General features: G+C 41.2%; 2 protein-coding genes across 3 annotated transcripts; one reads left to right on the forward strand and one right to left on the reverse strand.

The window, feature by feature from the left end:
* The first annotated feature begins 32,812 nt into the window (after positions 1-32,812).
* klf4 (Kruppel like factor 4) lies at positions 32,813-43,314 on the forward strand. Of its 2 annotated transcripts, XM_061799890.1 has the most exons (5): positions 32,813-33,010; positions 34,601-34,709; positions 36,679-37,522; positions 37,896-38,066; positions 42,469-43,314. In XM_061799890.1, exons 1-5 carry the CDS (start codon positions 32,976-32,978, stop codon positions 42,642-42,644), a joined length of 1,335 nt encoding a protein of 444 aa, XP_061655874.1. In that variant the 5' UTR covers positions 32,813-32,975; the 3' UTR covers positions 42,645-43,314. The 2 variants fall into 2 exon arrangements, with proteins under 2 accessions (XP_061655874.1, XP_061655873.1); XM_061799889.1 differs by lacking the exon at positions 32,813-33,010 and having other exon boundaries at positions 34,311-34,709.
* Positions 43,315-44,959: 1,645 nt separating this feature from the next.
* On the reverse strand, positions 44,960-60,711 carry rad23b (RAD23 homolog B, nucleotide excision repair protein). Its single transcript, XM_061799891.1, has 10 exons — positions 60,501-60,711; positions 59,803-59,884; positions 56,310-56,389; positions 54,229-54,416; positions 54,106-54,155; positions 51,057-51,184; positions 49,898-50,018; positions 49,694-49,821; positions 46,052-46,228; positions 44,960-45,541 (listed from the first exon to the last, which is right to left on the reverse strand). The coding sequence occupies exons 1-10, from the start codon at positions 60,564-60,566 to the stop codon at positions 45,428-45,430; spliced, it is 1,134 nt and encodes a 377-aa protein (XP_061655875.1). The 5' UTR covers positions 60,567-60,711; the 3' UTR covers positions 44,960-45,427.
* Positions 60,712-65,249: the final 4,538 nt, after the last annotated feature.

Raw genomic sequence — 65,249 nt, forward strand, 5'->3', positions numbered from 1 at the left:
ATTCGCTGTTTTCTGTCAGTGTTAACACACATGGAGATCAATAGTCAAAAATATCAGATTTAGCTTTACATCGGAATTGTGCACTTGGACCTGCAGTGCAAATCCAGCCAAGCAAACTAAACTGTGGGAAACAAGGAACTGACTTGCTATAATAGCAGGTTCAGCTAGCCTACCTACTGCGACTGCATTACATTACATAATTTTGATTTTCTTTTCCCCGTCGCGATGACGCAATTGAAAACACAGCCCTGCAAACCCCAGAGGTTAGCTTTATAGACGTGTAATTGACTTTTATAAGCCCCCGCTTTAGGAGCCCATCGTCAAAGAAAGAAAAATAACTGCCAGTATTGGCGCAGAGCGCTAGAACAACGCTGGGCAGCACAATGTTAAAAAGCTTATATGAGAGTGAAACTGTCTCACCAATGTGTGTCTGTGCAGATTAAAATGTGTGTGTTTTTTTTCTGGAATCTCATGTACGCCATCAAAAAAGCAAGAATGTGATATGTTACAGTAAACGGACTGGTTTAGTGATACAGTGCAGACTGTATGTATTTGCACCGTGATGGTGATTCCCATTGTTTGGACTGCTCTCCATTACCTAGAACGAAGACTGTGACGGTGAATGTGGATTACGGTCTATGAACTATTACTGTAGTGGATTGTAACGTACAGTAAAACAATCTACATACTGTAGAAAAGGGGTGAAGGCTTGTAATGGGTTGTATAGGAAGGTACAGTAAAGTGTAGTCAAAATAAAAGTGGTGAAGGTGTTATACGCCCAATAAGTAAAAATATATCGTAAAAGGATGAAGTGGGTAAAGGCTAAAGTAAAGTAAACAAATGCTTAAATGCTTTGACACTTGAAACTTGCCCATTTTTTATTAAATGTTGCACAGCGTAATTATTACACAACTCATCTGCTAGTAAAGTACATAAATCATACAGTGAAGGGATGGAGTAGGTTATAACTAAAGTAATGTTATGTAAACTATAGCAAAGGTTGAAAGGATAGAATGAGTTGTGAAGTAAAGAAAATAAAAGAGATTAGTGGGTTATATTGTATAGTAAAGTTAAGCCAAGAAAAGAATAGCAAAGTAAAACATGAAGGAACGGATTAAAACATAAACAAAGTAAAACATAATAAGGGATGGTAGTTTATAAAGTAATGTGAAGCAAAGCAAAGTACAAATAGTGTATAGTGAAAAGGCACAGTGATAGACCTGGTTTTCTATTAAAAACCAGCAAAGGATGAATGTATTTGTATTATATAGTTTTAAAAAAGCTAAATAGTAAAGGGATAGAGTTGGTTTTCAAGTCAAATAAAAATATAGTAAAGGTTGAAGGGAGGAAACGATAAGTGGTTAGTGTTTTATATGATAAAGTAAAACAGCAAAGGGCTAAGTAAAACATAATAGTAAAGGGGGGAGAAGGTTATGAAGTACAGTAAAAATAAAGCAAAGAGGTGCAGGGTTGGAGTGGCTTTTATGATAGGAGGCTACAGTGAAGTACGAACAACTGCTTCCTGTTGTTCTCAAACTTACAATAGCGAGTACGTATAAGGACAAATTTGTACATAGGTTACAAAAAGAAACTTTGTTGCCTGTTGAAATCTCGACAAACCAGCAAAATTGCGCAGACATGAGAGGGCAGATTTTCCTTGAACATGGTAGAATAGGGACAAGAGGATCTCAACATATTTGGAGTCAATTTAGGACTGTTGATGGTTGGATTTGTCGGAGGTCTTGTTCTCGTGGAGTTCCCATTCTTACTAAAAATGTAATTCCTCTGCTGGTCTGTAAAATATTGCTTTACATGAAACTAGTCTGTGGCGCAAAAAGGTTGGGGAACGCGCCCTTAAGCTGCAGGCCTCAGTGGCAGTCAAGAAGGTGAAATGAAGCAACTGCCATAGTTTTATCTGCCGCTCCCTCCCCTTCTGCTTTCCTTCCTGTTAATTCAGAACTGAGCTGAGACCCCTTCCTGAGGTATTCCCTCAAGGGGTGAACAAGAAAACCTCAGTCCTTAAGACTTTTTTTTTCCAGCCATCAAAGTCAACATTAGCTGCCCAGTTACTGTCAAAGCGAGACCGGGTCGTCCATTATTATTATCTCTTTTTCATGACACCACTGAACGGCAGTTCCAGTTTTCAGAGTGGGCTGTACACTGTTAGTTGGGCATGGCAAAGTGAAGTCAGCGAAACACCTTCGAAAACAGCACTCTCCACCCTGAAGGTCAAGCATCGCTGTGAAGTAACGACTACCAAAACATCAATTTGAGACTAAAGTGGGGTGCTCAGCATTTGCTCACTTTAAACTGACAATGACAGACTTTTAGGCGAGGCTGCGGTGTTGATCCAGTACCAGACACTAATGAATTCACATCCCTTGCCAGCCGAACGTCAAACCTTTTGGCAATGACTACCCCATCCTGCCGTGGCTGGATACATGGTGTGCAGTCTGGTGGTCCAGTGGCTGTAGGAGTCAGGTAACTTAGCAAGGGCAAACTTACTTGAGGGACATTTTGAAGAACTAATAGGGGGTGGGAGGGTAGATATTCAGTATGTGGCTGCTTGTGTTTGTACATCCATGCAAGCAGCCTCTCCTAGCCCAGCTTCTTGTTGCAGTAATTGTCTATGTTATAGCCAGACCGAGCGGTCCCTTGGCCTCGGACAGGCAAACAAGACGTGCTCGCTAAAGTTACCTGTTAGACAGCAGAGACACAAAAGACAGGACAGGGCAGAGCACTTTGAGGTATTTTCAAATCCCAGAAAGAAGAGGCCAATCAAAGAGGAAAAAAGCAGAACTCTATTTTCCCTTTCCCTTGTCTTTGTCAATTGTCTTCCCTTTGACAAACAGAAAGCAATTGACTTGTAAAGTTCAATTTCTGTACCTTGAAGTAACTATTGGAAATCAATGTAATAGTTCCTTTTCTTGGGCCTAAAAGGCCTCGTTTCTCCAACAAATTGTCTTGAAATACTTCCTTGAATTGTCTGATTTTAAGACTCATAGCACGTACAGCAGTGACATCCGGTCGATTGCAAAGATAAATCCTCACAGACTGAGCTTCTGCCACTCCAAACCAGCAACAATCAATGTTCATGGTTTTCTAGTGGTCTCAGGAACTGCCTAAAAGCACACTCTGGTTTCTCCAGAAAACTTGAAATGTCTGATTTTGGGATCCATTGGCGACACAGACCGGTACCTTCCAATTGATAAGACAACCCTTTAGAGACTGAGCTTCTGGCACTGAAAAAACAGGCATGATCTGGATTCAAAGCAGTGATTCCTCAGAATCCTAATAACCACCACGCAATCATGGCCACCACATGTTGGGGAATTAAACCCCAGACATTTAAGCAAGGCAATTTCTTTCTTCTACTGATCTTGCTGGAAGAGTACAGCATGAGGTGAGGAAGACCACATAATAGTTTGAAGTAGATCTGTTTAAGACTTGGCCTTGGTGGAGTTCTTACTACTCCCTGAGGAAGTCCCTGCAGAGGTCAACAAGAAAACCAGTTTCCAGTCCCTACAGACTAAGCTACTGCAGCACCAAACCCATGTGAACCAGAAAATAAACGGTGTTGATCAGAATGATAACCACTATGCGATCCAGGCCACCATCCATAGGGGAATGCAAACCCATACTCCCCGACTTTAACTGGAGTACAGCATGAGGTGTGGAAGATCCCATAATATCTTATCTGTTTCAGAATAAGAAACCTTTGTTTCTGTGAAAATCTCACAGAGTTCCTTCCAACCACCTCAGGAAGTCCCTCCAGGTCAAACAAGAACCGGCATCCAATCCGTACTGAGTCACTAAACCTGATGTAAACCAAATTCAAAACGATGTTGCTCCAACCGTAACGCAAATTGCTAGCCAGAATTCGATCAAGGCCTCCACCCATGGGGAATGTAACCCCAGACACCTGGGGGCAGTTGGCCGATTTTCCTGAATAATGGTGAGAGGCATAAGAGAAACTATCAGCAGTTCTTAAGATATGTGATTCCCACACACCAAGGCCGCTCCGCATAATATGTGGCAACAGGCTCCCAAATGAGGTCAGAAGCTGTTAAAACTGTTTCGGCACATACAATTGTGTTCTGGATTATATTAAAATCAAGTCAGAATTATCTAGATGTTGCCAAAAAAACACAATTCCTTGCTTCCATTTTCAACATGCTGTCTTTGTGAAGCAGGATTTTCTGCAATGACGGCAACCAAAACTAAATTACGAAGCAGACAAGAAATAAGCAACACACTTTGGATGTCATTGCCACCCATAATCCCAAAATGGGACTGGCCCGTTGTAGAGAAACAAGCACAGGGCTCTCACAAATTACAACAACTACATTCACCATAATAATATGTTGTATTCCAGTAATTGTTCTTATTTAGATTTTTATCTCTATGCCGGCCCAACAAAATAATATTATTTTTATGTTATTATTATAATACTTTACGTGAAACCGGTCCGTACATGGATCAAAAAAGGGTGGGAAGCGCTGCCTTAAGGCGCAGGACTCAGTCGCAGTTGAGAGGCTAAAATAAAGCAAGTGCCAGCATTCTTATCTGTCAATCCCTTGCCTTCTGCTTTCCTTCCTGCTAATTCAGACCTGAGCTGCGACATGTCTAAACAGCCCCCCTCCCGCGCGAGAGGGAGACGGCTAGATGCGTCTGTCCTCGGCGCTTCCTCGCCAACCGGGGAACCAAGTTACATAACATCAGGTTGAAGGGACGCCCCCCCCCCCCGAGGTCACCCGGCTCAATAAGCGACGTGAGCAGACTGTGGGCTCAATCTCCAGGCGTCTCCTCCCTTCCTGAGTGCATCCTGTGATACGGAGTGAAAGTAGGTTAACATTTTGGTCCTGGGACTCACAAATTCAGGGTGTCCAAAGCCTGAACATAAACATTGGTTGACATAAAAGTCATGGATCTTTGTTTTTTCATTAAAATTTCTTTTTTTTTTTTTAAACCTAAACACAAATGTTTAGGTTCAGGAGAACAAGCCTCTCTTGACCTATTTTGAGTTTAACAGTCCCAGATGAGAAAGTACAACATACAGAAAGTCTAAATCCACAAAAGCTGCCTGTATCCCCGGACACTTTTGCCTCTGTTGGAATGGGTGCCAGCAATTACCAAAGACATAAAATCTATCTTTGTGCTTATCACTCATCGGCAAACCCACAACAGGAAATGATCGTAAAATGAGCACACCGGCCCAGTACGCCACGTAGCGAGTCAATTAGACGTCGCAGCCGACCATGATGATTACACTCCTGTGTGTATTTTAGAAGTGGACCTTTACACGGCGGGTACAGAAGGTCGCTTTGAGAACTGCATTTTTCCACTTTTTTGTCACTGCGGCGCTTTTACGAGCTTATCTGATGATCCGCGCAAGCGTCATGAGGACCTGACTGACTAACTGGCTGTGTTTTTTTAACGTCCCCGAACATGGCGATAAACATCTAATTGGTCTAGTGCAGGGGTGTCAAACTCATTTTTGTCACAGGCCACATCGCAGTTATGGTTCCACTCGGAGGGCTGTTATGGCTGCAAACCCATATGAATGTATGATTGCCTCATATTATTACATATACACAAATTAATGGATAATTACTTTTGAAATCAAAAGCCAGTAAAAACTGTTCAACTACAGTATGAGTCAATTTTATTTTAAAAGTGGGGGTGATAACAAAAATGCTTGCGATATCTCAATATTTTTAAAAATGGAGTCAATTTGGTATTTTAGCAAGAAACACAAAGTAGCCGATGCCTACTCTTCCGGGCCACATAAAATTACGTGGTGGGCCGGATCTGGCCCTCGGGCCACCAGTTTGACACACTTTACTTTTTTTCTTAATGTTTCGCGAAACACGGAAGAAAATGAAAATGCTAATGCAGCATTTTCAGTGAAGCATATTTGGAGTTCAAGTAACTTTTTACGTGGTGAAGTGGTATCTTAGCTGGGAATGACACAAAACATTGTGTTATGTGCAGTTTTGGAATAAACCTTTCCCAAATTTTTACCCCCATTTAAATGAAAATTAATACTTGCTTATATACAGTGCCAGGGGTGGGCAAACCTTTGTATTCATGGGCCATTTATGTCCAATAGCTGCCCAGGTCATTTGTAGACGAGGGCGGGACCAAGTTAAAATGTGGATGTCAAAATATGTAAAAACGTTTATTTTAATAATAAAACAATACATTATCATTTTTAAATTAAATTATTTCATAATTATTGATAATTAATCAACCAATTGTTTAGTAAAACAAAACAAAAACATCTTAGGAGACACCCTGACCTAAACATGACCTATGCACACAACACTGTGGAGCAACCATAATCTACTAGAATGCTAATCATGCCTCTGTGCAAAACGTAAAAGTTATATTCACAGGGAACTCGTTTACACCATGTGGTAAAACTAATTCATCTGAGAGACTGTTTACGTGCTGCTGTTTTGGTTAGGAAAGGAGTTTGACTGGACTCAGCAGTTAAACTTTTAATGTTTGTCTATGACGTTTGACACTTTTTCTGTACATTACCAGCCAGGAGATACCCATTATAAAATAAAAAGCTGCTGTAACTCAACATTTATCCAGCGTATGAATAATTGCGGGTAACACCGTCGAATACGTTGCTTTATAAACACAAGTTTAATGTATTAGTGGAGCATTTTCATATTTTATTTTTATTGGGCTCGGCCATATTCACAGACCCCATAAAATCTAAAAAGAGTATAAGAATAAATTACCTTGGAAAAAGCATGAAATTCACTTCCTTGTTTTGACTTGTTTCCCTCGTGAGATGTTTTTTAAGCAACATCGGGTCCAATAATTTACAGTCAAGTCCAAAATTATTCATACACTGGCCACATTTTGAGACAGAGTGTATTTTTTTTTTTTTTTTACATAACAAGTGTCAAAAGACAAAGAAGTTGTTGAACCTTGTTTCTGGAACGTGGGAGGAAGCTGGATTAACTTTAGAAAACCTACACACAGGAAGTCCTGTGTCGAAATTCGAAACCTGCACCACAGAACTGTGAGCCAGACGTGTAAACCACTAGGACACCATTCTGTCTCCTAGAAAACCTAAATACAGCGGCTGAAATAAGTATTTAACACGTTACCATTTCTCACTAAATATACTTCCAAAGGTGCTATTCACCTGAAAATTTCACCAGATATTGGGAACAACCCAAGTAATCCATACATTCAAAAAAGTAGAACAATTAAGATCAGAAATTAAGTTGTGTGTAATAATGTGAAATGACACAGGGAAAAAGTATTGAACACATGACGAAAGGGAGGTGCAAAAGGGCATAGAAAACCAAGACAACACCTAAAATCTATCAATAATCAAACAACAACCCAGCCCCTTGTCAGTGCAAATGAACATCAGCTGGTTCAGTCCTAATTGATGGCCTACAAAAAGGTCTCACTGTCAAGGTGTGAGTCAAGACACATCTCGTGATGGGTAAGAGCAAAGAGCTGTCTCAAGACCATCGCAAACTAATTGTTGCAAAACATAACGATGGCATTGGTTACAGGCGCATATCCAAGCTTCTGAACGTTCCAGTGAGCACGGTCGGGGCCATAATACATAAGTGCAAAGCCAATCACAGCACCATAGATTTGCCTCGATCAGGTGGTCATCGCAAGATTTCTGACAGAGGAGTGCAAAGAATAATCAGAAGAGTTGTCCAAGAGCCAAGTACCACCTGTGGAGAGCTTCAAAAAGACCTGGAATTAGCAGCTACTGTTGTCACAAGGAAAACAGTGAGTAATGCACTCCGCCGCCATGGCCTGTATGCATGCTCACCACGCACGACCCCATTGCTGAAGGAAAAAAAAAGCATTTCAAAGCTAGTTTAAAGATTGCTGAACAACATTTGGACAAGCCAGTTAAATGGGAAAATGTAGTCTGGTCGGGTGAGAGCAAAATTGAACTAATTTGAATGCCATAATGCACACCACATTTGGAGGAGAAATGGCACTGCACATCACCCGAAAAACACCACACCAACAGTGAAGTTCGGAGGTGAGAACATGATGGTGTGGGGCTGCTTTTTAGCAAAGGGTACTGGTAAACTTCACATTATTGAAGGAACGAGGAATGGGAAAATATACAGAGACATTCTTGACAAAAATCTGCCATCTACGAGGATGATGAAAATGAAACGAGGGTGGACATTTCAGCAGGATAGTGATCCGAAACATACTGCCAAGGAAAATCTCAATTGGTTTTAAAGACAAAAAAATAAAGCTGCTAGGATGGCCCAGCCAATCACCTGACTTGAATCCAATTGAAAATCTATGGAAAGAATTGAAACTCAAGGTTCATAAAAGAAGCCGACGGAACCTTGAAGATTTGAAAGACTGCTTGTGTGGAGGAATGGGCCAAAATCACACCAGAGCAATGCATGGGATTAGTTTCTCCATACAGGAGGCATCTTGAAGCTGTAATTGCAAACAAAAGCTTTTATCCAAAGTATTACATAAATACCAGTTGGCGTGTTCAATACTTTTTCCCTGTGTCATTTCACATTATTACACAAAACGTAATTTCTGAGCTTATTTGTTCTACTTTTTTTGTATGTATGGATTACTTGGGTTGTTCCCAACATCTGGTGAAATTTTCATGTCAATAGCACCTTGGGAAATATATTTAATGAGAAAAATGGTGACGTGTTAAATACTTGTTTCAGCCGCTGTATATTAGACTTTGGAAGTAACCTGGCCAACACAAATCCCACATTCCAATGTAGAATGCTTTGTCGTACTGTATTGCTGGCATGGCTGCACTGTGACGTTATAATGGAGCTCACACCCTGGTTGTGGGCTTATTGGGGCTTCAGGGGTGACATAATACTACAGAGACCCAAGCACTCAAGCAACCCTTCAACGGGCGACCGAACTCAACATTATTCCTCTTTCTCCTTCCAATGCATGCTACTTTTTGGGCCAATGTGCTAATCTTCTTCAAAATGAAGCGTGAGCCAAAAGTCATAGCGAGCCAAGGTTTACAGCAGCCTGGCGGCACGGTGACAATAAACACGCAGCGGCATCATAATGGCACGAGCAATGGAATACTACTCTGGCTTGCTTACGCACACTTCGCAATGACTCACACAAGGAGGGGAGGGTGGACCCCTTTACACACACACACACACACACACACACACACACACACCGGGCTCTTCTGCCCTTCTGCAACTTTGCGGTGACGCATTAAAGTAAAATAGGAGAGGAAGAAGACGAAGAAGAACAAAAAAAGAGGTTTGATAGGCAGTTACACAAGCGTGGGACGTGTGTAGAAATGAGTGAACTACTGGTAATGGTAAAAACAATAAAATGCTCAACGTGATCAATTTCCTGGTAAAATTGTATGTGAAATCTTTGTAAATATAAAACTCACTCAGTTGTGGCCCCTGGAAAGTTTGAATAAAGTATCCCCCGTTTCACCCATTGACACAAAATTTGGCAGACGGGTCTATCATAACAGGATGCACGAAAATGGACCCATGTCCAAAATTTGTATAGGAAGTCAGCCATTTTGGCTTGAAGCAGATGTTTTGGGAAATCGCCCAAATGAGCACCAATCACAATCAGGTATTCTACAGATGGGCAACGGTAAATTGCTTGACCTTTTTGGTTGAATGTAAGTGGAAGCTGGCGTCAAAGTTTAAGGATCAGTTCAAGGAAAGGTTAGAAAAAAATTTGCCCTCAACACTATTTTCACCGATCGACATGAAATTGGGTGGCAATGTATGGCATGTATGGACGTATAGACGGAGATATGTATGTTGTATTTTCAGAGAAGGACCCACAAAGTGATACACAGTTAAAATACAGTCGTACAAATGTAACACAGAATCACAACATTTTACAGCTACTACAAGATAAAACAACAATCAATTCAAATCAAAATAAATATAATTCAAAACAAATCAAAAACATATACCAAACACAAATACCTGCCTAAACAAATTAGTTTTTGACTTCTTTTTTAAAAAATGTCCACTTTAGAGGCAGGTCTTAAAAACAGACTGCAAGGATTTATCATCTTTGTTTTTCCATCTTGTTTGATGGACATTAAGACATTGAATAAAAGGCAGTCAGCACACTACAGTGACCTAATAGGACAATACAGTTACACCAAATCCACCAAGTTTGGAGACACCTGACCATTGAGGGCCCTGAAAGTGACTGTTAAAATGTTGTACTGAATCCTAAAATGAACATGGAGACAGTGTTAGGATGATACACATTCTGAACCAATTGGGGACAGTCTAATAGTTTTAAATGAATGATGTCCATCATAGCAAGACACGTGAAAATCTTTCAAGGAATCATGGACTAAATTCAACAGGGATTCCACCATTTTGGTTTGGAGCAGCAGTTTGGGGGACAACTCCAGGGCTTCTATTTTGATGAACTCCTACTGGGAATTTGACAAAGAACCCCCAATCGGAAGCAGGTATACAAGACAGATGGGCGACGCTTAATTGTGAAGCTTTTTTGCCTATGCCATCTAATGTGGGCGGAGCACGACGTCAAAGTTGGCAATCATTTCGAGGATGCTCAGAGAGGTAGAAAAAAGTTAGCCCGTTACGCCAGTTTCACCAGTTGATACAAACTTTGGTCGATGGGTTGATCATAACAGGATGCACGAAAAAGTATCGAGGACCCATGCACAAAAGTGAACAGGAAGTCGACCATTTTTATTTGAAGAAGCAATTTTGTAACAAATTCCAAGGCTTGGACTTGGCAGAACTTCGGCAAGGGAATTCATCTAACTGAAACTCAATCAGAAGCAGTGCTACACAGAAGGGCGACGTTAAAATACGAATCATTTTTGCATTTCATTTATGTCACCTAATGTGGGCAGAGCATGGCGTTAAAGTTAGATGATTATTTTGAGGATTCTCGGAAAGTTACAAGAAATTAACCCCAACACCTGTTTCACTGTCTATCATAACAGGACGCATGAAAACCTCAAGGATGCCTGCCCAAAATTGAATAATGTCAAAGTTTGATGATCATTTTGAGGATTCGCCAGGAAAAAGGAAACATTTTTATGTATTTTTATATTCATTAAGTGGCAACTCTGTAATGTTGAAGGGGGTGTGAAACAGTCTCAAGAGTGAGATGACGTATTAAGATTTCTTTCTAAAAATAGCCTCGGAAGATGTTTGAAGTGGACGCCTACGTGGAAACTAATACAACGCTCCTCCAATGTCATATTCCAAGTGACACAATACAGGTGATGGAAATGACACATCGGTCGCAACAGGCCTTCGCCAAAACTTCTGCCGTCCATCATGAGCCAACAAGCCCAAAGACGCTCATTGTGCCCTGAATAAAAGGCAGCCCCGAACAAAAGCCTCCATTGATAGCGCGTCCGGTGCTTTAAATAGTAGCCTTCGGTTTTTTCTCTGTCCCAAACACGGTGACAGCGGCACTCGTAGTGTCCAACACAAACAGCAAGTTGTATTTTTCCCCTTGCGGCACAGAGAGCCAAAGTGTTTTTACACGAAAGCGCTGCTAGCACACATCCCCATGTCGTCACTTTTTCCCCCCGAAGACGTCTGATGAGGACGTGAGCTTGCATATGACCGAGTGCAACGAGTACGTCATTTAGAAGTCAGGTGCATATATAGTTTTTAATAGTAAGATGAGAAAACATTGGATGTGTTCCGTTGTAATTATCCTCATTTACGTGTCACTCAAACTGAAACCTTAATAGCTGTTAAAAAAAAACTCTTTTAGGAGTAAAAGTTACTGTGAAAGCATCACAGTAATAATGCTAAGCAATGATAGCTTGCAAGTTTATCGTAAAATCACAACTTAAAATCATTTTAACGACCTGTAATCGCCAACGCTTGTTTTGCTCAAGCACTAACGTCAGAGCTAATGCAACTATTAGTTTTGTATGAACTTCGCTGCTGCATACTGAAAAAAAGGACAAAATTGCTTAAGCACTAGCGTTGAAACATAACCTAACTATTAGTTTCGTGCAAGCTTTGCTGATGCATACTAAAATGATTGGTAAAAGGTTTAGGACATTTTCTTATAAAACAATTTTTGAAAACTTTTGTTAGTTATCCAATATAAAGCAGTATCTAAAAAAAATTGCTAAAAAAAAAATGAGGACAAAATTTGGAGCTCTTTGACAGCGATGATTTGTTGGCACAAAAAACTTAAACCATCAGTTACTGCACTGGCATAGGCAATATTAGTGGTTCTTTTGTGTTGTTTTAGCACCAGCATCAGCGCTAATGAAACATTAGGTCTGTACAAACTTTTCCGCACACTGAAATAATCAGAAAACATCCAGGCTACTGTAAGTCATGCATCTCCAAAAGGTATTTGGCTCCAAAAGATTTCTTTTAATTCACAAAATTTGGAGACAAGGATTATTATATATTTTTTTTTAACTCAACAGCGATGACTTGTTGGTTAAAATAACTTTGAATCATTTTATGGTCAGTTACTGCTACGGCATGGCCAAAGCTAGTGGTTCTACTGTGTTGTTTTAGCACTAGCGAAAGAGCCAGTGGAACATATTTTGTTGCGTACTGAAATGTTTGGCAAATGTTTAAGACATTGAAATATTTTATTATAACTCAGACCGCTTTTGTTACTGGTTTGAAACAATTTGTCGCTCTCCAATTGAAAAGCATGGAACTCCAAAACTAAAAAACTAAAAAAAAAAAGTTTTTTTTAAAATTCAAAATTCTGAGGTCAAGCTAAAATGTGTTGGTTCAAATACAAACTAGCAATTTTAAAGGGTATTTACTGCTTCTTAAAATTTACTAAATGTATTTGACTGCGACAATTTGTTTGCTCAAATAACTTCAAATCATTTCTGCCATAGCTACAGCTAGTATGTCAGATTGCCCACGCTGGCAGCCCTCTCGTGTTGTTTTAGCAACAGCATTAGAGCTAACTATTGTATCATGCTTATACGGACTGCATACTGACATTTTCCACAAAATGTTTTAAAGATTTAGTGCCTTTCTAAGTTCCCCCTTACTAATCATTGCTACTTCCTGGTCCACCACAATTGCATCTTCTACTGTTCCTTCTCTCTCATTTTCCTCATTCATCAACTCCTCAAAGTATTTTTTTCCATCTATCCAGCACACTCCTGGCACCAGGCAACATGTTTCCATCTCTATCCTTAATGACCCAAACCTGCTGCATATCCTTCCCATCTCTATCCCTCTGTCTGCCCAACCTGTATAGATCTTTTTCTCCTCCTTTAGTGTCCAACCTGGCATACATGTCATCTTATGCTTATTGATTGGCCTTTGCCACCTCTACCTTCGCCCTATGTCGCATCTTTGTATTCTTGTCTCCTTTACTCGCCCTATCAGTGTCCCTTTTCTTCTTAGCTAACCTCTTTCCTTGTATGATTTACCGTACTTTGAGGTTCCACCAGTAAGTCTCCTTCTCCCCTTCCGTAACATGAGATACACCCAGTACTCTCCTGCCTGTCTCTCTGATCATCTTGGCTGTAGTAGTCCAGTCTTCTGGAAGCTCGTCCTGTCTCACTTTTTCTCGAAAAGCTGCACAAAACTCTTCCTTTCTCAACTTCCACCACATGGTTCTCTGCTCTGCCTTTGTCTTCTTAATCTTCCTCCCCACCACCAGAGTCATCTTACACACCACCATCCTATGCTGTCTAGCCACACTCTCCCCTACCACTACCTTACAGTCAGTAACCTCCTTCAGTTTATACATCGTCTGCACAAGATGTAATCCACCTGTGTGCTTCTACCTCCGCTCTTGTACGTCACCCTATGTTCCTACCTCTTCTGGAAGAAAGTGTTCACTATAGCCATTTCCATCCTTTTTTGCAAAGTCTACCACCATCTGTCCCTCCAAGTTCCTTTCCTGGATGCCGTACTTACCCATTACTTCTTCATCACCCGTTTCCTTCACCAACATGTCCACTACAATCTGCACCAATCACAACTCTCTCTCTCTGTCTGCTCAGAACTACTTCATCTAGCTCCTTCCAGAATTTCTCTTTCACCTCTAGGTCAAATCCTATCTGCATAGCCACTAATCACATTATACATAACACGCTCAATTTCAAGTTTCTGCCTCATCACTCAATCTGCCACCCTTTTCACCTCAGAGACGCTCTTAGCTAACGCTTCTTTTAAAATAAGCTCTACTCCATTTCTCTTCCCATCTACACCATTGTAAAATAATTTGGACCCTGCCCCTAAACTTCTAGCCATACTGCCTTTCTACTTTACGCACACAATTTTGAGCTTCATTTTAATTGCTCATTGAACTACAGAAGAAAATGCAGAACAAGGATAAGCTGACTTTGGACAAGAGGCGTTATACATCTTGAACTACAACCCAAATTCCAATGAAGTTGGGATGTTGTGTTAAATATAAATAAAAACAGAATACAATGATTTGCAAATCATGTTCAACCTCTATTTAATTGAATACACTACAAAGATATAAAGATATAAGATATTTAATGTTCAAACTGATAAACTTTATTGTTTTTAGCAAATAATCATTAACTAAGAATTTTATGGCTGTAACACGTTCCAAAAAAGCTGGGACAGGGTCATGTTTACCACTCACCTTTTCTTTTAACAACATTTAATAAACGTTGGGGAACTGAGGACACTAATTGTTGAAGCTTTGTAGGTGGAATTCTTTCCCATTCTTGCTTGATGTACAGCTTCAGCTGTTTAACAGTCCGGGGTCTCCGTTGTCGTATTTTTTTACGCTTCATAATGAGCCACACATTTTGAATGGGAGACAGGTCTGGATTGCAGGCAGGCCAGTCTAGTACCCGCACTCTTACTACGAAGCCACGCTTTAACACATGCAGAATGTGGTTTGGCATTGCCTTGCTGAAATAAGCAGGGGCGTCCATGAAAAAGACATTGTTTGGATGGCAGCATATGTTTCTCCAAAACCTGTATGTACCGTTCAGCATTAATGGTGCCTTCACAGATGTGTATGTTACCCATGCCATTGGCACTAACACAGCCCCATACCATCTCAGATGCTGGCTTTTGAACTTTGCGTCCATAACAGTCCGGATGGTTCTTTTCCTCTTTGGCCCGGAGGACATGACGTCCACAATTTCCAAAAACAATTTGAAATGTGGACTCGTCGGACCACAGAACACTTTTCCACTTTGCATCAGTCCATCTTAGATGAGTTCGGGCCCAGAGAAGCCGGCGGCGTTTCTGGGTGTTGTTGATAAATGGCTTTTCCTTTGCATAGTAGAGTTTCCAGTTGCACTTACGGATGTAGCGCCGAACTGTATTTACCTACATTGGTTTTCTGAAGTGTTCCTGAGTCCATGTGGTGATATCTTTACACATTGATGTCGGTTTTTGATGCAGCGCTGCCTGAGGGATCGAAGGTCACGGGCATTTGATGTTGGTTTTCGGCCTTGCCGGTTACATGCAGTGATTTCTCTAGATTCTCTGAACCTTTTGATGATATTATGGACCGCAGATGATGAAATCCCTAAATTCCTTGCAATTGTACATTGAGGAATATTGTCCTTAAACTGTTCGACTATTTTCTCACACACTTGTTCACAAAGAGGTGAACCTCGCCCCATCTTTGCTTGTGAATGACTGAGCAATTCAGGGAAGCTCCTTTTATACCCAATCATGGCACCCACCTGTTCCCAATTAGCCTGTTGACCTGTGGGATGTTCCAAACAGGTGTTTGATGAGCATTCCTCAACTTTCTCAATCTTTTTTTGCCACCTGTTCCAGCTTTTTTGGTATGTGTTCCAGCCATAAAATTCTAAGTTCATGATTATTAGCTAAAAACAAAGTTTATCAGTTTGAACATTAAATATCTTTGTAAATGTCTTTGTAGTGTCGTCAATTAAATATAGGTTGAACATGATTTGCAAATCATTGTATTCTGTTTTTACTTATGTTTAACACAACATCCCAATTTCATTGGAATTGGCGTTGTAGTTGTCAGCTAATCGCAGGGCCATTTACGCTGACATTCACACCTTTGGATAATTTAGTGTCTTCAATGAACCACACATGCATGTTTCTGAAATGTGGAAGGAAGCTGGAGTACCCGGAGGAAACCAACAAAAGCCGAGATTCAAACCTAAAACCTCAGCGCTGTGAGGCAGACGTGCTAACTGCGAACCATTGTGCTGCCACGTGTATTTATCATTTTTTTCTTTATAAATAAGACATCAGGCTGTAACTGCTATGATGTTGATTTCAACAAAGGATGCAATAACCACTCTTGTGTGATGCCTCACAGCAATAAACTTAATATACACTATGGCTGATTGTCTATGAATCAACCCTATTTATTTAAAAAAACAGGCCAAACACAAGTTAAGATTTTTTTATGCGCCTGTTCACTTACTGTCGCACACTTGTTGCATCAGTTTCTGTGGTCTGAATAAAAATTACTAACGTCTCCATTTCTAGTGTGAATAATAAAAAAAAAATATTTTATATATATTCTTCCAAGGGTTGTCATGACCTTCCCACTTATGATGAATCGTATTTATTTATTTTTTTTGCAGATGGCCAACTCTGGTAACGGTTTCCATGGGTTTGTGTTTTATGGACATTTCGGAGCAAGGGAATTTCTACTGTAATTCACTGCTGGATTACGCTTCTGTTGATTGGCGTTTGGATGGTATGGCAAATTCAGTGCCAATGATTCCCATGTGAACCTTTAATTTATTTAATATTCAAAAGTCAGTAGCACTAGTTGGACATTTTTGGGCATGGGAGGGAGTTGTAAATGAAATGATTAATGATTTGTTGTTAGCTTAGCAGCGCATCAACATTGCAAAACATGGCAGCGATAGCAAAAGCCATCAAACCCTTTGAACATGTTAAAATGCAGTTTTCCAAATTAGCTAAGACAGGCTGGCGAGTTTTCCGGGCAGTTTTGGTTTCTTTGTGGTCTAAAGCCGCCTCGCCGAATGCTAAGCTAAGCAACCGAATCTCTGGCTAGCCTTGGAGATTTAGCATGCAAACATAAGAGAGATGTCATGTCACATTTCCTGAAGCCGCTGGTAGCTGGCCACAAGGCAGCGCATCAGATGAACCGCGACGACCCAGCTTTAATTTATTATCAGGGTCCTCACTGCCGCTGCTAACTGCTACCCACTAATCGCCTTAGCCCATTTGCAAGCTAAAGTTCTTCTTTTCTTTTTTTTTTTTTTAAATGGAAAAAAAAAAATTTTAATATTGAGTTTGTCTGGACGTATTTAGCAGCGTCCTTAGTTCAAAGCACATCCTCGCTGATGTGCACAACTTCCAGTAAAAACGTAGCTGCGCACAGTGTGGAGAAATTTTACTAAAACACTCAGAATTGCCAAATTAGTGACTGTTGCTATATTTAGCAACTTTTTTGACCCCTTTACCAATTATTTTTCAATAAAGCCATCACCGACTTTAATTGCTTTAACAGGATAATTTTGACAGTGTTCCGCATATGACAAGAAAGGAGTCTGGTGGAAGGCAATCACGGAGTCAACCGTGCTGAACATTTTGAAAGACATGGTGCCCATTCATACGATGCAAAAGGAGCGATTCAGCAACATGTTGGATGTGCCTCCAAGCCGCAAATATTTTGCTGAGGTTGCCTTGCCTCCACTGTACAACTCTACATGTGAAAGTGTACATATGTGTGTTATATACATTATTGGCTCCCATGAAGTTTAAATACTGAAGAAAACGAATCAAGTGAAACAACATTTTCCCCCCTGCCAACTGTCAAACATGGTGGAGGATCCATAATGCTGTGGGGCTGCTTTGTTGCATCTGGTACATTTCCATTTATTTTGAAGATATTATACAGGTTATGCAAAAAATGAAGGGGTGCCAACAATGGTGAGCAAGGAGTGTATATATCATGGGAAGGATCAAACCTAACATTTAAACATTCTTTCTCACCAGCTTCACATGTTTTTTATGTCTAATGGAAAGGTATCAAATGATTACAAGCAATATAAATTGGACCGCAAAGGTCTACTTTACGACATTGTAGTCCGTGTTTAAGTATTTCTTTGAGCCAAAATGCTGCGACACCGTGAGTGAGTTCATGAGCTGGTGGCCCATCTGGTTTGAGTCACCCCCAAAACCCCCCTAAAACTCCCCTTCCTTCTCCTTCGCATGATGTCAATAAAACGTCAAAGCGGAGAGGCGATCACTTAAATTGGGCCTGTCAAGCGATCGTTCTTTACTCGGCATTCCGGCGGGGACCATTCGTCCGAGATGATTTGTAGTTTGATTAAGGTTACCGCAAAATGCCATGTCCCATTACAAAAAAAAGTGAGCTTTCTAGCCAATTACTGAAGGGATACAGTAAAAAAAATATGGAGCAGGGAACGAAAAGTGAAGATTTGGACGTCAGATTTATGTCGCAACATTAAACTTTAAACCGTGGCGGTTTGAAAAAATGTCGTTGACATTTCGTCTCTCTGATTGCTCATCGGATTTATTGCGGAGTCTAAACTGTGGATCTTTCTGCAGCGCATATTAAAGGAGACAAAGAGTATTTATTTCAGCCATTTTTCAACGAGTCACTGCTCACACTGCCCCCCTCTACTGTGGGGTGTGTGCTTAGGGAATGGCTAATACTTACCTTGGGCTCAGATGTTTTAACCCAAAATCTGAGTTTTACTTGAAAGTGCGACGCGCATCCGAAATCCGTTAAGGCAGTAAAAGCATAGATTGTATTTTGACTTGTAAGAGGCAGCACTTTATCACTGAATTACACTCGTCAAAACACGCGCAGATCTGTGCACGTGCCGCATGCAACGGACACATTGTCAACCATGAATGCTCCCGCTGTCCCTGTCTAGAAATTTGCCCAGCTACCACGTATGTGCCGGTTATCGGAAGCTAAGTGATACACGCGGTTAGATAACATTAATTTGTGTATCCAACGACACTGCAGCTCTGCTGAAGGTTTGGCTTTAACGTGTGTGAGCTAAAATGGATTGAAAATGTTATATGACAACTATAGTGATTTTTTTGATTGTTGTCAATATTCTCATGACACAATATATATATCAACACCACCATAGATCTATTGTTCTCACCAAAGCTTTACTGTTTGAACTGTAATTTGTTGACAGACCATTTCATTGCAAAACAGAAAGGAAAAGACGTCCCTGCATAGCACAAATAAAAATAAAAATAAAGTAGAATTGTTAATGTAGTACAGTCTCCTTAGGAAAAAACTGTTTGCATGCAGTGCTTTAGGAATTACAGTGCAGGCTTCCTACACCTGACGTTCCTGGCTGTTGGGCCACAAATTCTCATCCAAAGTCAAGATTCACCTGGTAAAAAAAAGTGTAATGGAAAGTCTGACCGAAATCTATAGAAAAATGCTTGACATATTATAACAATTTCTTCAACCATTTTGAATGTAAAGACTTATGTGATGAACAAAACCCTAAATGTTTTTTTTTTTTTTTTTCTCTCAGAGACCCATTACAATACATTTCACTCAACATGAAATAAGCAATTGATCCTGTCAGAAACAGTACAGAATTGTACATAATCATTTGCATGGATGTTGAATAGTGTTTGCAAATTGTTCAAATAAACGAGAAACTGCTTTTTTGATGTGCACGAATGACACGATGTGAAGATTGAACTGGTTTTGAGAATTTCACATTTAAGCTGAGAAATGTACCAAAGCGAGTGAGAAAAAGTAAACAAAAATGCCCACACGCTGCCTCAACTTTTCTAAAGCTAAGCCATGTATTTAATTTACCCAGCTGTGGTAAATATTTGTTTAATAACGCTCAATGTCATTTGTGCTGTATGTGTGCGCATGCATGCATGTGTGCGCTCTTTTTATTTTTTTAGCGGTAATTTGTGCCCCCCATCGGATGTGCTCTGAATGTGAATTGATTTTTTGAGCGTGATTGTCCTCTTTGTTGAAAGTGCCCCCTGACAACTGTGCGCCCCCAATCCACAAGTTGTTCCGCCGCCTCTGTTTACCAGCAACCGTTTTGCGCGGTGATCACGGAGATGAGTCAAAAGACGACGTATTGCCTTTGCCTTCACTTTATTCTTGATTTCTCTGATTATGGGGTAATAATCTTGAATTACCTGTCAAACTGCAGTCTTAGAAAATACGGCCAAGCTTTGAGCCGAGTCATCTTGGTAGGAGGTGCTTTGTCTTTGGCTTTCTCTGGTGGTTTGACAACCACTATTCTTAGAAACACTAAATATGGTAGTTTTGTAATACCAAACTGATTTTTTGTTTTTTTAACCATTGCAACTTTTTTTCAGTGTAGTGCGAATAGGAAAAACAGCGGATCTTTGCCTGGTTAGCTACAAACTCTGGGTGGAGAAACGTTGTGAAATTGTGATGTCACAATTGGGCTAAAATCTGAACAGTTTCAAAAGTGGGGTAGACACATATCGATTTTTTTGCACTGCAACTGATTTTTTAAATGGGAGGTTGATCGGTGATTAAAGGATTAGTAAAATCTTCTGTCTACCAGAAAACCATGCAGGTGAAAGTCCAGCCATCGGCTCGTGCCCTTTAAGGTCAAGCGCTCTTAGATTATGCAGCAGGACAACAACACAAACCATACCAGCAAGTCGATCTCAAAATGGCTCAAACAAACAAAAAAGGTTGTAGTGGCCAAGTCAAAGTCTGGATTTGAGATGCTCCAGTATGACCTTAAACAGGCAGTTCAGGATCAAAAACCCTCTAATATGACTGAGTTAAAAAACAATTCTGTGTATACCAATTTGCCAAAATTCTCCTTGTCATTTTTATCATGGTCAATGACTTGCGACACCAACACTCAAAACAATCAGTTGCTCCCCTATTTGTGCCAGGTAACAATGCAAGCTTTCTAACTGGCTATCGTTCTGTTTCACATCACCACAGACATTAGGATTTGTTATAGTAAATATAATGACCAGTTTTAACATTTACGATTGTTTTCCGAGCAGATCGAGAAGGAAAAATAACTTAACACTCAGGATAGAGACTAGAGGCATCAGATAATCATGCTTTTGCTGACATTAATAGGGAGTGGAGGAAATGCTCAAATTCGGCCCAATCATCGGTATACATGCATCCTGCTTTACCAACAAATTTGTTGGCCTAGGCAGCTCACCAAAAGATGGACGTGGTTGTGTAGTTTCACACTTGATGGAATACCAGAGCCCCAACTATTTGTATGCAAGCATTTCAGAAGCCGATTTTCCATAACATGTACCCTTATATAGCCACCAATGCTGTTGTATTTGTTAGCATTTCACTTGATCGCGTCGCGATCGAAGAGCGGTTGCCCCCAATTTGCCGGCACGTTTCCAGACAAACCTGGAACAAAATGAGGATACATGGAAAAGGTCACACACTCCCAAGTGCTCCCAGCGGGAAAGCAGGCGAGTCCGCCGCGCCTGCTCTGGAACGCAGAGGGCCTCGTACGCACTTCGCAATCTGACAACAATTACCGCATGGATGTCAGCGTATCATAATGCCACTTGGAGATGGTCCGCAGATGATTTGGAACTGGAAAAGCCATCCAGAATTCCAACGTCTCCAATCAATCAAGTCAACGTGACAGCAAAGCTGCATCAGGAGAACGTCGACACCTGATTAGCCCGCCTTTGGATCTGGGAATACTTGTGATCTCCCGCAGAAGCACAACTTGAATACTCGTATGTTTCCATAGGAACCTTGCTAACGTCGTAAAGATGTGGTCTCGTTTTATTGGCAAGCTTGAATATAGTTTTTTTTCAAATTAGATTGTTCGAATGGAGCTCTGGAAGAAACTTTTTTTTTTTTTCTTTCTTCATAACAGCATGCACGCAGGCCCTGGGAAGAATAATGGCAACATTTAGAGAATGATAACCGCTTTGTTGCCTTCAGGCGCCGTTCGTATTGAGTTGCCGGATAGCCAAGTCACATGGCTGGATCTGTTATGAGAGGCCTCTTGTGATTGTCTCGTTTTCTGTTTATGTCCCTAGCGAATGACTTGCATTGGCAACAGACACTTTGATGAGCTTGTGAAGCATCTTCTATTCAGGGGGTCCTCGGTTTACAACGGAGTTCTCTTGCTGTGGCAGCGGGGTAAACAGAATTTGTATGCAAGTCAGAACATGCTATAGTCTATCACTAACCTAGGCAAGTAAAGCAGTAAAGTCAGAATTACAATAAATATTTTCATGAGAAACACTTTAAGACTATAAATATAAAGCAATCCAATAAAAAACAACCTTCATAACCTTGAAATGTAGCATGCTGGGATCGTCTTTGTCAACAAAATCATAAATAAATGAACAATTCCTGATTTTCCAAACTGAGCTTGTCATGACAGGCTAGCATAGTACCTTTGATCATGTGGCACAAGTAAAACAATGTAAATGCCAGCATATTGACTAACCTTTCCCTATATACATGGCCTAAGTACTTGAATTTGAACCGATGACCCTTCAGTCACTGGACAACCCGTTCTACCGACTGAGCCACAGCTGCTCAAATATTCTTAGAATTCTGTAGTATCTTTTATTATATTTGATCAAAGATGTTTGCAAACATTTGCTTTTACTTTCGAAAACAATGATCAATATTTTTGCCCATTTTCTGACGTTATAATAATCCATTTGTTTGTGCACTCTCAATTTGAAATAATGTCCTGTTTTTAAATTTTAAAAAGATGGAATTGTCTTTTTATCCAATTAATCAAAAAAAAAAACAATTGCGAGATTAATAGATTATGAAAATAATCGTTCGTTGCAGCCCTATTGTGGTTGAATACTCTTTCTTCTTATCATTTTTTGCTGCGGTGAATGCCTTGTGAGACACGTTATCAAACACTCACCACAACCAGTTGTTCCTCTATTTGGATTCAGGTCGCGTCCTAATTGGCCATTGTTCTGCTTCATGTCACTATCACAGAGCCTGGAGCTCGGCCCAACTTGGAATTGATAACGCACATAAATACTGAACAGGTCTAAGACCTGACCATTTTCCAAGCAAATCGGGGAGGAAAAAAACTTGCTGTCGGTCTTAACACACCCCACACCACAGGATAATTGCTCGGGATAATCTTTTAGAGACATTCGATAATCAGACCTTTCGGGGGAATGCTAAAATTGGTATGCGTATACCCCGCTAAAGGAAGCTCAGTTCTGTAAGAGCGACGTCAGTGCAGAACTACGCCCAGAATGATGCAAAACCAGCCAACCTCTATGTTTATCTACACTCCCATAGTTTATCCAAATATTTTTGCACATTTTGGGTCAAAACAGACGCTAATTTGGAAAATACTTGTCTCACAAAAATGTTGTTTTTACATCTTCACGAGTTTAGTCAAAGAATTGTTGCAAACTGCTTATCATGCATCTTGAATAAATAATAACATTTCCTCATGAGAGGTTAATGTACAACTACTGTTGTTCTCATACGTTTACAGACTCTGGCAGGATTTGTAAGATGTGTACCATTCTTTAAAGAAAACATAAGGCAAAACACAAGTTCAACTGGAAGGCATTTCAGAATAACATAATCATTAAACAAAACAGAGCAATAAAGAAATAATGAAAAACGGGCAATATTTCACAAATTCCTCTAGGATAGGTAAATGTATGAGCACAACTGTAGTGTATGTTTATCCATCGATGTCCATCACAAGAGGCAATGTAAACCCTGGACTGGTCCACAGCCAATCGAATGGCACGTATAGACACTCAGATTCACAACCATAGACAATTAAGAATGTTCAATGAACCTAACATGCATGTTTTTGGAATGTGGGTGGACGCTTAACTACCCGGAGGAAACCCACGCAACCAAGGGGAGAACATCCACCCAGGAAGGCCTGAGCCAAAACTGGAACCCAGGACCTCTTGGCCGAGAAGCACACAGGCTAACTGCAACTATACAGTATATATATATATATATATATATATATATATATATATATGGTACCTAAAACATCACCCATACAGTTAATTAAAGTTTTATGACAGTTTGAGCCTGGATTGAATGAATTCACTTGACTACTTCCTAAAGGACCATAATTGTTTTCCTAATTAGAACAACTTGCAAATCAGCCAACGTGGTGAAAACGATTGGGTTGGAGAAAGAACATTTTTCATCGTTGTTATCATTACTATTGCTGCACATTTCAACTTAAGCGTCTGCAGATTTGGAGAAATCTCCCTCGCGGATTGCGCTTTGTTTCATCATCATCATTTGTCTGACAAAGACGTTAATAAGACCCAAATGTGAATCGTCAATCCCAGCACACCTCGAGACGTGTGTCGTATCAATGGCGTGGAACAGGAAGTGCATTCACCTAAAAAAGAAGCAGGCTGGAATTCGTATAAAATCAATTCTGTGACGTCGGTGAGCCGCGATGCCGTCCAAGTTGAATCAATAAGGTGAGCTCATGGGAAGTCCCTGACTCTCCCGCATTCGACAGACAGCGTTCTCCCTGCTGGAGTCGCGGGGGCTTTGCTTTTTAGAGGGTTCTAATCCTGGCCACATCCCCTCCCACCCACCACCACCGCTGTCTCCACACCCCCCCGCTGTCTGCTGCTGTACCCTCATTCCCTCGATGATGCATCACAAACATGCCCGGTGAGAGAGTCCAAGCCTGCAAAAACTCTTTCCTCCTGCTGCCTGGCCTGGGTCATGTGACCAGGAAGTGTGGCTCCCCCTCCGTTTCCCCTCCTGGCAGAGAGGAAACATTGTAGCAGAGAGGGGGGACGGGGGGGGGGGGGCGCTGGGCCCCGTGACGTCGGCAGTTAAAAATAACCGGCATATTTAAGGCGGACGAGGAATCCCGGAGCAGGCAGAGGCCGGACAGCCGGCAGCCTGGCGGGAGCTCACTCGCTCCGCGACGTCCTGTAATGCCAACGGAAGCCACAGCGCTCCGTCATTTAGACGTTACAGCACTTTGTGGTTCAGCATAATTCTCGTTCATATGGGTTGCACAACAGACACAACACGACAATACGCAACTCCTTCGACATTTTAATTGCGTATTTCCTGAAAAGTTTGTTTTAATCACCCATGCACACGGCAAGATGAGAAAATGTGATATGAAAAATTTTCCAGTCATCAGATAGACAAACAACCTCAAGCACGCGGACGTTTGCGCGCTATCGCTTGAAAAACAAACAGAATTGAACAGGAGGAACGCGGCCTCGCACCCACTTTTCATGGTGGCTACTCGGAATGATCCACAAACATCGAGGCTATGCTCTGCTCACAATAGTGGGCATAGGTAAAAAAGCTTGCAATATAATGTCACCCATCTGTCTCGGATACTTGCTTCTGACTGGGGTTCATTTGGGCAAATCCCCTCATACGAGCCCTGGAATTTACTCAAAATGGCTGCCATCCTGGCCACTTCCGAGCACGGGTTCTTAAGACGTCTTTGTGCGTCCTTTTTAATAAACATGTCTAGCGGATTTCAGGCCGCGACGTGAAAATGACTTCAGGCCCTTTTTTTTTGTTTGTTTGTTTAAACTTTCCAAATCAATTCTTGGAGTTCACGTACAAGACCCCCACAGCTTGATTCAGGCCCGAAGTCCTACTAGTCACCGAGGAAGTTAAAATACGGATCTCCTCAAGGCAGCATCTTCATTATTCACACAAAGTTGAATCAATATGTGAGTTAATGGAGTTTCCTTTTTTATGGCAAATCCTGGAAAACGATGATCAAATGTTGACTGCATGCTCCGGCCACATTAGTCAAAAAAGCCTGGCAAATTACTGTCGCCCATCTGTTCAGCAGACTGTACCTGCTTCCGACTGAGGCTCATTTGGGCAAGTTCCTGGAATTCGCCCAAAATGCCTGCATCAAACCAAACTGTTTACCTTCCTGTATGTTTCCGGGCACGTGGTTTTTTTTTAATTTGTGTGCATGTCCTGGCTTGAACAACGTGTCTAGCATATTTATTTCATGCTGCTAGGTGAAACTGGCTTCAGACATAATTTTAACTACGGTTCACATTAAAGATTAGTCAACTTTAGCACTCCACAATGATGTTCAGATGTCGACTAGCTTGCTAATGAAGTGATTTTGGCTTGAGAAGGCACCAGAGCCACTTGCTACAACAGATGACTGGACGGTCTGAAAGAAATGAGTCCATCACCTTTATTGATGTAAATCGATTTTTATTTCTAAAAGCGCAGCTTTGATAAATGAGGAAGAGATATGAAAATCTGCAGTAAGGTTGTTACAGTTTAATGGTCCGTGGTGAAGCCCAATCTGGGGCACCACACTCCCAAGTCGGAGCTCATCAAAGTACGAGCCCTGGAATTTGACCAAAATGGCTGACCTACTACTCAATTTCGAGCATGGATCCTTCAGGCATTATTAGGGATCCTACTTGTGTTCTAGGCAGAACATTTCTTATTCAGTTATTTCTTTACGTTTCAACTATCTTTTTTTTAAATTTGCATTTGGGGTGTACTATTAAAGTCAAAGGGCTGTTGAGAACAACATACTTCACTTATGTGTTGAATCTTAAGTGGACTGACTTTTTTTTTCACATTTACATTTGACATTCACCAAAGGGGCTGTTGAGGGAAGAATAATGTAATAATTGACATCAGGTTATGCAGAGTAAGTGAACGACAAAGCAGAAGGGGTCACCAAACGTCTATTTTTTTTTTTTACTATGCCAACTTATTTTTAAACTTGTGACTGTAAAACATGAGAAGGAAGGAAACATCAGAAAATTATATATTTGCATGCACACCTTTGTCCATGATTGTTAAACAAACAACTTGCCACGTTAAGGTGGACTTTCTTTTATTTCTTTTAGTGATTGACTTCTTTTTACACTTGTGTGATGCCATATGAATCACCATCGCATTATGCCTTTGTCCCTCAAGTTGAGATTGAGTGATTTGTTTTCATTAATAACAGTGGTAAAAAAAAAACTTTTATTTGAAAAATGAGTTTCACTGTGGACGACTGGTGAGCACATCTCCCTCACAACTCTGAGGATCCGGGTTCAAATCCGGCCTCGCCTGTGTGGAGTTTGCATGTTCTCCCAGTACCTGGGTGGATTTTCTCCGGGTTTCCTCCCACATCTCCAAAACATGCATGGTAGGTTGATTGAAGTCTAAATTGCCCGTAGGTGTGAATGTGAGTGCGAATGGTTGTTTGTTTATATGTGCCCTGCGATAGGCTGGCGACCAGAGTCAGCTCGGATAGGCTACAGCACGCCCGCGACCCTAGTGAGGATAAGCGGTACGGAAAATGGATGGATGGATGGATGGATAGCGTTTCACATTTTTACAGAGTTTTATTGGTAAAATGGCAAGAGCAATGAATTATTTCTAGTTCCATGACTTCCAATGGGGTTAAAGTGTTTTGTATAATAGAAACAACTCGAGTTTTTATGGAATCCTTCATTCAGTAAAGAGACTATAAAAAGACAGCTTTAAGCTTTACATAGCGTGACAGAGGAGGCCTGAGCGAAGTAGCGACTCAGCTTTCACGAATTACTGCAAGAATGACAACTATTTCTAATCATTACTGAGCGGCATCCGGACCGGCGTGGCCCAATGCTTGCTTGAATATCTCCAGTCCTAATCATCCGCTACTCAAATTTCACAAGTTCACCTGTGAAAGCATTAGAAGGGAGCGTTAGCATAATTGCTAACACCTGAGCTAACTTAAACTGATAAGAGATCACGCGTCGTGTCACAGCTGATGAATGGTAAATGTTACACCTCTTAACAGACTATTATTCATGTCACTATACTAATAATAAATAACAATAATAATCAGAGGTGGGAGTAAGTCACATATGTTAAAGTCAGAAGCAAGTCTCAAGCAAATCCCAAGTCACTGTGTGTGTGTGTGTGTGTGTGTGTGGGGGGGGGGGGTTTCAAAATCAAGCAAGTCATTATTTGGTTTAAGCAAGTCGCAACTATAACGCACCTGGCATCTTCTAGCGCCGACTCTTTTGTCATGCCCAAAAATATTTCCGCACTTTTTTTTTTTTTCAATCTTCACAACTGACGGCTAGCAATGCCGCTTCACTTCTGCATTCAGCGGTTAGCATTATATTAGGACGCTACTTTTTGCTCTGCTCTCGCCTCATTAGTAAGAGAGCGAAAAAAGAAGAAAGTTTTGCGTGTCTAGGACCCAAAACGAAAGGTTCGCACAATTATCATAAACCGTGCCACCCCTACTTACGTTACTTAGCTGTACTTAAACGTTCCCAATCACATCATTTTTATTTTTAATCGTCCCAATCCAGGCTATGAAACTTAATGCTTGACCAGCTAGCTAAACTGTTAAATTAGCTTACCTGTCTTTGTGAGTTTTGTAGTGACGTAGAAGAAGTTCGACAACATGGAGAACTGGCAGTGAATGTGCGCGAGTTGCAAGCCATGCAGGTTGCCATTCTCTTTTTGCAGACTTCGTCGACAACATAATCCTTGATTCCAAATTATATTATCTTTGGAGCTCTTCCATCATTGTTCAAGCAGGTGGCTGCGTCACACTGGCAAGCGCGCAAAACAATGCAGACTGGGTTGCCAGGTTGGCGCGAATGACCACACCAAAACATTTCACACAAAGTCTAAAGTCAAGTCTTAAGTATTTAGCGAGCAAGTCATAAAACTGGCAACTCGAGTTGACTTGAGCCAAGTCAATTGACTCGAGTCCCCCCCCCCATCTCTGATGATAATAATAATAATAATAATAATAATAATAATAAAGCTGCAAGCAGTGTATAAGCAGGCCTTCACACCTTTTTTTCCCCCCATGGTGAATCCTCCAAATGATTGTCAAATGTTGACACCGTGCTCCAGACACATTAACCGGCATAGCTAGAAAAAAAAAAAAAAGATGGGCAGTTTAGCAACGGCCAACTGTATAGGAGCTCGCATGGATCTTTGAGACTTTTTTGTGCATCCTGTTACAGAAGACATGTCTACCCAATTTCATGTTCATCTGTGAAACTGGCTTCACGGGGGCTATTTATTTATTTTTTTTCAAATTTGCCGAGAATACTCAAAATGATCACTCAACCTTGGTGCCATGCGCCGCCCACATTACACAGCATAAGCAAATAGCTTGGCAATTTAACTTTGCCCATCTTTCTAAGATACCGACTTCCTATTGGGGCGAACGGGCGAATTCCCTTGTAGTTTATCAAAATACGAGCCCTGGAATTCCCCCAAAATGGTTATTCTTCAGACGTTTTTGTGCATCTTGTTACAATAGACCACCAAATTTCTTGTTGTTCAGTGAAACTGGTGTTGGGGCCAATATTCTTTACTTTTCAAGGGGCGCCACGGAGTGAGTTTTGAGCAGTTTTGTTTGGGACGCATCAGATTTTCAGCAGGAAACGCACTCATTCCAAGATTGTGGAGTTTTAGGTCATGTTGAGGCGCCTGAAAAGGAAAATGTATTCATTGAAATAATAATAAACGCAACGGTTAGAGTCTAATAATGACCTCAATCTCTCCATATCTCATTCCTGCATCAGTGTGAATTTATGGTCAATATTTGGCTTCATACACTTTAAAATATGATTAATGCTGGGTGGGCTCCGGAATTCCAAGAGTTAGACAGAGCCAAGGCAACACGACGACGAACGTAAATTATCACGTTGATGATGTGAGTCGGCATCTGCTCTCTTGGCCAATCGGGATTGCTGATGCTGTAGTCTTGTCACGACTCCTTACCCCACAACTTTCCAGGATGAGACCTCTGCCAAGAAGCAAAATCCAAATGTCCTTCTTTGATTTGGATTCAATTTCTTTTAAAGGACAGCTAACAGTTTCGTGTGAGCTGACCTTATTGATGGATCCTGTTGAACAACTTATGCAACAAATCAATCAACTGGAATCCTCCACTTGTCTGGTGGGATACATTGCGGCTGTGCACAGCCATGCATTTTTTAGTTTTATGTCAAAACAAAAACAATCTAGATTTTAAAGACTATATGACCAGAGACGGGAAGTGTGGTGCTCAACTCGGGACTTCGTCAGTGGAGTCTTTTGTTGTTCCCATGCTTGTGTGGGTTTTCTCTGGGTACTCAGTCTTCCTATCACATCCCCAAAACATGCATGTTAGCTTCATTAAAGAGTCTAAATTGCACACGGGTGTTAAGGCTTGTTTGACTCTACTGTATGTGCCTTGTGATTGGCCGGGGACCAGTCCAGGGTGTACAACACCTCTTGCCCAAACTCAGGTGGGATAGCCTCCAGCTCACTTGCGACCCTAGTGAGGATAAGCGGTATAGAAAATGGTCAGATGGACTAGATTCTTGTCCGACACAATTATTATTATTATTATTACCATTATTATATTATATAATTATTAACACAGTCCTTCTTAGGAAGCAGGTCCGATTTTACAAATATATCTCCCATAGGCAATAATGGAATCGTCATCATGAAACCTTTATTAATTACTAGAGCCCGATCGATATGGATTTTTTGAGGCTGATGCCGTTTCCGATATTTGTCAGAAAAAAATTCCAAATGATTAAGAAGCCAATTAATTGAAAAAAATGAATAAAATAACTTCTTTTTTGGTCCCTTAACACAACAACAAAGATTTTAATTACACGCAGAACATTTGACTGGTTTACAATATTTGTTCCTTTTTCAAGTTCGTACAAAAACATGCGAAAAAATAAAATAAAATAAAAAGAAACCTTAACGGATTAATTGATCTTTAGCGTTAGGCCGGTTTCATCAATTCACTGATTCCCGCCCAATTTCTTTTTTTCCCCAAAAAAATTCCTTAATGGTGGTTTATCCCTGCTTATTCAAGGATGTTTTGGGTTTAAAAGCGATGTCAATTTTTTTTGGTCCAATTATAATGGTCGTCAATTATACACAGATTTTCGCAATTCGCGGTCCGGCCCCGTCTCTATCGCCTGCAAATAGCGGTGTTCCACTGTATCTCAGTGTGGGGAGCTGCAACGGCTGTGTTAATGCGCAAGGCAGCATCTTGCTTTGGCGAAAAAAAAAATATACTGGCTTTACTGTTACGAAGCGAACCACTCTAAAACATACAAACAACAAAAAGGTTGCCATTAACAGCTACTTCACTTAACTTACTGTGAACAGTCATTCATTCCTCACTGCGCTTTAGGAAGAAAAAGCCAAACCAAGTAGGGCTGTAATGAAACCAAAGTTAAGATTAATATTCAATTTCTGACCCACGTTTCAATACAATATTAAAAAAAAAAAATTATAAATAAAATATTTGGATAAATACAATTATAACTATATATTGGCGGCACAGTGGCCGACTAGCTTGCACATGTGGCTCACAGTTCTGAGGACCATGGTTCAAATCCCGGCCCCGCCTGTGTGGAGTTTGCATGTTCTCCCCGTGCCTGCGTGGGTTTTCTCCGGGCACTCCGGTTTCCTCCCACATCCCAAAAACATGCATGGTAGGTTAATTAAAGACTCAAAATTGCCCGTAGGTGTGAATGTGAGTGCGAATGCTTGTTTATGTAAGCCCTGCGATTGGCTGTCGACCAGTTCAGGGTGTACCCCGCCTCTCGCCCTGCTGAGCTGCTAGCTGGGATGGGCTCCAGCACGCCCGCGACCCTAGCAAGGATAAGCGGTACAGAAAATGGATGGATGGAAGTTTATATATTATAGATATTATATTTGCAATACACAGAATGTATTAATAATATAAATGCATTTGTCCGTTCTCCTCACCAACATTAGCGGTAGCCACAGTTTTGCTCACTCCTGTCCACGGAAAACGTAGTCACATGGCACGCAGTTAGTGGGGTCTTGCTGAAGAAAATCATCTTCAATTTAGGCTGATGTTTCTTGAAACTAAGTTAAAATAATAATATTATTAATTATATTCATTTTGTTAGCACTGTGATTGTGAATCTAAATAGATTGGAGGTAAAAACACAGAGTTGGAAGGGGTGTGTCATGGCTCTGCCATTTCAAAGACGACACCGTTCGCTCTTCGGTTTTGTTACTGTGTAGTTACAGGCTTAAAACTGAGCCGTTGCGGGGGGGGGTCCCGCGAAACGTCACGCATGATGGCGGGTTTGAACTCGACTTTACAGGCCGAGTATCCCCTGGAAAATTGAACTTTATGTCACAGTTCCGCTGCATTCACGTGTAATTGTACTCAGTGGGACAGACTATTATACGCCGTCATTGTGTCAAAAGGGGGATGGAAACACCTGCAACACAGTGGTGTCATTTTCTCAGCCTTTATCTCTTTTCACTCTTCCACCTCAGTCCTGTGCTTATTATTGCCATGCAAAGCATGGATCATTTTCCAAAAAAAGCATTATATGGACGCATAAAGAAGCGAGCTACAATGGCAATAGCCCACATTGAACTAGTTTTGGGAATATTGTCGGGGTTAAAGCCATTACGTTGTGTTTACAGGAGGCATCCTAATGGGATGTTTAGATAGATTACCTAATAGATCGTGTGTATCCTCGCGGGATATCTTTTCTCGTCCACAAAATGTTTCTTTCCCACCACTCCTTTGTGTTTGTTTGCCAACAAAAAGTGGCATGCACTTAGGTAATCTTTAAAAACAAAAAGAAAACAAAAAACTACAATGCTACTTCCAGTGTGTCCTGTTGGAATGACGGCATGTTTGTTGACATGCCCAACGGACAAGATCCTGATGCAAGCAGGATGAGCGGCGCAGACCTTTGTTTGCTCTCAAAACTTGGCCGGTCGTAATTGCGTTGCATAGAGAGAGTGAGAGAATGCGCGCGTGAGAGAGAGGCTTGTGTTAGCTCACTAGCTCTGAGCAAACACAAGCACTTCAAAACCAGTTAAAACGCAGCACTGAAAAGCGCTCGCAGGCATATTGATAGCTCCCCGGGTGAGTTTTTCCTCACGACAGATTTTTTCAAAACTCGCGATTCGCGTTTTTCTCGTGTTTTTGCAGGTGATGGGAACTAGGATTTTGTCTTGTGGTACAGTATCAGTACCCAAGCAATATTATGGCTGTCCGATGTCCAAGAACTACTAAGGAAGAGTGAGCATTGTCTTTTTTAGGTGGTGGGAAATGTGCAATGACGATTTAAGGAGGGGTGTTTGCCACAGGCAATATCGCGATATCACGATGTATCGTTTTGTCGTGACACAGTATTGATACACAAGCGTCCAATATCGATATTATGGTTTTCTGATGACCAAGTACGATTTTGACCTATGTATAATAAGTAACGAAGATATCAGTAATAATCAATAGTACCGTATGTTATAGTTTTTGCTAACAATACAGTGCCGATACATGAGGGTCAAATATCGAAATATGGCTTGTGAGGACAAGTTAGCATTCTCTTCTTTCTTAAGTGGTGGGAAAAAGTGGAGGAAGCTTTAAAGTAGGGTGTCTGTCACAGACAATATGTATATCGTGATACTTCATCATTTCAACATTTACAACCTAAATTCCAATTTTTCTTCCATGAAATTGTATTCCATTATTCGCAATAGTCTATACTCATCATTTTGTAGCATTTCTCTTCACCCAACCATATTCGGATGTAGGTTTTTGTTTTAGTCCAATCCGATTTCAGCTTACATGTGCTGCCAGGTCCCCGATGCAACTTGAACTACATAAGCAGAAGACCCTAATGGGAAGTTTTAATTCGCCTCACGGGGCCAGAGCGCTGGCCCTCGACGGCGCCAGCATTTTTCCGTCCTCTGATTGGGTGGTCAGAGCGAAACCTGTTACAGCCAAAACAAGCTAGCAAAACCCATCTGTAGCATTCTGCAGACATTAGCGCATGTATTAATCAGCATTCACTGGTGAGTAAGATGCATTATTTTTGGAGGGGATTGTTTTTGTCATGTTGCTATTGATTCTGGAACTTCTGCAGATGACGTGGCGCAGTTAATGAACCGTATTGATGGTTTCTAGCATTTTGACGTGACGGGGGCTGGTATGAAGAGGTGAATTTGAGGCCCAGGTACCAAACGCAGAGCCAGCCTCTGGTTAATACCAAGGACTGCTTGCTGTATTTTGAGATGGTGCCCGATGCAAACACGTGGCAACAAGGCAGCTAGCGGCAGGTGACCCTCCTGACACAATAAGCGACTCTTCCGGTGAATAACATCTGACAGGTCTTCAGTCACTTGTCACAGGACCAAACGCGCAGTGCGCATGGGCAACTGTTGCTAACACAAACAACGCTCAGCCTCTCTCGCTGCTCGTGTTTTGCTCCCAGTTGCCGAGGCGACGGGGTGGAGCCTCGGCCGGCGCTTTAAGAGGCACGGCTCGGCCGGCAGCTCGCAGTCCACACGCACTCAGACGCGCTGCCACCGCCGCTCCTTTCGCGCGTGGCCAGCGAGGGAATCCCCCACCCCCCCCAACCCCCGGCCCCTACAAACACGACCGGCGCCTTCGTGTCTTCCCACAACCAAAATAATAACTAACCCACGCGTGAGGGGCTTCTTCTCGCGCAGCATGCCTTGACACACAACGGAACGGCGACTTTTGACCTCCTCGCTTCATTCAAGTTCGAACAAAACTTCTCATGAATGAGGGGACGTTTTTTGAAGACCGCCACCAAGGAATTACAACATCAGTTCCACCACTTTTTTTTTTTTGGTCTATCTTTAGGCAGCCTCCAAATGACGTCGAGATGGCTTTAGGAGGGACCCTGCTGCCATCCATTTCCACCTTCACCAGCCCCGCTGTCAAGACCAAAGCCATTGGAAATGCCAACCTAGTGAGTACAAGCCTCCCACTACTACTTTATGGGTACAACCATCTACTAGAGACATGTTATACTTTTTCCAACTCAAGATCCAAAATTCACTCCCTGTGACAAAAAAAAAAACAAAAAAACTGACTAAACTATATCGTATATTGAAATAACATTATTATATACAATGAGTGCTTAACACATTTATTAGAACACCAATGTAAGGTTGGACAGCGTTGGTAATAGCCCAAATTCTTTTGTTTATGTTTCGATCATAATTAACGCACCAGTCTGCAGAAGCCCTTTAACTCGAAGGATATTTCCTATGCTACAATAACTCATTGTTTTACATAAAATGGAATAAGTTGGAAAGCACAAAGTTACTAAAATATATATCATACATTGACATAAATAGACTAATGCCATATATGTCACAGCAGGCCGAAAAAAATAGAATTGGTTTGTTTTGTTTCTACACTTGATAATAAACCAGTCTGTGGAAGATCTTTAACCCCCCAAAAATGATCTTTTTATGCTAAAAAAAGAAAAAAAAAACAGAAAGTAAAACATTATTTCTCAATTAAAATTTCATATTGTAGCTATTTAGCTGCAAAGAGAACAGAAAAATGAGTGTCAGTGGCTTATAACCACAAAAATGAGAGAAAGTCCGCATTAAAGCACTTCACAATGCTGGATGTTCGCGTCTTGTTTTTCATGACAGGTGGTCTAATAAAGATGTTCAGCACTATTTATAATAATATTTATAAAATAACATATGCCTGACTCAAAAAGCCTTTTGCCAAGAAATGATGAACAAAATACAGAGCAGGATGAGGTTGGACTCAAAACAATCATCATGAGTGCAGACTTTCAGCTTGAAGAGGTTTCACAAAATAGAACATTTACCATTTAGTCATTCATTTCAGGACTTATTTAGCTAGCACTAAACAAGTGTACCATCGGATTTTGACGTGGTAACCTTGTAACATTCAAGAGCAGAGAAAACATCTACAAAAAAAACCAAATCATGTTCTGGAATCATTGTTTGGAAAACAATGACAACTTGTATCAGAGTGGCAGTAAAAGAAAAGTGGAGATCCAAAGCATACCACATCATGTGTCAAGCTGCACTGTGAGATGTATAGATCTATTCTCGCTGCCCTTGGATAATGACACTAAACATTACTGTATGGATTCGAATGATCCGTCATATGGAGTAAATTCCACCCTCAAGGACATCCATTTCCCCAAACTGAACTCTGAAAGAGCCATTCCAACCCAATCGGATGCATTTCTAGACTCAGACTCTCAGGAAAAGCTACATTATTGTACTTAAGAGGGTACAACAATAGCTTGTCCCATGGTTAGCGACCCCTACCTACCTCTAGAGATTGCCAAATGAGCTGTTCTAACCAAATCTGATGTATTTCTAGACTTGGAACCTTGATACCCCTGTCAGTGTGTACCTGAAACTGTCAGGAAAAGGTAGATTGTTATACCCTAAGGGTTCCACGGCTTGTCTCATAATCATGTGTGCCTCTGCAACTTACCACTAGAAGGCCGGATGAACTGTTCCAGCTGAATCTGATCTATTACTAAACGTTGACCATTTAAACGCCTGTCAATTTGACACATTTGACTCTCACAAAAAGGTAGATTGTCATGCTTTAGGGGCTAAAATGAGATAGCTGGTTCAACCACATCTGATGCAGTTCTATACGTGGAACCTTGATAACACTGTTGGATTGTTCCTTGGACTCTTGGTAAAAAGGTAGATTGTTGTACTTTAGGGGTACAATTTGTTCCAGTTTTGGTCCACTTTAACGCTTGCGAACATGTCTGACTCAGGAAAAGGGATGAAAAGTTACTTTGGGGTCTAGCAATCAGCTCCTTACCTTAATGGACCTCGCATATTTCCGAGTCTGGTCAAAAGACTTTCTGATGTTACTGGTGTACTATTCCAGTCATTAATAGCTCTGTACCTTTCCTCTAGAGATGGAAGGAGGAGCTGTCCCATCTTAAGAGACTCAGTGTGCCAACCGGAAATTCGGACGCAGACCATCCTACTGGTACCAGCGCCACAAGCCCCAGCATGTCCAAGGAAGACACTGAGCCAGACCTAGACTTGGACTATGACTTCATTCTGTCCAATTCCATGCTCCAGCAGCAGCAGCAGCAGCAGCAGCAGCAACAGCAGCAAGAGCACGACGATGTCATGGCATGCGGTTCCGTCCAAGCCCTGCCGCCCAACTCGCCCGGTTCTTTCTCCTCCTCGTACTCCCTGCTCCCGTCCCCTCAGGGCTCAGCCGAGTTGCTCTACACCATCCCGGACATCAGTGACGTCTCGCCATCCGGGGGCTTTGTGGCGGAGCTCATGAGACCTGAACTGGACCCGGCGTACCTCCACTCCACCAGCCTGCATGGCAAGTTTGTGGTCAAGACCACAATGGACCTGGGGGAGTACAACCCCAAGGCTTGCGTTAACGTTGCATCAGACCGCCCCCCTTCACGAGCCTCGCCGCCCTTTACGTGCCACCGGATAAAGCAGGAGGCCCCCAGTAACTGTACCATCTCGCAGCCGATGGAACTGCACCGGCAGCGGCCCGCCCACCTAGAACTGCACGGCTTTCCTGGAAATGGGGGGCACTCCGCCATGACGGGCGGCGGCCGCCTGTCCTCCTCTTCGTCGCTCTCCCCGGATCACCCGCTGGCCCGTGAGCACCAGGTGTTGGGCCACCCTCACTCTCAGATTCCTCTACCTCCCCACGGATACCACCGCAGCTCGCCACAGGGATACACCGCCTACCCTCAGCCCACCGCTATGCAGCAGTACCAAGGTAGCGGCTCACGCCATGTCCAACATCCGTGTATTAGTTGGAGGAAAAGACACGCAGACACTAACAAAGACCAGATTGTCAAAGAAATCTTTTTTAAATAGAGCCTATACAATATGGTGGGTTGTAATTACAGCCTAAAACAAGCGCTTGAAAGGGATTAAAACCGACATCCCACAGCCTTGGACGCAAAACCGTCTCTTAATCGTAGAGCTGGAGAAACCAGACCAGATGTGAAGCAAATGAAACATTGTTTTTCTTGTATGGCTATGACTTATTTTCCACTGGATATCTGTAATTCTTACACCACCTTGCATCAAAATATCCCAACACCATGACCTTCCCCCTTTTTTTTTTTTTTTTTTTTCCCCCACAGACCCCCTCATGGTCTCCAGCATTGACTGCTTGCCAGAGGAGCCCAAGCCCAAGCGCGGGAGGCGCTCGTGGCCCCGGAAGCGCGTCGCCACGCACACGTGTGACTACGTCGGCTGCGGGAAGACGTACACAAAGAGCTCGCACCTCAAAGCGCATCACCGCACGCACACAGGTAGCCAGTCAAACGTGGAGCTCTTTAGTTTAGTACTTCAAGGAAACTTTTACAGCCGTATTACACAAATTATTTTATCATATGAAAAGAAATGGCAGGAAAACCTTGGTGATTTCAAGCACTTACAAAATGTCTGAAGTGTTGCCATCACATTATACTGTATACGTCTAATGAAAAGCAATGTTGCTTTTTCAAAATCTTCATCAGAAATACAAATACAATTGAATTGGGTATTTTTTCGGATTTGAAGAGACATGCTTTTCATTTGACAGCGACAATTTACACTGAATGTCTATAAAACAAATCATGCAAACATTTAAATACTTAAATGGTTATCTTTGTCCAATGAAACGTAACTACAGTACTTAGTCACCAATTGTGCAAGTTCTCCCACTTAAAAAGATGAGAGAGCTCTGTCATTTTCAGAGGTATATCTCACCTGTGAGACAAAATGAGAAGAAGAAAAAAATCCAGAAAAAAACACCGATTTTTAAAGGTTTATTGGGAAATTAAGTATTTGGTCAATAACAAAAGTTCATCTCAATACTTTGTGATATACCCTTTGTTGGCGTTGACAGAGGTCAAACGTTTTCTGTAAGTCTTCACGAGGTTTTCACACACTGTTGCTGGTATTTTGGCCCATTCCTCCATGCAGATCTCCTCAAGAGAAGTGATGTTTTGGGGCTGTCGCTGGGCAACACAGACTTTCACCTCCCTCCAAAGTTTTTCTATGGGGTTGAGATCTGGAGACTGGCTGGGCAACTCCAGGACCTTGAAATGCTTCTTACGAAGCCACTCCTTTCCACGCCTGGGTGGTGTGTTTGGGATCATTGTCATGCTGAAAGACCCAGCCACGTTTCATCTTCAATGCCCTTGCTGATGGAAGGAGGTTTTCACTCAGAATCTCACGATACATGGCCCCATTCATTCTTTCCTTTACACGCATTCGTCCTGGTCCCTTTGCAGAAAAACAGCCCCAAAGCATGATGTTTCCACCCTCATGCTTCACAGTAGGTATGGTGTTCTTTGGATGCAACTCAGCATTCTTTCTCCTCCAAACACGACAAGTTGAGTTTTTACCAAAAAGTTCTATTTTGGCTTCATCTGACCATATGACATTCTCCCAGTCCTTTGGATCATCCAAATGCGCTCTAGCAAACTTCAGATGGGCCTGGACATGTACTGGCTTCAGCAGGGGGACACGTCTGGCACTGCAGGATTTGAGTCCCTGGCGGCGTAGTGTGTTACTGATGGTAGCCTTTGTTACTTTGGTCCCAGCTCTCTGCAGGTCATTCACTAGGTTTCCCCCCCCCCCCCGTGTAGTTGTGGGATTTTTGCTCACTGTTATTTTGATCATTTTGACCCCACGGGGTGAGATCTTGCGTGGAGCCCCAGATCGAGAGGGAGATTATCAGTGGTCTTGTATGTCTTCCATTTTCTAACAATTGCTCCTACAGTTGATTTCTTCACACCAAGCTGCTTACCTATTGAAGCTTCAGTCTTGTCAGCCTGGTGCAGATCTCCAGTTTTGTTTCTGGTGTCCGTTGACAGCTCTTTGGTCTTGGCCATAGTGGAGTTTGGAGTGTGACTGTTTGAGGTTGTGGACAGGTGTCTTTTATACTGATAACGAGTTCAAACAGGCGCCATTAATACAGGTAACGAGTGGAGGACAGAGGAGCCTCTTAAAGAAGATGTTACAGGTCTGTGAGAGCCAGAAATCTTGCTTGTTTGTTGGTGACCAAATACTTATTTTACCGAGGAATTTACCAATTAATTCATTAAAAATCAGACAATGTGATTTTCTGGATTATTTTTTTCCCCACATTTTGTCTCTCATAGGTGAGGTATACAAAACAATTACAGGCCTCTCTCATCTTCATAAGTGGGAACACTTGCACAATTGGTGGCTGACTAAATACTTTTTTGCCCCACCGAATACACACACACACACACACACAACTAGTTACAATTGTGAACATTTCGTCCATAACTGAAACAGTTTGAGTCATTACAATTAATTTTCAAGTTTGCTTGTACACAACATTTGTATATGGATGTGCACCAACAAGGATCCGCCCACCCCCCCATTTAAGATGGTATATTAGGCTCCAAACAAAGACTATTTTGTTTTGTAATAACAAAGAGAGGAAATATATGGAAACCTACATTTTTTTGGGGTTGAAAACCAAATTCAAACAGTTTATGCACTTATAACTCTGAAAATGTGAACGCGAAAGTGCTTTTAAAAATTTCAAGCCAAGTTATTCTAATTTGTAATTTTTTTGTCATAGCAAATGTGAAAATTTAATTATGCCATCGTGAACATTTAAGTAACATTTTAACATTATTGACTGCCATACAAGAAGTCAACCCCTTTATGACGACAAAAAAAAAAAAAAAAAAGAAGAAATGGTGAGGAAACATGGTTTGGAGGGCGATACTGCCACCCGGTGACATTTAATAGCTATTGCTACAGTGGTAGCCGGGTAGTGTTATGTTTTTTTTTTTTTATTTGTGTAAGAAAGTAAGTTACTTTTAAGACGTTTTTGCTTCTAATTTTGAGGGTTCCAAATCATGTCTTTGAGGTTTCACTGATCCTGAAAGCAAATACAGCACATGCATATCTAATCCAAGGATGCCCAAACCTTTTCCACAGAGGGCCATGTACACAAACTTGAAGGAAGATGGAAGTGAAACATGCTAAATTTAATCCAATATGCTGTAGTTCAACATATAATAAACATATTTAAAGGGTCAAAACGGTCTACATCTGAGCTTCGGTACCAGTGACTGGGCAAACAACTTGTTAGTATTCGGCTGACATCTTAATCGATCATAACATTCAAGTTTTAAAAATAAAAAGTCTGGTATGTTGTAACATTCAACGTTTTTATGAGCACTTTAAATCATATTTGTAATTATAATAAGAATTAAAAGCATCGTGTGATGTTTGTAGTCTTAGCACGTTTCAATTCTTTACATATTTGAAATATAAATTTGAAAATATTCAACATTGATGAGAATCAGCACCTCCAAATCTGAGACCGTGGTCCTCAGTCGGAAAAGGGTGGCGTGCCCTCTCCAGGTCGGGGATGAGATCCTGCCCCAAGTGGAGGAGTTCAAGTATCTTGGGGTCTTGCTCACGAGTGAGGGAAGAATGGAACGAGAGATCGACAGGCTGATCGGTGCAGTGATGCAGACTTTGTATCGGTCCGTTGTGGTAAAGAAGGAGCTAAGCCGAACGGCGAAGCTCTCAATTTACCCGTCGATCTACATTCCTACCCTCACCTATGGTCAAGAGCTGTGGGTCGTGACCGAAAGAACAAGATCCCGGATACAAGCGGCCGAAATGAGTTTCCTCCGCAAGGTGTCCGGGCTCTCCCTTAGAGATAGCGTGAGAAGCTCAGAGTAGAGCCGCAGCTCCTCCGCATTGAGAGGAGCCAGACGAGGTGGTGAGGTGTTCCGGACACATCCCACCGGGAGGAGACCCCGGGGACGACCCAGAACACGCTGGAGAGACTACGTCTCTCGGCTGGCCTGTGAACACCTCGGGATCCCCCCGGAAGAGCTGGATGAAGTGGCTGGGGAGAGGGAAGTCTGGGCGTCCCTGCTAAAGCTACCGCCCCCCGCGACCCGACCTTGGATAAGCAGTAGAAAATGGATGGATGGTATTTTTAAATCAAACGTGAGATATCTTTAAACATTCATCTTTCCCCCCCAAAAAATATTAAAGCCATGTCATATCTTGTAACAATGAACTTAGATTTTTAAAAAGTAAATACTTTACAAAGCTGTTATTTATAATTTATTTGAAAGTTGTTTTCATTCATTGCAACATTAAACTTAAAAAGCTATAAAACAAAAAGATTTTTGCAAGGTTTGACAATTTTTTGTATTAAAAAAAAAAGTGCAATAGCTCAGATTTGTTTTCATTTTTTAATATTTTTTTTTAAAATTAAAAGAACCAGTTCAGGGTGTACCCCGCCTCCTGTCCGATGATAGCTGGGATGGGCTCCGGCACTCCCGCGACCCTGCGGCTCAGAAAATGGATGGATGGATTTTTTCATTAGAAAACTGTCAGATTTCTACTATGTTTAAGTTTTTTCACTTTTTAACATAGTGTGATATCGTGTAACATTGAACCCTTTATTTTTTACACAAATAAAAAATTGATCTGTTAAAAAAAAAATTCCCCCGCATATCTTGTCACATTCTACATTTTAACTTGTTCTCATAACCTAGTGATGCGTTTCATTTTATTATTTAGAATACGCTGAACAGAAAACATCCTGCGGGCCACAAATGGCTCTAGTGGCCGAATTTTGGACACCCCCGAGATAATGTATGCAGGGACACCTACAACCTGGTCACCACTGACCTCCATTTTCCACTTTTCCACTAGGAGAAAAGCCTTACCACTGCGACTGGGAGGGCTGCGGCTGGAAGTTTGCACGCTCCGACGAGCTGACGCGCCACTACAGGAAGCACACAGGCCACCGGCCGTTCCAGTGCCAGAAGTGTGACCGGGCCTTCTCCAGATCGGACCACCTGGCCCTCCACATGAAGAGACACTTGTGAGGACACGTACAAAAAAAACCCAAAAAAAAACACACACACATTCAAATGACATGCTGTGGCGTTCACGGCTAAAGACAATCAAGACGAGACCTGCGAACGTGGGTCGGAACGGGACCAAAAACTGGAAGTAGTCTTTATTTATGGGACCAAACTCAAAGAGGACCAGTAACTGGAATCTGATGTGGAAAATCTCCAGAAGCCTTCATTAAATCACCAACGACACTGTATTAATCATGCATAGCTATAGTGATACATATTCACATTACACCTGTCACTTCAGGTACAATGTTAATTAATTTATACCGACTGGTGCTCAGTGACTTTACCCTACCAAAAAAGGTACCAAAGAATCAGTGACAAAGTGCCGTATATTTAGTGTTTCTCATCTCTTCCACACTCAAAAATCAGGTTTTGGAGCGGTGACGGCAATCTGAGAAAGCACTGCAAGTTGCATAGTGCAATAATTTATATGGAAACCTTCCTATTTTTATAATGGAATGAGTGACTCTGAACAAAAAAAGGGGTTTTTTATTTTTGTTTTTACATAGCCAAAATAAAAAATTAAAATGTAATATAATCTTGATCTTTGTACATTTGTAGATAAGAAAAATACTTTTGTTATTATTAAATGTTTTGTATTTTACAGTATAATAAAATGTATTTCAAATAAGGTAAATGGAATTTTTGATTATTCCAACATACACTTATGTAAATTCAGACATCAAAGACAATATTGGGTAAGGGTGCCTGAACTTCATTAGACTGGCCTGAACAACAAGTACGGAGTTGCCAAAAGAAGTTTGAAATGATCTGTAAATAGTCAGAAATTGATATAGATTTTTTTTTTTTTTTTACATTGACTACACTTTAAAGGTCCCCTTCCATAACTGCTTTTTGATTTAATTTTAATCATCTTTGATGGCCTTTTATCAGTTGAATGATAATTTTGGCCGAAATGCATAAAATGTCCCTTTTGAAGCTATTCAAGTTGGTCTTTTCCGCCTGGCATTTGAGACGGTTGGATTTCTCATTATTCGACACGTAAATGAGCTTTGCTCCGATTGGCTCGCTCATCTTCTGCATTTGAATATGGAAAAGAGCTTGGCATTGAACCATCCCCATTGCGATCGTTATAAAGCACAATTCACCAAGCTGAAAGGTGACATGGATGATAATAAAAGAGGGGACAGTTTGAGCTCGTCATCCGCTCCCATTGATTTGAATTAAACCTGCCGAGTTGATCATTGCTATGTTATCCACCACAGTTAGATCAGAAATTATGAATATAGTTATGGATTGTTGTCAAAACACAACACATGTATACTTTAAAGCGTATATGTATACCTTACAGTGTATTTTTATTGTTCGGCAGCGGCTGAGGCTTGCTCGCTTGAAACCCGGAAATGCCTTGTTGCCGTTCAGCTTAGTTGAGTGGGCAGGTACATGAATATTGACAACTACGTCACAATGTCAGCGACTTCAAATCCACCCGTTTTACAAGCCTTATGCCATTGGCTTTTGTATTCAATAGACAAACCGCATAGACGTCAAAGGTAAACCATGTCAGACTCATTTGTTGCTGTAATTTAAAAGAAAAAATACATTTTGCCATCACAGAATTTAAAAAGTTAAAAAAAAGATGTTATTATAATTTGACCACTAAAAACCTGTAAATGTCCTGGTTTTAAATTTTAAAAGAAAAAATTTAGTTTTTTTAAATAAGAAAAAGTATACTGTAATGTCAACTTTTGCCGCTAAGACCTGTAATTTTTAGGTTAAAAATGAAAAAAAAAAAATTCAAAATACTTTTGCCATTTTAGACATCTTTATCTTTTTATAAATGTTTAATTAAAATAAAGTTACTAAAAAAATTTACATATACTGTTGCCATTTTAAAGACGTTTTTTTTTTTTCATCAAAATGTCAGAAGTAATTTTATAAATTCATTCACAGCAGTTTTAACTTTCAAGCAACAGATCTCGTAGCAAAAACCCAAGTTAGTGATGACGGACTCTGCTTTAGTCAACACACCTCAAAAGGAAAGTTTCAACACTCTTAAATGCATTAAAAGTCTCGTTAGAAATCAACGTTGACCCATTTAGTGACTCACCAGTTGTTGTGGCCTCTGGTGCCCTCTGTCGGTCCCTTTGTAAAGCACAACACTGCAGACTCATGGGACTATCATAACACCTAAACTAATGCATTGGAAACATTCAAAATGTTGAATCATATCAACAGGTAGGTCGAGGAGATAGTAATACAAAAATAATCCAAAATAGTAATGAAGAGGTTAAATAGTTGAACTGGAGGTCATACACAGTAGAACACATGGTATTTATTCAAGATTAAATGACTATTAATGAATATGTGTATAAAGCACATAACTCCAGCTGGTTCACATGCTAATAAGGTTTGTGTGTATGTGTGAGTGTGCATGTGTGAGAGGGGTGGGGTCGACAAAAAAATGGTGTCATGATTATTAACACGCTAGAGTTTGCAAAAATTACACACAAAAAAAAAAGACGGTTATGTGTAAATTATACAGCCATTTCAAACCATATTGATCTTCCTTTACATGGAAAAAAGTGTCATTACTGTATTCGGAAAAAATGCAGAAAGATTAGATTACTAATCAATCAACAATCAACACAGTGGTAAATAAATTCATTTTTAGGGGGTTAGAGGCATGTAAATAAATGGCTTATATATTTATATTCAATAGCGCCAATCAAATGTAAGAAATCAACAACAACAAAAATTAAAAGCAAAAGTCAGATCGTCTCTCAATCGTCATCAAAGTTCTGCTGTAAAAGGAAGTTGGCAGCCAAGTTCTCATTCTTCTCGCACGCGAAGTAAGCTTGTATCACCAGCCCCTCCGGGAAGCCCAACGCTTTTAACTGCAACACACACATGGGATATGCACAAATAAGATGTAAACACGCCTTGTGGAATCTCCAAAGTGGAACGAAACTTTCCATGAAACTTAAAGCTGTGAGCAGACATTTGGCGGTCCGCGATAGCAAAGATCCTGTCAGCACCGCCTACCCAAACAAGCGTTTGGCGGTCTGTCAGCACACAAAGGGCATCACAAAACAGCATCCCAAAAAGTCGCTAGAGAAAAATAATTGCTCGAGAAGTTGGAAAAGTTGAGCTACATTAGCAACACTGGATATTCTATTCTATACGGTAGATAAACTTTTCTTCTTTGTCATCACTGCTACCCTCTTGTGATTGCAAAAAAATAAAAACTAAATCCAGAGGAAAACGCAACCAAAGTTAATCGCTTTTCATAAGTCAGGCATACATTTTGTAATTTAATTCCAAATTTGGAGGTTCCACTGAATGGTGTTAAGGCATGGGCTTCTTCCCCCCCCCCCCCCCCCCCCCCCCCCCCCCCGTGTGCTCACCCTTTCGATGGCTTCCTTCTCCTGCGGGGTGACCTGAATGTAGCTCATGTTGCTGCTGCTCTGCGAGTTGCTCTGCACCCCTCCTGAGCCCCCGGAATCGTCGGCCATGGGCCCAGGCGACTCGGGGAGAGGCTCGTTTAGCATCTGAATGAAGTGTTCCTGGTGGTTGCTGATCTCCTGCGACGGGGGAAATAAAACGTTAGCAGTGGAGAAGTAGCGCTAGCCTGACTAACGATCTTATTTCATTTTGTAACCAAGCTTGTAGTCAATTTACTTGAATATCAAAGTATTTTAAATTTATGATGCCAGCACACACAACAGGAAAAGTGTACTGATAACACTAGAACAAGAAATGGATCTTATTGCGAGATAGGTGAGGGTCTGTCGTAGTATAAACAGCGGATAATATTTTCAGTTCATTTGTTATGAAAGTTAAGACTCATCTTTGGCTTTTTTTTAAAATTTAAATAAGACAGAAAAGGTGTACCAGTGATGCCAACGTGTGACCATAACCATAGAAACAGAACTTCCTGTGATATAAGAAATGGTCTGCCTGCTTATTGAGACTAGTTAAGACTTTCTATTTGGCTTTTTTGTGCATTTTTCATGATGGCGCCAATAATGGGAAAAGTGTGACAATAACCACAAAGACAGAATATCTTGGTGCTTAAATATGTAATGTTAAATTCTCTTGTTTAATGCTGTTTGTGCGTTGCTGCTCCGTGTACATGAAAGTAGCAGCTGTTAAAAGGTTTATAATTATCATAACAAAAATGCAAATTTCCGCTAGCCCATCTATTGCATTCAGCCTTATATGTTAGCATTGAGCAAGCAGAATTTGAGCAAAATTATGACAAAATATTTGGTTTAGTTTAACATTTTGGTGTTTAAATATACAATGTTTAATTTTTTTGTGTGTGTCAGTTTTACAATAAACAAATAAACAGCATGGAGCAAGCACGCGCTAAGGAATACATTAAAACGTGTGTTTTAATGTTTACGTGTATTTTAATAAATTTACATTTGTTTAAAATATGTAGGTGTAATGAAACCATTTAAAAATAAGTTTTATATAGTCTATTGTGGATTTTAACCTATGGCGGGTGGGTCTGCAACATATCCCTGCGATAAATGGGGGTTTACTCGACACCGCTTATGCCTGGATCAGACTACAAGACAAATGTGGTCTTTCACAAAAGTATTGGAATGGCAAGGTCAATTCCTCTGTTTTTGTTGTATACCAAATACATTTGGGTTTCAGATCAAAATATTATTATGAGACAAAAGTTCAGAATTCTAGCTTTTGTTTCATGGTATTTACATCTAGATGTGTTAAACAACTCAGGACAGAACACCTTTTGTTTGAAGCCACCCATTTTTCAAGTGAGCAAAAGTACACAAACAGACATTATTAAATCAACTTAAAGTGAATAATAACGTTTAATATTTGGTGGCATACCATTTACTTGCAATAACTGCATCAAGCCTGCGACCCATTGACTTCACCAGGTTGTTGCATTCTTCATTTGAAATGCTTTTCCAGGCCTTGAATGCAGCCTCTTTCAGTTCTTGTTGGTTTCTGGGGGTTTCTCCCGTCAGTCTCCTCTTCAGGAGGTAAAATGCATGCTCTATTGTGTTACGGTCCAGTGATTGACTTGGCCAGTCCTAGAACTTCCACGTTTTCTCCCTGATGAAGTCCTTGTTTGTGTTGGCAGTGTGTTTTGGGTCATTGTCTTGTTGCATGAAGTTTCTCCCAATTTAGTTTGGATGCATTTTTCTGTAAATTGCCAGACAAAATGGTTTTGTAGACTTCAGAATTCAATCTGCTGCTCCCATCATGAGTTACATCATCAATAAAGACTAGTGAGCCCGTTCAAGAAGCAGCCATGCAAGTCCAAGCCATGACATTACTTCCACCATCCTTCACAGAAGAGCATGCGTGTTTTGGATCATAGGCAGATCCTTTCTTTCTTCATACTTTGGCCTTTCCATCACTCTGGTAGATGTTAATCTCATCAGTCCATAAAACTTAGTTGCAAAACTTTTGTGGCTCATCTCTGTACTTCTTTCCAAAATCCAATTTGGCATTCTGATTCTTTTTGCTGATGAGTGGTTTGCATCTTTTGGTATGGCCTGTATAGTTCTTCTTTTTCGAACAGTGGATTGTGATAGCGTCACCCCTGCCCTGTGGAGGTTGGCAGTGATGTCACTGACTGTTGTTTTTTTTAAACTTTAGTTAACGTTGGCCGACCTGTTCAATGTCTGTTGCTCAGTACACCAGTAGTTTCCTCTTTTCTTTTTTCAAGACAGTCCAAATTGGCCAATGTTTGTGCAGCGGGTCTGATCAATGTTCCTTGTTCACTCAGCTTCAAAATGGTTTGCTTTTCTCCCATAGACAGCTCTCTGGTCTTCATGTTTACTTAACAACAAATGCAGTTTTCACAAGTGAAAGCCAAAGCCAAAAACAAGCACCATCTAATGTTTAAGCAATCATTCTAAAAGGCAACACCTGAGCAACTAGGAACACCCAGTCAGTCACGTGTTCCAATACTTTTGCTTACTTTAAAAGTGGGTGGGTTCAAACAAAAGGTGCTCTGTCCTGAGCGGTTTAGCACATCTAGATGTAAATACCATAAAATAAAAACTGGAATTCTGAACTTTTGTCACATATTCATCTTTTGATCTGAAACGCAAATGTCTTAGCATACAAAAAAAACAAAGGAATTGACCTTGCCGTTCCAATACGTTTGGAGGGGACTGTAATGTCAGACTACTGCCATAAAATTTTGCTTTACCTTGGTAAGCCACTGGCACCACTACACAACATTTATTATGATACCACTATATCCCCATCATTTACGATTACTGGGCATTAGCTTGTCAAATCAAACACTGTTGGGTAGGCGGGAACAGAAAACGTGTCACTGGTCAACGCGACCGGATACACCCATTTCAATGGTAACGATAACCAATGTATTGTACTGTGTTGGGGGGGGGGGGGGGGGGGGGGAGAAGAACGTGGTGTCTCACCATTGCTCGAGAGTGGGCTGTCCATTCAAGTAGAGCTTGAGGTATGTTCACATACTTTTAATATGAAACGGCTCGCAAGAAGGGAACAAAACGTTATGTAGCCTAGCAAGCTAGTGTTAGCACTGATGTTTTAAGTAAACATGCTGGCATTCTGTCCAATCATACTCTAAAGTTTCAGTAAACATTAGTTCGTGTGCGTGTAAATGTTGACAAATGTCGGCAACAGCGCCCGAGTATGTTGACGACGACGAGCAAGGGAGGCGAAACACCGGTCGCAATTGCAATCCTATTGGTCGACATCAAGGTGCGCTGTCGGAGAGTTGTCGTTGATGTCACACTACACAGACGATATAAAAAAAAAAAAAAAAAAAACACAAACATGCTAGACTTTTCATTTTGGCGTCTTAGAGCTATAGTAGGGCGTGGATTATGTCACACTACAATAAATTTTGTCGTTGCAAACAACATATATTGGGCCCGATCCGGGAAATCCGCCGCAATAGCTAATCATACAACAATATCGGGGCTAAAATCCTGTAGTCTGATGCAGGCATTAGTAAAAAAGGGGGTTTAAACACTGCATGTGTATTACATATAAGGGTCTGTACTTACCTGCAGCAGCTCTGGGTTTTCCCTACCGATCTCTTGCAGCAGAGCGGGAAGCAGTGAGGCGTTCTGCTGGATCAGGTGCCGCATCATGTGGAACTGAGGCTGATTCCTTAAGAAATTCAGCGGATTATCTGCCAGAACGACCATTAAGTCAATCCATTACGTTAGGATTTAACAAGAAATCATTTGAGCTGCAGAGTGAGCTACCTGTATCCTGTGAGGCACCCATGCTATCTGGGTCATTTATATCCCCAGTGGGTCCGGCTGGAGTTCCACTCAATGCGGTGTCAGACCCTCTAGCCAGGACCTGGTCCCTGCCTGGGATACCCTGCGGAATGAGTCATGACATGTTTGATATCTGAACTGTACAAGGTATAGAAAGACGTTTAAAATACTTGTTTGACAGCGACAACTGCTTGCAACACAACAGATGAGTGTTGGGTTTTAAAACTACAACCATGTCCCAGTATTACAGAATAAATTTAAACACAGGCAGCGTTCCGCCTTTATAACATTTCCGATACTACCTCCATAACGCAGAAAATATAGACGTCGCCTCACCGTTCCTACTTGTGCCATTTCTACAGAACAGCGACATGAGAAAAAAGATGCAAAATTGCCAGGGCAACATAGTCCACCCCTTTGTTTCTGCAGTAGCTGAACATTGTTTAAGTCAGTGAACAAGAGCCTTTTCAGGTAGTGTCAAAGAGCCTTTACGCACATATCATCCCGCTTCTGATACTACTGGCAAAAGTAGAAAAATAACCCAGTCAACTTAATACCTGCATTTCATGTTGATGGAGAATGTCACAAAAAAGCTTTTCAGGGAAATATGAGAGGGCCTAACACATACATTATACCGCCTCTGCTATGACTTCCGAAGGCAGAAAAATTGGTGGCTCGACTTCTCCCCCTTCATTCCATGTTGGAGCTGTTTGACACGGAACGACACAAAAGAGAGGCAGAAATCGCCAGCTTTTCAGGCAGTGTAAAAGGGTCTTTTCACACAAACAGTGTCCTCTCTCTTTTACAGCTCGGCTATTACCTCCAGGTAGGCAGAAAATTGCCAGGTCAACTTCTCCCCCTATTCAGTGTTGGTGCTGTTTATATGGAACAACTTTTAAAGGCAGCGTAAAGTTGACTTTACACACAGATGGTGTCCTGCCTCTTATTACGGCTCTGATACGCAGAAAATGGTTGACTTCGTCCCCCCCGTTTTGTGTCAATGCCATTTCAAACAACAGTGACACAAAAAACACTTTTACAGTTTAAAATGTGCTTTAAGTTTACACAAATGCATCTTACAGCTCTGATATTATCTCCAAAAGGTGGAAAATTCCCTTGTTGACTGATTGTCAGTTCTTACCGAGAGCAGGTACTCCACGGCTCGGTCGGGGTTGTTGAAGCTGGCTCTTAGCGCCTCCACAACCTGCTCTCTCTCATAGCCCATCAGCATCATCTCTGTCACCATGGCATCGTACGACGCGCCCGTCACTGCAATGGCAACAAAGAGCACTTTGGAGGTTAGACCAAATCTTTGGGAAATCATGTCTTACATGTCAGACATATCATACATATTTTGGGACATGGATAATGTTGACGTCAGTGTGCCATAATAGACCTCATTTCAGCCAGCATCAACTGATTAACGATATATCGTTGCTCTTCTTTGACTGGTGTCGTGCACTTCAGTCCATCTGTTGGTACCAACTGAAAAGATGGATCACTGTTTGAAGATGTAGATTGCTGGAGCTGGTACTGACCAACTTTTTGTGATAGAGCTGGTACTGACCAACCTTTTGTGAACAATCCATGTTTGGGATATTACACACAACGGACTGAGTGAAGATGTAGACTGCAACATTACCTTAACAATTTTAGTCTCATTGAAATAAATGGAAGAATAACGAACTTATTTTGCCAAATTTTGGTGAACAAAGGAATTCCCTTTGGATCTTCTGTGACTGGACTTGTGCATTTAAGCACAGCTTTTTGCACTGTTTGATAAAAATGAGCACTCAGAAAGGATGTAAACAATGCTAACATTAGCTTCCGGTGCCAGTTTGACTCTCAGATGTCATCGACCAACTTCTTTGAGCTTAAGACTGTTTTGCTTTCGAGTCCATATACTGTATTTCCACGACCATAGGGTGCACTGTATTAAAAGGCGCAGTCTCAGTTATGCGGTCTATTTCTGTATTTAACACACACATAAGGCACACTGTATTATTGGGCACAGGCATGGTAAAACATACGCTAGCTTAAAACATACGGTAGCAAGCATGCACGCTAAAACAATGTTTTTAAAAAGGCAGCGGGAGCAAAACGGAGTTCTATTTGTACTTTATTGAAGTATTGAACAATGTACTCACGTTATTTTTTTATCAATCCTCATCCACAAATCTCATCAAAATCCTCATCTTCTGTATCCGAAATGAACAGCTGAGCAAGTTCTCCAACAAACACGCCGGGTTCCCTCTCGTCATTGTCAGTCAGTCTCGTTGCCGGGGGGGGGGGGGGGCTGTTCAGCACCGATGCCGGCTTTCGCGAAAGCTCGGACAACAGTTAAAGCAGATACCTTAGCCCAAGCATCCACAATCCATTCACATATGGTGGCGTAACTCGCCCGGCGTTGCCTCCCAGTCTTAGTTGCACTTGGTTTTTCACAGCGGCTGTGAGATGGGCGTGCATGGAGTCACAGATCAACAGAGAAGGTGACGCGTGGAAAAAAACATCCGGTCTCTTTACGTACACCTCACCCAGCCACTCTCTCATTTTCTCCTCGTCCATCCAGCCTTTTTGATTGGCCTTAACGATGACTTCGGCTGGAAACTTTTCCTTAGGCAGCGTCTTCCTCTTAAAAATCCCCGTAGGTGGCAGTTTCTGTCCATTACCATGGCAACCAAGCACAACACTACAAGCCGACTTCTCGTGGCGCGTTCTGCGTATCGCTACCGTGGTGGTCCCCTTCTTCTGTTGGTGATGTGGTTGGGCTGGATGTGTTTGTCGGCAATCTTTTTACTGCAGTAGGAGCGGAAGATGGCCAGCTTTTCCTTGTAATCCTCCGGAAGTTGCTGCGCCACGGTAGTCCTTGCTCGGATGGATAGGTGCCACCGTTTCATAAAACGAAAGCACCAAGACGGACCTTCTTGAAAATGTTCGATTTTCATTTCTTCTGAAAACGTTATTGCCCTCAGTCGAATGGTGTCTCTAGAGACGCTTCTCCCGGCTGTTCTTTGCTCATTAATCCATTGCTCGAGTTGGTCTTCCAACTCGGGCCACCTTGCCTTGTTTTCGCGGAAACTTCTTGACTTGGCGAAGCTCGTTTTCCTGCTTCCTCCACTTGCGAACCATGGATTCGTAGATCTTGAATTCTCTCGCAGCTGCTCGATTCCCATGTTCCTCCGCGTAACTGACAGCTTGCAGTTTAAACTGTGCTTCGTAAGCGTGTCTCTTCGTAAGTGCCAATTTCTGGTGTCCTTAGCCAAACCGATGTCGTTTTGCACAATGCACACCCCGGCGCTATATACCTACTGGGCGCGTGCCTTTAGCGTCCTCCTTCACGCGCACCCTTCCCCCTTTACGTCCGCATGCTGTACTCAGTCACGTCCCGCCTTTCCTCTATATAAGCAGCGTGTCGGCAGGAAATGCTCCCAGTCAGTCAAGCGGAGCGCTCATCAAAGTCACACAACATTTACAGATTTTGGAACTCGGTGGACACATAAGGCGTGCCGCATTATCCATTTTGGAGAAAATTTAAGACTTTTAAGGTACTTGTGATGATTAGCAAGAAGGAGCAATGAGTGAAGATGCTATGTAAACTTCTCGTATTAGCCAGTTAGCTACCATGTGCTTGACACGTGTTCAAAAGGTAGAGTATTGTGTGTTACATTTAATGTCTTTAGGGCTGTCATTACCAAATCTTTTTAAAATCAATTATCTTACAGATATTTCATCGCGCCCGCCCCCCACTTTTTTTTAAAAATGTTTTATTACTACTGACATGCATTTTATTTTCATTTTGGTACTGAGTGTATGGTATAAACTGTACAGAATTTGAGACAACAAAAAGTGCATGTGGTAAACATGGACAGTGGCCAAATGATTCTGGGTGGCGCAAATACGCTTTTATGAATAGTTTTTATTGTCTCAAGACAGTAGTTTTTGCGTCAACAAATTTTTGTGGTCGGCTTAGCTGAGTGAGACAATTTTATTTCACAGCCCTAAATGTTTTACATTACATTAGTGGTTGATTTCATTTTAAACTTGCGTGACAGTTAATAAAAGTTATATGATGGCGACAGTTGGGACTTTTGGCTCTCACAGGAATTTTTATTTCTATTTTAAACAAAATAGAGATCCACCACCATCACGTAATAGACTATGTTCAACTTCAAAACAAAACGTGGTCTTACCAACAGTTGAACCTGCCTCGTCTATTAGGTTCCCGAAAGTCTCCCAGACACTGCGAGAGAAAGCAGACTACTATTGTGAATCCCACAAAACCCAAGACATTACTCCCATTTTCACACAGTTACCCCATAGCGGGAGGAGCCTGGTCAGCAGCCGCAGCCGCAGCAGCAGCAGGTCGCCTCGCTTCTGCTTGGCCGTCCGCTGGAAGTCGTGTTGTTGGATTGTGCGAAGTGGACGACGCCGTCGGAGGGGGTGCCGTGCTTGCCGTCGACGCAGCTGGTGACGGCTGAGATGGAGCGGAGGCCTTTTTAGGCTTTATTAGGACACAAATGCACATTATTTACCAAGGTTACATTTTTTATAACACTTGTCTTCATTTGGGCACCAGTGAGCTGAAGCTTAACCCTGCTAACTTTGGGAAAGTGGCGGGGTCGAGGGTTGGGCTTCGAGAACAGATTGGAACCGGGACTAACATTCCAGTTCTCACGGAATCACCGGACTTGAGATAAGGTACGTAACGTGACGTGAAATTCAATGTTTACAACTCCTGTTGGAACGCTACTTTGCTATCGCCGTGACCACGAAAGTAGCTTAACTACTGAAAATCTATTTCATGTTGAAATAGTTATGCTACCGAGAAATGTAGTTAAACTAGTAGTGTCGCTCGTATCCAGCACTACTGCGTTTGGTTGTAACCATAACGTTACCTGCTGAGCACAGCGTGAGACCTCTCGCACTTGTTTTACGAGATGAAAACCATCAAGCCTCAGGAAACCAATTCCTAGTAGACTTTACGCCGATCTGATCGGTGTGATCGGTATCGGCCGATAATTAGCATTTTATGCTGATCGGCTTTCATGTCATAATTCGGAGATCCGATCAATGACGTCATCGATCGGCTCCGCACAAGACATTTAACGTTGCGTCGCCGTTGCGTATGAATCCAAAAGCTAGTTTATTTTTAGCCTTGTCACGTGTCTTGTGGCGCAGTACTGCAACTATCTGACGGCCAATAAAGTTTTCTGTCGGTTCAAAAATACGTCATGGGGCTAGGACTATTTTGCGGTGTCTCAGACAAACAAGACGGTTGAATGCCCCCTAGAGGTGATTGATGTTTTAACTTGTCTAAAATGCTAGAGAATAATTTTGAGCTGGGATGGGCTCCAGCACGCCCGCGACACTATGAGGATAAGCGGTACAGAAAATGGATGGATGGATGGATTCAGTACTCAGTATACAGTACACAAGTATATACAATAGATGAACAAGTCATAAAGTACACAAGTATATACAATAAATGAACAAGTCATGTAAATGGATACATTGCTCCATCTTGTGATCGGATTGGTGATCGTTTTTTTTTTTTTTTTTTTTTTTTTTAACTTGGTGATCGGCCCCAAAAATCCTGATCGTGTAAAGCCTAATTCCTAGCCTTGCGATATCCGGTCTGCAGCCCTACAACCGACGTATTTAAGGATTACTGGCGCATTTTGTATCGATAACGGAGTCTGCTACTGATACAGTTGTATCTCCTGCCTTTATGAATGGCTATCCAGTCGTATCGGTTTATTGTTCCCAACCCGAGTCCGTACCATTCAAAATAAAAGGCTACATGCTTAAAACAGGAAGTCAAGTTAAAACTTGCTAATATAAACCATTTGACGTGATAAAACAGTCGCAAATAACTATTTTAACAATACTATATTTAACTTCTAGCTGAAACAGTAATTACTGAATATTAAGTCAATTTGGTTAGTGCCACACACATTGCCTTTTAGTTCATAGTTTTGACATTGATACTGGTTATAAAGAACGCCGAGACAAATGTTCATTTTAGTTTATGCTGCAGGCTGCTAAAAAAAATGGATGTTCATAATTTGGATACCTTTTATTTAAACCATGCAAACTTTTTTGACCCAGCCCCCTACAAGAATCTGAATCGAGAATCCGGAATCGGGACCGGAATCGCTTAAATTCAAACGATCCCCAACCCTAGCGGGGTCTACCCTGGATTGGTCACCAGCCAATGGCAGGGCACAAAACAGGCATTAACAATAATGGACAATCCTAGAGTGAACCGATCATGCATGTTTATGGAATGTGGGAGGAAACCAAAGTACCTGGAGAAGACTCACCCACCATGCTGCCCTGATTATTTTTTCATTTATCACATTATTACAAAGAGAGATAAATATATCCCATGTACCTTTGTCACCATGACGACCACAAAGTTAAGCTCATCAATTTTGTATTCTTTGAGGATGGAGTCATCGCTGAGGATTTGACCTGTGGGACAAAATTAAACAGAAATAAACATCATTTAACCCTCAGGTTGCGTTGGAATTTAGTAGCCAAAGGAAGTATTCGTGACAAAAAAGACACAATCTCATAGAAGTGTCATAAGTAAGTCATACATATGAATATTTTTACTTCCGACGTCTCAAAATGTTCAGCAGCTTCAGACCTATCCATAAATATAGTTGTTTTTTTGGTATGCCTTCTTTGGACAATAAAAGCAGTGTTGTGTTATGACCATAACTCTAAATATGCCATATTTTCAAAAAAAATATTTCAAAGTGGACTATTTGATATGAGGTAATTAGAGCCTTGAATTAGGCAGTAGGTCATAAGAACATGTTTTTTTTTATGCATTATCGTTTTGGAGAAATGGCTGTTTTTTCAAAACAAATCCTTAGGATGCGTTTGTGGCAAAAAACACACAGGCACTTCAATGTCATAACTAAGCCATATATGTTTTTCTTTTTTTACTTTCAACCTCTCAAAATGTTCAGCAGCTTTCAACCTATCCATAAATATAGTTGTTTTTTAATGCCCTCTATGGACAATAAAAGCTGTATTGTGTTATGACCATAACTCTAAATATGCCATATTTTCAAATAAAATTAATTTTAAATTGGAATATTTGATATGAGGTAATTAGAGCCTTGAATAAGTCAATAAACCATAACACAGATTTTGATGCAATTAGAATAATTATGTAAGCCTGCAGCCAAAGTGAAGGACATAAAAAAATTGTCCACTGTGACAGTGTGGCCCTCCAGGACCACCCTCATTCCCTGGTTTTTCTCCCTCTGCGCTCCAGCAGAGGGAGAAAAACGCATGGTTGATGCGTACCAAGGTGTTGAGATTTGAAAAGCCCAGGTCTCGACCAATGAGAGAGGGGCATATTCAAACCGGTACACTCTCCTCTTGGCCAATGAGAGAGGAGCAATCCAAACGTTCCAAAACTACACAAAATATACAAATATACTTATATTTGCAGTATCAGACTTTGTAAGTAATGCGTTGAAATAAAACTTTTGTTTGTAGTTGTCTCATATAGAACCACGTTTTGTCACCTTATCGTGCCGAGTGAGGTCTCGGCCAATCGAAGAGGTCAAATTCAAACAGAACCTCTCGACCAATGAAAGAGGAACAATACAAACAGGTTTGAAAATAAACACGTACAAAATATACTAATATCTGCACACAAAATATACGTATCTGCATACTAAGACTTTGTAAGTACCGTGGTGAAATAAAACTGTGCAGCTGTAACATAAAAAACGTCATAATGGTGCCAAACACACACATGTGACATGCGTCTCTCGGCTGGCCTGGGAACGCTGCTAGGTTGGCTGCTAGCAGCGGTGTGGAAGGTCAAGTGGTCACGACCCAGCACTCCTCTCGTTCTAACTGATCTGTTTTTATTGCTTTTGTTGATCTCATTTCTTTCATGTGTGTGTGTGTGTAAGTTAACTTGCTAGTGACCCAGCGATGTGGTTTGCGAGAAATTGTATCCACTTGATTATAACTGAGCGTTGTAACACTGCTGCCGCTTCACCACCTGTCATAACGTGGAGAGGTTCTCCCAGCCAGCTGCCGCGACTTCCTGAATCTCCCTACGGACATCGATCGCCGGTGACATACAGCTGAGGTCCGGAGACGTGACACAAAAAGCATAATCGAGATGTGAAATGAGAAAGAAGAGCAGCACGACAGGCGAAAAACGTCTTCCGCGAAGCGACCACCGATTCCCCTCCCACCTCAACCCCCGTTTGATGCTGCACTAACAGTATGTTGTACTTTATCACATTTACAACCATAAAAAGATAAGATTACTAGTTGGAAGAAGTGGGTTGCTATAGAATCAGGACATGGGAGCGATACAGTATTTTACAAGATGCTCACTTATTTGAAAGGCCGGTGAGAGGCACAAACATGTACATTTTGGCTACAGGCTTTGCTTTTTTTATCCACAGGTACATTATTAATATAATTACGTATTCTTGTAAAACACAATATATTTACTTTCTAATGAACATTATTTGAATGGTTTGCGGGCAACCCGGAAATGCATGTGTATGTCTCCACATTAACAAGTACTGTAACACCGCAGTGGTTAGAGAACGTATTTGTACACTGGATATTGAACTATTGGCAGTTTCTTTCGCCCGTCTTATTTACCTCACTGGTTTTAACAGCTCTATTATACACTACGTTGGTGTATATTCACCCGCAGGGGTTGGGAGAGGGGGAGACGGGTGGACAGTTGGACTCGGCACAGCCTATGTCATATCGAAGTGACGGACTCTTTTGTTGTAATGCTGAATTCCAGGAGTAGGGGGCGCCATAAATTGCAGATTATAGCTTTAACTAGTGCTATTTTTCTGATTAATTAAAAACACATTAAGGTGGAACCTTGATTTAAATGTCCCGGAACCAATTAACTTTGGATTTAACGGACAGAAAAACAGTGCTCGGTTGGAAATCAAAATGTTCCTTTGAAGTGGACAAAGTCTGTTAGCTCTAGAATTGGCCGCTGTTGTTCACTGGTGCAATCAACAGAGAGACTGGCACCTGCATTTCGAGGTTGTGCCCATGTTTTCACACATAAAACTAAATTAAGCTAACCGACGAGCCTATGTGGTGGCCATGTTGGATGGGGAGATATTCCCATCGAAGGTAATGCATGGACATTAGCTTAGCATTGCGGTATGCATGCAGCTCAAAAGGGGCGTGTTGTATCTACCAATTCATATCTATTGCTGTTGTTTACTCACCCGCTTGTCGTGTACACATCTCTCAAACGTGCTATATTGACTGATACAGTATACAGTTGTTTTTTGTCAAACTCTTCTCAATGACACCCAATTGTAACGGAGGTGGGAAAAGGAAACACGTTAACCTCACGGCTCAAGAAGCTAACCCCGACTTGCCACCACAACTTTCTCCCACCAGCTGCACGCCATTATAACCCCTCCCAAGCACTAGCGATCACAGAACTTTCACAAAAGTATTAGACAACCACAGCAATGTTTAAAGGTAAGTTTAGGTCAACTTTAAAACTTGATACATCTTCAAACTTTACATTTATTTACAATAATTTAGTACTGTAAAAAAAAATAAAAAATAGTGCTTCAAATTAATAGACTCCTCCTCCCGCCTATTAGTCTGTTAAATCGGACAACTTTGTTTGTTTTTTGGGAGCCTGGCAAGGATGACTAGCATTTTTATTAATTTCAATGGGGAAAGATGAGTTGAGATAAGAGTGTTTTGAATTACAAGCGATGTCACGGAATTAATAAATCTATTATGTCAAGGCACCATTGTTTTTTCTCAAACCATAGCAACAAATAATACATTCACTTCAAACAGCAAGTGCAACAAAATACCATAGTAAGAACAGAACAGAGTACCAGCATAGATGAGTTTTTGTCCAGCAACAGGAAAATTGTCCTTGCCCTTCTCTTGTTCAATCCTCTTCTTTAATGTCGTCACCTGTAAGCAAAACATGGCACACTAAATCATTGTTTTACCATTTTGTACAACAGTATATGACCAGGCGCAACGTTAGTTAGAGCTACAGACATCCAATACAAGGTACAAAGTGTACTTTGTAGCCATAAACTGCAGGTGAACACTCATTTAACGTTGGAATCGTTGACCCTAAAACTCAGTTGAAGTCACTCTTGATGTTATCAATGTCTTTTGTCACCTAGGTACCCTCTTTAAGTTGCTTGCTATTTTAATAAAATCACAATGATTGCAGAATAACGTTAAATAGTCGCTTTGATCTTAACGTTATGCACTACATTCACAATGGCGGGACACGGGTTTTATTTTATATTGTAAACAGTCGTGGGCTACGGCTAAATGCTGAGACGACATTTCAGTGACAATCATGACTCTCAATTCACATTAAACGTAAGCTGTATGAATTCTGAAAGTCCTAACACGCACACTATTATGAATTTTAAACAAACCATACAAATAGGTGTTTTACACTGAATGTTTAAAAATTAATTTAAAAAAAATAGTCTTGCTTCCCGCACATACCAAACTCCCATGCCACCCCCTCCTCCTCGCATGATATCATGGATTTTGACACTCTTACCGTCTCCTCCTCGTCGATGTCGATTTTGAACGTCTGCTGTTGTAAAGTTTTCAAAGTGATCAGCATTTTGGCGGTGGTTATTATCCACAGACAAGGTATAAGGGAGATCTTTTAAACTTGCGGGAGTCTGTGATGCTTTCGCTGGCTCATTACAAACTGTCAGCCGCCATAGCGTTTTGGTGCCACTCTTCTTCTACGCTTTTCTGCACTCTTCTTCTACGCTTTTCTACGTAGAGCGGACTTTAATTAAAATTTAATTACATTAGCAATAACAAACGCGAATATATAGCATTGCACGCATATATATATATATATATATATATATATATATATATATACACACATATATATATAGTACAGTATAGTTACAGTTAAAATACTGGGTATGTCAATCGTTATTTAAAATAAAAACGTTTAACGAGTTCGTTGTAATTTAGCTGTCTGGTTGGTAAGGATAAAGTGTTGCGTTCAATTACAGTAGGGCACCTAAATGCCCGTGTGGTGTGTGGTCATCTTTGTCCGCTCAGGTAAGAATTTAACCACGATGCGCTTGGCTTTATACATTACTGTTTAAGAGGCGTGACGTCAGATGTACGTGTTTTTGTTTTTTTTTGTTAGATGTCCTTCGAGTGTGACGTTATTACCATCCAGCCATCCATTCTGAGTACCGCTTATCATGTTCAGGAGCGCTGGAGGCTATGCCAGCTGACTTCGGGCGAAAGCGGACAACACCGCGAACTGTTCGCCAGTCAGTCACAGGGCGACCTTATTAACGTATTTGTATATTCCGAATTCTGAGGTCCCTGAAACATAGCATGTAGTCGTCTCTCTCAACACGCGCGCACACAGACAAAGTTTTAAGTATATTTTGGGGCGTTTTGGCTTCACACAATCAGTGCTGGTTTCTCATAAAAATGTTTTTAACGTTTTAATTTAAAATATATTAATGGACACAGAATATATAAAAAATAAATAAATACAGCTATGTGCTTTTACCTGCTGCTTGACTTTTGTATACAGCTACAATATGGCCACTTTCCAGGTTCCAGAAGTGTATGTTGGGGTAGGGGGTGTCCATATTTAATTTTTGAGTCCATTTGATTTAAAAACGATCTTATCATCAACTTGAATTGGTGTTTTATGCTTGGACTCAAGTCAGAACAATCTATCCATAACTATGTATTAGGCATGTATTGATTGGCCTACTTGTGCTCAGTGGTGAGGGAATCGCTGATCTTAAGTCACACATGGTAGGAATTCGTGAATCTGTCAAGTCTTTATATAAGCCTCCATCCATCTGGCCTTTTTCTGTGGCAAGGCTTCATCTTCGCCCTCGTCTGTCCTGGCACACCCTCATGTTGTGTCCTTCTTTACCCCTCGTCTGAAGCGGTAAAGCGGGAGATTAAAAATCTGATCCTCTGCGATCTGGAAGTAGTGTTTAAGATTTGACATTCAACGTGAAAACGCGTCTCGGAAATCCCCCCTCCCCCTCCCAAAATCCAGCTAACATGCTAAAATTAAATGACATTTGCACAGAACAAACAAGGACAACTAAGTGTTATCTGATAACTTTATTATCAAGTTAAAAAAAGAACGAATTACAGTATGTACAGAATATCCAGAGATAACATGGAATCAAATTGTAAACAATCATCCTAGGCAACGATCACAACCCACCATAGGGATTTAGATTGAAACGGGAAGAAAAAGGCAGAGGACAGATTCTAGTGTCAACCTATGGAGCAAAGAAAAACAAAACAAAAAACATGTACAAAGTATCCAGTGTGTTGTCAGCAGGGACTCACCTTTGGGTCAAGCGGGAGTTTTTTTTATTTTTTATTTTATTTATTTATTTTTTTTAAACAGTCGGAATCAGACTGTGATCACAAAGTGAGGGAGAGTCAGTCACAAACGATTCAAAATCATCACACAAGCCCCCCCCCCCCCCCCCCCCCCCCCCCCCCCCCACACACACACACACCAAAAAAACCTTCAAGGTCCTCAAATTCCCAGATTGTCCCGACATCTGGTTTTCACAATGGGAGGAAGTCCAACCAGGGAAGGAGAACTCTGTCCTGAACCAACAGCTATGACGCTACGATTAAGTCGGGAAAAGAGGAGCGCAGACAGGCCGATACATTCCCGCCTTTTGCCAACTACAGACACATGGTGACGGATACAAATGTTTCGGATTAACAGGAACAGGATCTCTAGAGACTGAAAGGTTGACTTGTGAAGGAGCTATGCCATAAACGGAATGGGGGTACAAAGTGACCCGGCTATTTACCACCTTCAGCGGTAGTATCAAAGCCGTACCATAAGTGGGAGGACGTGTGTAAACCCCCCCCCCCCCCCTTTTACATTGCCTGCATAAGGCAGACATTTCTTTTGTGTATATAGTGCCGTGAAAAAGTATTGGCCCCCTTCTCAAATTCTTGCATCGAATCTCCACTTTAAGGTTTAAGATCATCAAACAAATGTAAATATCTGACAAATATAACCCAATTGAACTAAAAATGTTATTTTTAAATGGTGATTTCATTTATTAAGAAATTTTTTTATTTCCAAGTTACCAGGCCCTGTGTGATAAAGTAATTACCCCCCTTACTAAATAATGAATTGTGGTTAATTTTTACTGATCACACCCAAACTTGATTACCTCCAGACATGTTAAATAAAATAAAAAATCACTCATCTGCCCCGACAAAATCAAGTCGGGCAAAAGATCTAAAAAATTATCCAAAGAAATTCCAGAAATGTTGAGAAATAAAGTAATTGACATCTGTCAGTCTAGAAAGGATTACAAAAGCCATTACTAAAGCTTTACAATTCCAGCGAATCATAGGGAGAACCTGGATGGATGGATGGATGGATGAATTCTGCTCTTTAACAAAAAATCCTGAAGGAGAATGTTCAGCCATCAGTTTTGTGAGCTCAACTTCTGAATGGCTTAAAAAACAAAATGGTTTTGGTGCAAGTCCAGACTTGACGCAGACCTGACTCAATGTAAATGCAGTGGCATGATCTTAAAAAATGCCGTTAATGCTGGAAAATCCTCCATTTTTGCTGATTTCAAACAATTCTGCAAGGAAGAGTGAGCCAAAATATCTCCACAGAGATGTGAAAGACTCATTGCCAGTTACAGAAAATGCTTAATTTGAGTAGATGCTGCGGAGGATGGCCCAACCAGTTCTTAGGTAAAGGGGGCCACCCAGGGCCCGGTAACTATCAATAGTTTTTTCCCTTAATAAATGAAATCACCATTTAAAAACAGCATTTTAAGTTCACTTGGGTTATATTTGTCTGATATTTACATTTGTTTGATGATCTTAAATTTAAGTGGGGAAACTAGACAAAAATCTAAGAATTTTACTCGGCTACTTTTTCTCGCCACTGTAAACCGCACCAACCCGGAATTGAGGTACGATGTTGACCCGGTCTGTCTTGAAGGTTGCATCAGACCTCCAACCAAGGTGGAATGAGGCATGCGTGTAAAGCCCTTTTTACACTGCCTGTGAAAGTTGGGTTATTTTTCCGCCTTTTTTTTTTTTAATTCTGTATATACGGGGCACTGACATGGAATGGGGGTACGAAGCCAAACCTGCCAGAAGTTGGTGATGTAAAGATCCCCTTTTACACTGCCTGTAAAAGCTGTTATTTTCCCACCTTTTTTTGATTTGATTATTCGCTGACATGAATGAGGGTATGAAGTCGACCCTACCACTTTCGCCTTGGAGGTCCTATTGGAGCTGTAACTGAGGTGTGTAAAGGCTCTTTTACACTGCCTGTAATAGCCAGTATTTTTTTCCACCTTTTACCCCTTTGTTCTGAATAGACAGAACTGACATGGGGGACAAAGTTGACCCCACCAGTTTCTGCCTCGTAGGTCCTCTTAAAAGTGCCAAAACAGAGACTTGTGTGAAATGCCCTTTTCCACTTCCTGTACAACTTAAAACATCTTTTTCGCAATTTTTCCAGTATGTATATACTCCACTGAAATAGGATGGGGTAGTAGAAGTCAACACGAAAATGTTCTTCCTTCAAAAGGTAATATCAGAGCCATAATAGGCAGAACAACCCCTGGCAAGTACACCCGTTATTGTGTGTTGCAGGCAATATCTAGCTATGCCGAAAGGTGACGATATGTGATGCAACGATTCCAGCTCTCTGTGTGAAAGACGCTTCGCTACATACAGCTCAATGGAAATATTTAGTTGTTAATATGTAGTAACTTAAAGCAAGAGTAGACTTACTCAAAACACGGTACAAACACACTGATCTTCCGATGCAATCCCCCCAAGCCCCACACACACACGCACACAATTGTTAACGGAACTTGTACAGCAGTCTGGGATGAGTCAACCACCATATTTATTTTTTCAAGCGTCAAGCAAATTGCAAGTTTAAAAAAAGGGGCAGGGTGCTAGTGTATCCTTTCCAAACTACCACAGTTCAAACACGTGACAAATACTTTTGTTTTCAGTACACGGATGCTAACTAGAGTTCTGACATCGTAAGCGCAGATTTCCCTTTTGTCTGCTAACTGAAAGACAACAGCAGCGCAACACAGCAGGCTTGACAACTAGTTAGTTGACGCATGATAAAACTTATCAAACGTGCTCATTTTTAATTTAACAACGTTACTCATTTCGGAATTTGACAGAAGTCTGATTGCTATATTTTGTTTCCTCATAATAAGGCTTAAGGGCATTCAAGCAGCAACTTTCAACACAAATACAATCTATGCCT

Source organism: Phyllopteryx taeniolatus, chromosome 15 (assembly GCF_024500385.1).
Source record: "Phyllopteryx taeniolatus isolate TA_2022b chromosome 15, UOR_Ptae_1.2, whole genome shotgun sequence".
NCBI classification, from domain to species: Eukaryota; Metazoa; Chordata; class Actinopteri; order Syngnathiformes; family Syngnathidae; genus Phyllopteryx; species Phyllopteryx taeniolatus.

Excerpts from the sequence above, each read along its gene's own strand:
- klf4 (XM_061799889.1), top strand. The coding sequence starts at position 34,515 with ATGAATGAGGGGACGTTTTTTGAAGACCGCCACCAAGGAATTACAACA. Across the intron at positions 34,710-36,678 it reads CCATTGGAAATGCCAACCTA|AGATGGAAGGAGGAGCTGTC; the intron begins GTGAGTACAAGC and ends CCTTTCCTCTAG. Across the intron at positions 38,067-42,468 it reads GCATCACCGCACGCACACAG|GAGAAAAGCCTTACCACTGC; the intron begins GTAGCCAGTCAA and ends CTTTTCCACTAG.
- rad23b (XM_061799891.1), bottom strand. The coding sequence starts at position 60,566 with ATGCTGATCACTTTGAAAACTTTACAACAGCAGACGTTCAAAATCGAC. Across the intron at positions 54,156-54,228 it reads CAGGCTCCTCCCGCTATGGG|TGTCTGGGAGACTTTCGGGA; the intron begins GTAACTGTGTGA and ends TTTCTCTCGCAG. Across the intron at positions 51,185-54,105 it reads CGAGGCAGGTTCAACTGTTG|TGACGGGCGCGTCGTACGAT; the intron begins GTAAGACCACGT and ends TTGCCATTGCAG.